Source organism: Hyperoodon ampullatus (genome assembly GCF_949752795.1).
Source record: "Hyperoodon ampullatus genome assembly, chromosome: 7".
Classification (NCBI taxonomy): Eukaryota; Metazoa; Chordata; class Mammalia; order Artiodactyla; family Ziphiidae; genus Hyperoodon; species Hyperoodon ampullatus.
This window is the reverse complement of record NC_136920.1, coordinates 13,984,983-14,048,100: the sequence shown is the minus strand read 5'-3', so window position 1 is coordinate 14,048,100 and position 63,118 is coordinate 13,984,983. Positions and strand designations below refer to the sequence as shown.

Sequence of the window (63,118 nt, the reverse complement as noted above, 5' to 3'; positions counted from 1 at the left end):
TATTTATAATTTTTATAGGAACCTCCATACTATTTCCATAGTGGCTGCACCAATTCATAATCCCAGGAACAGTGCATTAGGGTTCCCTGTTCTCCACATCTTTGACAACACTTATCTCTTGTCTGCTTGATAATAGCCATTTAAACAGGTGTGAGGTATTCTTATTGTGATTTTGTTTCAAGCATCTTTTCATGTACCTATTGGCCATTTGTATGTCTTCTTTGGAAAAATGTCTTTTCAGGGCTTCTTTGCTCATTTTTAAACAGGATTAAATATATATACAATATATATATTTTGCTCTTGACTCGTAAGAGTTCTTTACATATTTTGGATATTAACCCCTTATTGGTTTGCAAATATTTTCTCCCATTCCATAGGTTGTTCATTTTGTTGATTGTTTTCTTTCTCTCCATAAGCTTTTTTTTTTTTTTGCCGTACATGGACCTCTCACTGCTGTGGCCTCTCCTGTTGTGGAGCACAGGCTCCGGATGCGCAGGCTTAGCGGCCATGGCTCATGGGCCCAGCCGCTCTGTGTCATGTGGGATCTTCCCGGACCGGGGCACGAACTCGTGTCCCCTGCATCGGCAGGCGGACTCTCAACCACTGCGCCACCAGGGAAGCCCTCCATAAGCTTTTTGGTTTAATATAGTCTCACTTTATTTTTTGCTTTCGTTGCTTGTGCTTCTGTTGTCATATCCAAAAACTCATTACCGAGACCAAGGTCAAGTTTTTTCCCCCATGATTTCTTCTAGGAGTTTTACGAATTCAAGTCTTAATACATTTAAGTCTTTAACCCATTTTAAGTTAATTTTTAAAGTGTTGTTTGTATCTTGACTGTAGCTGCTGTGGGCAGTCACTGGGAATGGTAAGACTCACTTAAGTCCTGTAAATGAAATTTTTTCTTTTTTTACTATCAAGGTAAAGTCTATTAGTCTCCTCTGTTGTCCTTCTATTCCCCACAAGACCACAGAATATTTCTTTAACTCAGTATCTGATTTAACAACTCCTGCCTTTCTTCATTTTATTTATGCTCTACTTCCAGAAGACCTTCTAAATCCAGCTTTTGCTCCCGTTTCAAAGTCTTACTCAAATTTCAGTTTTTCCCCTATTGACTCCCTCTATTTCCTCAATCCAAACAAAACAAATCACTCTCTTTTCTGCACTCCCCTAAGATTATGTACATATTTCAATCACACAACTTGTTACAGTAAATTGCATTTTGTCTTCTAGATTGTCAGTCCTCTGTGCAGGGCCTCAAATGATTTATTTTATTATTCTCAATGTTTATTACACACAGTAAGGACTCAATGTCTGTTTAGTGATTGAATGTCTATGTATTTGTATCAACATAATCGATTTAGTCACTCTGCTTACCAAGGGGGAAAAGACTCCTTCATTCATTCAACAGATACTTGCAGGAGGCCAACTATGTTCTGGGCATGGGAATTTCTACCAGTTGCTCCTTTGAAAAAAGGCTCAGACCAGAATAGAAGTAACTGTGCCATATCTTGGAAAGTATCAAGACAGCAGTAGACATGTATCATTTCTAAAGACTAATCAGACATTAGCGAGGAGCATTTCACAAAAAGATTACATGAAAATATGAAAAGTTCAATTTGATGCCAGATTACTGGGGATATTAAAGTATCAACAAGTACATTTGGGAGAACTTTCTGCATGTGTGTGCACACACACACTGAAAGCACAAATGTGTTCAGTAAATGCAGTTGACTAAAACTGAGGAGATTCATTTTAGTGGGTTGCCAGCATTGATAGTGGGCAAAGTCCTATAGAGCACACTTTGAAACTTTTGACAAAGCCATTCCAGTACTGGGAATTTATTCAAAGAAAACAATTCAGATGAAGAAAAATACGCTGAAAAAGTTTGTAAAGCAATACAATATTAAGTAACAGGGAAGTATTGGACACAATCTCAGTGTCTCTCTATAATTTACATAAATTATGATCTATCATTATTTTACTACTCTAAAACCCATTAACATAAAAGTTATGATATATATGTTGTCATATGAGTCTTAAAGATGAACATGAAAAGGATAAAAATGACAGTGCAAAAATTCTAACTAGCTATAAAGTCTTTTTCTGTGCATATTGACATAAATCATGTAAAGATAAAAAAGTAGAAGGAAACACCAAATATAGGGGCATTACAGCTGAGATTTTTTTAAATTACATTCTTTTTTATGGTTTTAAATTCATATTTAATATCATCTGTATTGTAATTCTTTTACTAGAATCTACCTTGTCTCTTTGACACTTTAAGCAGGGCACTTAATTTCCCTGGGCATCATTTATCCAAGGGGGAAAAAATCTGACTATGTGACTTAGTATGTTACTAGAGGATTAAATAAGATCATATTTGTACAGTGTGTCAACAATCTCTGTTATATACTGAGACCTGAACCAGCCTATTCCTTCCTAGATGCTATTACATTTTCTATCCCCCATCTACCAATGGCAAGCTCCCAAATTGCTCCACATTTATCAATTCAGAATAAAAGCCTGTCTTTATACAGTGAAAAACTTCTCACAGAATTAGGATACTGCCGTACACACAGTAGATGCTTGATACAGGTTTCTCAAAGGGAATAGCTTCCTTTTCATCTGGCATAATTCTCAACACAGATGAGCTCAGAAATTCTTATCCACATCCAAAAGTAGCATTTTGATTCATTCCACTTCAGTGCGGAAACAGAAGGAGATGAGGAATCTCAGAGCAATTATCCTTTGTTCTCACCTGCAAAGCTGTCTTCTCATTCAGTCTCTGCAGAGGTCCTCAGAAAAAAAGAGGCGGCCGATTTTTCCAGAAGATGAAATATGTTTTCTGGGTATAGTGGTCTTGAAAAGTGTACTTTAACCTGTTTGATCCAAAAACTGCTGAGCTGAGGTTCGTAATAGAATTCATGCACCAAGCTGCATGCCTGGCAGGGGAGTGCGAGATGGAGTCCCTCCCTCCGGGTCCCATGTTCAGGGACATGGCCCTGTAACATTGAGACATTGGCAGAGTGCCTCCTGAGGCCCTTTTTCCAGAAGGCTGAGCTGCTTTCTGGTCCTAAAGGTCCTGTCAACACTCAGCAACTCTGATCTGTGAAACCAGCTGGCTAAGAACTGGGAGGCAGGTGGATCACTACAAGAAATACCGATTTCCTTCTCTCCCTTTTCATAAATACCTGCAGCAAAAGCAAGGGACAACTATTGTTTAGCTTTGATGTATAAATCAGAGCTCTTTTTTTTTTTTTACCATAAATAAATTACTTGGAAAGACTAAAGGGTTTAGAATTCTCCCCCTTAGAATAAGCTCAGTAAACCTCAAACAGAATAAACAGAAGGAACACCACACCCGGGCATATATTTAAACTACTGAGAACCCCATTTAAAGAGATAACCTTAAAAGTAGCCAGAGAAAAAACATTTTATACATAAGGGAATAAAAATAAAAATAATGTCTGACTTTCAGAAGTTATAGAGTAAGGTCTAGAAGATAATGTTACCATGTCCAAGCTCGTATTGCTCACAGCATGATAGGGCAATAAATAGAGAGACAAGTTGTTGGGGCGAGGAATAGTAACTTTATTTGGAAAGCCAACAAACCAAAAAATAGTGGACTTATGTCCCAAAGAACCATCTTGCCTGAGTTAGAATTCAGGCTTCTTTTATACTAAAAGGAGAGGGACTAAAGCCAAACATTTCCTGGTTTCAGTCAGTCTCTGGAGAGGATGTGTTAATTTCTTCCTTCCTGCAGTCATTCACAGGTGGGCCTGGTCAGGATGTTTCCTGTGAGCTTAACAAAGGTATTTTAGCTTCATGCTCATTATCTGGGAGGCAGGATTCCCAGAGATGGGCCATTATGTATAATTTAAGCTTATAGGCAACATCTCTTTTGTGATTAACTTATAATAGAATACAAAGGTTGTTCCCTATCACAGTTCCCCACTGTCAGTGTCCATTCCACAATCTTGTGGGGAAAGGGATGAAGACCACTCTAGCTACTTTCTGCTGAATGGGGGTGATGAATATCTTAGACTCTTTAGTCAGTAGTAAAATCCTCTTTCCTTTTTTATCTACAACTATTTGAATCTGATGAAACCCCTTAGCATTTTGTTGTCTAATTTGTAATTGAACTTGGAGTTTTTGTTCCAGTTCCCAATACATATACTAAATTCCTATGCTATTTATTTGGACAAAAATAAACAAATAGGTTGATGCTTCTCCAGCTACAATGAAATTACCATTTACTTCAGTTGGATAGGCAGACCTCATGAACAGAGTTTATTGTTCAATGTTCTACCATATTTGGCAACTGCTAGTTCTTTTAGGGTATTTATGGATTCTCCCACCCAGGCAGACACCTTGAATGGCCTATCATACAATATTTCAAAGGGGCTTAATTTAAGCCTGCTTCTGGGAGCCACTGATCCATAGCAGGGCAGCTGGCAAGGCTATATCCCAAGTTAAATTAATATTCAATTTCTCAGTTTTTCCTGTTGATTGTGGTCTCCAGGATGAATGTTGTTCCAATGCCTTAGTCCAAATCAGGGGACAATTTCCTTCAGGAGGGCTTTAACCAATTAAAAAGTACTGATTTTTTATTTATGTGTGTGTTTTTCTAAAGTGATTTTAAAAACTACTACACACAAAACAAGTGGTCCACAAAACATTCTCCTTTCCTTTTGAAAGTTTTATCATGCATTGTTAATCATTCACCAGTCTTTTACTATTAAATTTTAATGGCTAATTGAGACAAACAGTTCTGAGACCGTTCTTCCACCACTGATTAAGACTGGGGTGGCAGATATTGGGGATAATATTCATTTAGCCCTCTGAGCTTTCTGGGCAGACTTGGTGACCTTGCCACCTCCAGCTGCCTTCTTGTCCACTGCTTTGATGATAGCCACAGCAACCACCTGTCTCATGTCACAAACACCAAAATGACCAGAGGAGGATAGAGAAGCTCTCAACACACATGGGTTTGCCAGGAACTATATCAACGATAGCAGAATCACCAGATTTCAAGAATTTGGGGCTATCTTCCAGCTTTTTCCCAGAATGATGATCAATCTTCTCCTTCAGCTCAGCAAACTTGCAAGCAATGTGAGCTGGGTGACAATCCAGCACTGATATGGTTCAAGATAATCACTTGAGCTGGAAGCCACCTACTTCCATCAGTGGGTAATTTTTGCTGTCACCAACCACATTGCCATGATGAACATCTTTGACAGACATGTTCTTGACGTTGAAGCCCACACTGTCACCGGGAAGGGCTTTACTCAAAGCTTCATGGTGCATTTCAACAGACTTTACTTTAGTTGTAATGTTGACTGGAGCAAAGGTGGCCACCATGCTAGGTTTGAGAACACCAGTCTCCCCTCGACCCAGAGGGACAGTACCAATAACAATTTTGTAGATGTCCTGGAGGGGCAGATACAAGGACTTGTCAGTTGGAAGAATTGGTGGCAGGATGCAATCCAGAGCTTCAAGCAGCATGATGCTACTGGCATTGCCATCTCTAGGGCTGACTGCCCATCCCTTGAACCAAGGCATGCTATCACTTGGCTCCAGCATGTTTCCACTATTCCAGCCAGAAATTGGTACAAATGCTACTATGTCAGGGTTGTAGCCAATTTTCTTAATGTAGGTGCTGACTTACTTAGCAACCTCCTCATATCTCTTCTGGCTGTAGGGTGGCTCAGTGGAATCTGTTGTTAGCTCCAACAACTAGCTGTTAGCTCCAACAACTAGCTGTTTAACACCCAGAGTATAAGCCAGAAGGGTATGTTCACGGGTCTGCCCATTCTTGGAGATAACTGCTTCAAATTCACCAACACCAGCAGCAACAATCAGGATAGCATAGTCAGCCTGGGTCAGCATGTTTTTGATAAAGTCTCTGTGTCCTGGAGCATCAGTGATGGTCACATAGTACTTGCTGGTCTCGAATTTCCACAGGGAGATATCAGTGGTGATACCACACTCACATTCAGCTTTCAGTTTGTTCAAGACCCAGGCATCCTTTTCAGAGACTTTCTGTCCAGGTGGGATACGCTTCCACCCATCCTGAAAAAGTATCCACAAATACTGGCAGGTATCTGAAATTTCCTGCAGCTCAAGGCATTTGAGTCCAGTCCTCAGTGGCACAGGTTCCTATGTTGGGTCCTCATCTGGGGAGGTCCAACAGCAGTCTTTGGGTTTATTTTTAGCACAAATCATGCAATTCTGATTGACTCGCTGGATGGTGTTGTGTAGGTAAGGCCCCATTATATACTTTTGAATCCGTTGTAATTTGGCATCTCTCCTGTAATGGGCACTATTTTGAATGTGCTGCAGCACAGTGTCCAAGAGTGCCTCAGGGATCAAAACAGCTGTGCACTACGTTTCCAGCCAGATGAGGTGTGATCCAAGTGAAACCCCACTCTTCGGCCCTCTCTGTCCTTTTCTGAATACACTGGTTTGTATTTTGACAAGTCAATCTGTGGGAGAAGTGATCCTCTTGCCTAGAGTATATTGTTTTAGATTAGGTGTCCCAGCATCCCTTTTTTTTTTTTTTTTTTTATTTATTTTTTTATTTTTATTTTTATTTTTTTTTATTAGTTTCTGCTTTATAACAAAGTGAATCAGTCATACATATACATCTGTTCCCACATCCCCTCCCTCATGCATCTCCCTCCCTCCCACCCTCCCCATCCCACCCCTCCAGGCGGTCACAAAGCACCGAGCTGATCTCCCTGTGCTCTGCGGCTGTTTCCCACTATCTATCTACCTTACGTTTGGTAGTGTATATATGTCCATGCCTCTCTTTCCCTTTGTCACAGCTTACCCTTCCCCTTCCCCATATCCTCAAGTCCATTCTCAAGTAGGTCTGTGTCTTTATTCCCGTTTTACCCCTAGGTTCTTCATGACATTTTTTTTTTTAAATTCCATATATATGTGTTAGCATACGGTATTTGTCTTTCTCTTTCTGACTTACTTCACTCTGTATGACAGACTCTAGGTCTAGCCACCTCATTACAAATAGCTCAGTTTCGTTTCTTTTTATGGCTGAGTAATATTCCATTGTATATATGTGCCACATCTTCTTTATCCATTCATCCGATGATGGACACTTAGGTTGTTTCCAGCTCCGGGCTATTGTGAATAGAGCTGCAATGAACATTTTGGTACATGTCTCTTTTTGAATTATGGTTTTCTCAGGGTATATGCCTAGTAGTGGGATTGCTGGGTCATATGGTAGTTCTATTTTTAGTTTTTTAAGGAACCTCCATACTGTTCTCCATAGTGGCTGTACCAATTCACATTCCCACCAGCAGTGCAAGAGTGTTCCCTTTTCTCCACACCCTCTCCAGCATTTATTGTTTCTAGATTTCTTGATGATGGCCATTCTGACTGGTGTGAGATGATATCTCATTGTAGTTTTGATTTGCATTTCTCTAATGATTAATGATGTTGAGCATTCTTTCATGTGTTTGTTGGCAGTCTGTATATCTTCTTTGGAGAAATGCCTATTTAAGTCTTCTGCCCATTTTTGGATTGGGTTGTTTGTTTTTTTGCTATTGAGCTGCATGAGCTGTTTATAAATTTTGGAGATTAATCCTTTGTCAGTTGCTTCATTTGCAAATATTTTCTCCCATTCTGAGGGTTGTCTTTTGGTCTTGTTTATGGTTTCCTTTGCTGTGCAAAAGCTTTGAAGTTTCATTAGGTCCCATTTGTTTATCTTTGTTTTTATTTCCATTTCTCTAGGAGGTGGGTCCAAAAGGACCTTGCTGCGATTTATGTCATAGAGTGTTCTGCCTATGTTTTCCTCTAAGAGTTTGATAGTTTCTGGCCTTACATTTAGGTCTTTAATCCATTTTGAGCTTATTTTTGTGTATGGTGTTAGGGAATGATCTAATCTCATACTTTTACATGTCCCTGTCCAGTTTTCCCAGCACCACTTATTGAAGAGGCTGTCCTTTCTCCACTGTACATTCCTGCCTCCTTTATCAAAGATAAGTTGGCCATATGTGCGTGGGTTTATCTCTGGGCTTTCTATCCTGATCCACTGATCTATCTTTCTGTTTTTATGCCAGTACCACACTGTCTTAATTACTGTAGCTTTGTAGTATAGTCTGAAGTCAGGCAGCCTGATTCCTCCAGCTCCGTTTTTCGTTCTCAAGATTGCTTTGGCTATTCGGGGTCTTTTGTTTTTCCAAACAAATTTTGAAATTTTTTGTTCTACTTCTGTGAAAAATGCCAGTGGTAGTTTGATAGGGATTGCATTGAATCTGTAGATTGCTTTGGGTAGTAGAGTCATTTTCACAATATTGATTCTTCCAATCCAGGAGCATGGTATATCTCTCCATCTATTTATATCATCTTTAATTTCTTTCATCAGTGTCTTATAATTTTCTGCATACAGGTCTTTTGTCTCCTTAGGTAGGTTTATTCCTAGATATTTTATTCTTTTTGTTGCAATGGTAAATGGGAGTGTTTTCTTGATTTCATTTTCAGATTTTTCATCATTAGTGTACAGGAATGCCAGAGATTTCTGTGCATTAATTTTGTATCCTGCTACTTTACCAAATTCATTGATTAGCTCTAGTAGTTTTTCGGTAGCATCTTTAGGATTCTCTATGTATAGTATCATGTCATCTGCAAACAGTGACAGCTTTACTTCTTCTTTTCCAATTTGGATTCCTTTTATTTCCTTTTCTTCTCTGATTGCTGTGGCTAAAACTTCCAAAACTAGGTTGAATAAGAGTGGTGAGAGTGGGCAGCCTTGTCTTGTTCCTGATCTTAGTGGAAATGGTTTCAGTTTTTCACCATTGAGGATAATGTTGGCTGTGGGTTTGTCATATATGGCCTTTATTATGTTGAGGAAAGTTCCCTCTATGCCTACTTTCTGCAGGGATTTTATCATAAATGGGTGTTGAATTTTGTCGAAAGCTTTCTCTGCATCTATTGAGATGATCATATGGTTTTTCTCCTTCAACTTGTTAATATGGTGTATCACATTGATTGATTTGCGTATATTGAAGAATCCTTGCATTCCTGGAATAAACCCCACTTGATCATGGTGTATGATCCTTTTAATGTGCTGTTGGATTCTGTTTGCTAGTATTTTGTTGAGGATTTTTGCATCTATCTTCATCAGTGATATTGGCCTGTAGTTTTCTTTCTTTGTGACATCCTTGCCTGGTTTTGGTATCAAGGTGATGGTGGCCTCGTAGAATGAGTTTGGGAGTGTTCCTTCCTCTGATATTGTTTGGAAGAGTTTGAGAAGGATGGGTGTTAGCTCTTCTCTAAATGTTTGATAGAATTCGCCTGTGAAGCCATCTGGTCCTGGGCTTTTGTTTGATGGAAGATTTTTAATCACAGTTTCAATTTCAGTGCTTGTGATTGGTCTATTCATATTTTGTATTTCTTCCTGAGTCAGTCTTGGTAGGTTGTGCATTTCTAAGAATTTGTCCATTTCTTCCAGGTTGTCCATTTTATTGGCATAGAGTTGCTTATAGTAATCTCTCATGATCTTTTGTATTTCTGCAGTGTCAGTTGTTACTTCTCCTTTTTCATTTCTAATTCTACTGATTTGAGTCTTCTCCCTTCTTTTCTTGATGAGTCTGGCTAATGGTTTGTCAATTTTGTTTATCTTCTCAAAGAACCAGCTTTTAGTTTGGTTGATCTTTGCTATCGTTTCCTTCATTTCTTTTTCATTTATTTCTGATCTGATCTTTATGATTTCTTTCCTTCTGCTAACTTTGGGGGTTTTTTGTTCTTCTTTCTCTAATTGCTTTAGGTGCAGGGTCAGGTTGTTTACTCGAAATGTTTCCTGTTTCTTAAGGTGGGATTGTATTGCTATAAACTTCCCCCTTAGAACTGCTTTTGCTGCGTCCCATAGGTTTTGGGTCGTCGTGTCTCCATTGTCATTTGTTTCTAGGTATTTCTTAATTTCCTCTTTGATTTCTTCAGTGATCACTTCGTTATTGAGTAGTGTATTGTTTAGCCTCCATGTGTTTGTATTTTTTACAGATCTTTTCCTGTAATTGATGTCTAGTCTCATAGCATTGTGGTTGGAAAAGATACTTGATACAATTTCAATTTTCTTAAATTTACCAAGGCTTGATTTGTGACCCAAGATATGATCTATCCTGGAGAATGTTCCATGAGCACTTGAGAAAAATGTGTATTCTGTTGTTTTTGGGTGGAATGTCCTATAAATATCAATTAAGTCCATCTTGTTTAATGTATCATTTAAAGCTTGTGTTTCCTTATTTATTTTCATTTTGGATGATCTGTCCATTGGTGAAAGTGGGGTGTTAAAGTCCCCTACTATGATTGTGTTACTGTCGATTTCCCCTTTTATGGCTGTTAGTATTTGCCTTATGTATTGAGGTGCTCCTATGTTGGGTGCATAAATATTTACAATTGTTATATCTTCTTCTTGGATCGATCCCTTTATCGTTATGTAGTGTCCTTCTTTGTCTCTTCTAATAGTCTTTATTTTAAAGTCTATTTTGTCTGATATAAGAATTGCTACTCCAGCTTTCTTTTGATTTCCATTTGCATGGAATATCTTTTTCCATCCCCTTACTTTCAATCTGTATGTGTCTCTAGGTCTGAAGTGGGTCTCTTGTAGACAGCATATATATGGGTCTTGTTTTTGTATCCATTCAGCCACTCTGTGTCTTTTGGTGGGAGCATTTAGTCCATTTACATTTAAGGTAATTATTGATATGTATGTTCCTATTCCCATTTCCTTAATGGCTTTGGGTTCGTTATTGTAGGTATAGTCCTTCTGTTGTGTTTCTTGCCTAGAGAAGTTCCTTTAGCATTTGTTGTAAAGCTGGTTTGGTGGTGCTGAACTCTCTCAGCTTTTGCTTGTCTGTAAACGTTTTAATTTCTCCATCAAATCTGAATGAGATCCTTGCTGGGTAGAGTAATCTTGGTTGCAGGTTTCTCTCCTTCATCACTTTAATTATGTCCTGCCACTCCCTTCTGGCTTGTAGAGTTTCTGCTGAGAGATCAGCTGTTAACCTGATGGGGATTCCCTTGTGTGTTATTTGTTGTTTTTCCCTTGCTGCTTTTAATATGATTTCTTTGTGTTTAATTTTTGACAGTTTGATTAATATGTGTCTTGGCGTATTTCTTCTTGGATTTATTCTGTATGGGACTCTCTGTGCCTCCTGGACTTGATTAACTATTTCCTTTCCCATATTAGGGAAGTTTTCAACTATAATCTCTTCAAATATTTTCTCAGTCCCTTTCTTTTTCTCTTCTTCTTCTGGAACCCCTATAATTCGAATCTTGGTGCGTTTAATGTTGTCCCAGAGGTCTCTGAGACTGTCCTCTGTTCTTTTCATTCTTTTTTCTTTATTTTTCTCTGCATCAGTTATTTCCACTATTTTATCTTCCACCTCACTTATCCGTTCTTCTGCCTCAGTTATTCTGCTATTGATCCCATCTAGAGTATTTTTCATTTCATGTATTGTGTTTTTAATCGATGCTTGATTCATCTTTAGTTCTTCTAGGTCCTTGTTAACTGTTTCTTGCATATTGTCTATTCTATTTCCAAGATTTTGGATCTGGGAAATAGAATCTTGGATCAGCTTTACTATCATTATTCTGAATTCTTTTTCAGGTAGACTGCCTATTACCTCTTCATTTGTTAGGTCTGGTAGGTTTTTATCTTGCTCCTTCACCTGCTGTGTGTTTTTCTGCTTTCTCATTTTGCTTATGTTACTGTGTTTGGGGTCTCCTTTTTGCAGGCTGCAGATTCGTAGTTCCCGTTGTTTTTGGTGTCTGTCCCCCGTGGCTAAGGTTGTTTCAGTAGGTTGTGTAGGCTTCCTGGTGGGGGGGACTAATGCCTGTGTTCTGGTGGTTGAAGCTCGATCTTGTCTTTCTGGTGGACAGGTCCACGTCTGGTGGTGTGTTTTGGGGTGCCTGTGGCCTTATTATGTTTTTAGGTATCCTCTCTGCTAATGGGTGGGGTTGTGTTCCTGCCTTGCTAGTTGCTTGGCATAGGGTGACCAGCACTGTAGTTTGCTGGTCGTTGACTGAAGCTGGGTGCTGGTGTTGAGATGGAGATCCCTGGGAGATTTTCGCTGCTTGATATTATGTGGAGCTGGGAGGTCTCTTGTGGACCCGTGTCCTGAAGTTGGCCCTCCCACTTCAGAGGCACAGCACTAACTCCTGGCTGCAGCACCAAGAGCCTTTCATCCACCCGGCTCAGAATAACAGTGAGAAAAAGTAGAAAGAAATAATTAGTAGAAGAAAGAAAGAGAGATTGAAAGAAAGGAAGAAGGGAAGTAAGGAAGGAAGGAAGGAAGAAAGAAAGAAAGGAGGGAGGGAGGAAGGATGGAAAGAAAGGAAAGAAAGGAGGGAGGGAGGGAGGAATGAAAGCAAAAGGAAGAGTGAATGGAAGAAGAGAGGGAGGGAGGGAGGAAGGAAAGAAAGAAAGAAAGACAGGAGGGAGGGAGGGAGGGAGGAAGGAAAGAAAAAGAAAGTGGAAAGAAGAAGGGTGGGAGGGAGGGAGGGATGGAGGAAAGAAAAAGAAAGAAGGAAAGGAGGAGCGGAGGGAGGGAGGGAGGAAGGGAAGGGAGGAAAAAAAGAAAGAGCAGGTAAAGTAAAATAGAATAAAGTATGAAATATAGTAGCGTTATTAAAATTAAAAAGTAATTATTGAAAAAAAACACGGACCGAAAGAACCCTGGGACATATGGTGGAAGCAAAGCTATACAGAGAGAATCTTACACAGAAGATTACACATACACATTCACAAAAAGAGAGCAGGGGGAAAAATCAAAAATCTTGCTCTCCAAGTCCACCTCCTCGATTTGGGATAATTCGTTGTAAAAAGAGGAAAAGGGCGAAAAGTCTGAAATCTTGCTAAGTCCACCTCCTTAATTTGAGATAATTCGTTGTAAAAAGAGGAAAAAAAAGGGGGGGAAAGTCTTAAATCTTGTCCTCAAGGTCCACTTCCTCAATTTGGGATGATTCGCTGTCCATTCATGCACTCCACAGACGCAGGGCACATCAAATGGACCGTGGAGCTTTAATCCGCTGCCTCGGAGGCTGCACAGAGAGATTTCCCTGTCTCTGCTCTCACAGCTCCCGGGTCTCAGCCTTGGACCTGGCCCCGCCTCTGCGCGTAGGTCGCCGGAGGGCGTCCGTTCTTCGCTCAGACAGGACGGGTTTAAAGGAGCCGCTGATTCGGGGGCTCTGGCTCACTCAGGCAGAGGGGAGGGAGGGGAATGCCCTCTCCTCGCGCAGCAGGCAACAAAAGGGAAAAAAGTCTCTTGCCTCTCCGGTAGCTCCAGACCCTTTCCCCGGACTCCCTCCGGGCTAGCACTAACCCCTTCAGGGTCTCTTCCTGCCGCCAGCCCCAGACCTCTCCCTGCGCTCCGACTGAAAGCCGATACCCGAGCCTCAGCTCCCAGCCCCGCCCGCCCTGGCGGCCGAGCAGACAAGTCTCTCGGGCTGGTGTGTGCCTGAGGGCACCGATCCTCTGTGCCAAAATCTCTCTGCTTTGCCCTCCACACCCCTGTTGCTGTGCTCTCCTCCGCTACTCCGAAGCTTTCCCCCTCCGCCACCTGCAGTCTCCGCCCTCCGCATCCCTTTTTAATGGTATTCGTACTGGCCATGTGTTTTCGGCCTTCCCTGGGGTGCTGACAGCACACACTTCTGGTCTTATCTTTTTGTAGACCTGGGGGCAGTGGATTTTCTAATTGATCCCTAGAAGGAGGGGAAGTCCTGGGCCCCAGTGTCAGGAATTGGGGCTGGATAGGAACGGAAGGTGGTGGAAGGGGTGGATATATTGGCATAACAGCCAGAGCGGCTGGGACAGCTAGCTCAGTTGGAGGAGTTAAGATGTGAAGGAACATATCTTCACTCTTTTTCTTTTCCTTTTCTTATTTTCCCTGATATAATAGCACAAATGCTTACACACAAAGGATTTCATCATTCTTCCCTGCTTCTTCACAAAATAGCTATAGAATCATTCAAAAAGCCACTGTAAAACCATAAATAGGATTTGATCATCTCTAGCCATTAAAAGGATGACTTTTTGCGTTGGCATCAAGCAACTGGGCTGAATTCTGGGCTGGGGCTTTTGGTGATTTTAGAAACCAGGTTGAACCTTTCTCTTCTCCCTGGGAATGTCCCACAGGTCTTTTTTTCCCCTTTCTATTCCTTTCCTCCATTTCACACCAGTAAAAGTTTTAAATATCACAAAATTGATTTGGCTGTAAATGGAGAAACAGTACCAAACAAAATGAAATGAAAAACCCCAAAAGACAAAGAGAAAATCATAGATAAACCCCCAAGTTTGGTCTTGGGGTTTTACATATACAAACAACACAGGAGACCACAAGCTATGTAATTAACACAGCAAGGCTGACAGTACATGGTACACAGGGTCCCAAGATTACCCTGCCTAAACCCCTTGTGGAGATCCTAATGGGTACTGTGGCCACACATTGTTATTATAAAATATCATTTTCCTCTCAGTCATGGGTTCATAACTGTAATCAGATCACTTATCCAAAATGTGCCTCAGAGGATTTTCTTTATAATAGAAAGTGGATAAAAATCCACTTTTAAAGACAGAAATTCAAGACAAACAAAACACAAATGGCACACACAAATGCTAGCCTCCAAAGAAACAAACAAACCAGTTCACAAATTGGGTAAAAGTCCAACAACTCTTTCCTCTCTCCAATAGGGCATCCCACTCAAATACAAAATAAATTAGCTTATTCCAGAGAAAGAGCCCCAAATAGAGTTTCCAGCTATCCATACCAGAGCGACTTACGCTACTGTATGGAGCTTGTCATCTCCCAGATGTCAATTCCTTGCTCCAATTGCCGAGCGCTGGGCAGCCGGTGCTGCTTTGGGGAATTTTGAAGGGCAGATCCTCAGGACAAGTGGTCTCAGCAGCTGCTAGGGCCTTACCTGAAAAATCCCCCAATGGGGGTGGGGGGGTGGGGCACAGTGTGTGGGGCAGCTGGCCACAAGCAGCAAGGCCCCTGGCTGGCTCCCCCAAATTTGTTACCAAGTCCAAGCTTGTACTGTTTGCGGCAAATAGGCCAATGAATCGAGAGACAAGTTGGTAGGGCGAGGAACAGCAGCTATTCAGAAAGCCAGCAGACCAAAAAGACGGTGGACTCGTGTCCCAAAGAACCATCTTGCCTGAGTTAGAATTCAGGCTTCTTTTATCCTAAAAGGGGAGGGAGTAAAGTCATACACTTCCTGGTTCCCATCAGCCTCTGGAGGGGATGTGTTAATTTCTTCCTCCCTGCAGTCATTCACAGGTGGGCCTGGTCAGGATGTTTCTTGTGAGCTTAACAAAGGTATTTTAGCTTAATGTTCATTACCTGAGAAGCAGGGTTCCCAGAGGTGGGCCATTATGTGTAATTTAAGCTTATAGGCAACATCCCTTTAGTGATTAACTTGTAATAGAATACAAAGGTTCTTTCCTATTACAATAAAATAACATTTTAAAAATGCTGAAAGAAAAATAACTCTCAACCTAAAATTCCATATCAAGCAAAATATCCTTTCAAAATGGAGGCAAAATATAAACATTTTCAGATAAACAAGGCACATCTGCCTTATAAGAAAAAAAAAAAGTCTGTAGGCCAAAAGGAAATTAAATGCAATGACATTTTTGGAACTGCATTTAGAAAGGGAGACCGTTGAAAATATTAAGTGGTTTAAACCTATGTTTCTTTTCTTAAATTCCTTCAAAACAATTGACTATTTTAAATCCACATATAATAACTGTATACCACAGAGTTATAGCAAATGTAGAAGAAAATTATTTAACAATAGCACAAAGGGGGGAGGCAAATGAAATTATGTTGTTATTACATTGGATGTGAAATGGAGTAATATTAATTCAAGATAAAATATGATAATTCATATTTGTAATTATTAGAGAACCACTGGTCTGAGCCATCAGAGCGTGACATTCTCCTGGAAAGTGTAAGTCTGGTTGGAATTTCTCTTTATGTATCTCTTGCATGTTAACAAGACCCTGTACTGGCAGCCAAATCAATCATAAAGAGAACCAACCTTAGGATGAAACCAATGGTGACCAGAGAAAGAAAAAGAACCTAGTTCCTTGATGACATCGTTGGGCTTGCTGATAGGCACCAACCTCAAGCCTGGTCCACATTTGGATGCTCAATTTGATGAGATAACGAATTTCCTTATTACTACAGCCATTTTGAATCAGGGCTTTTTTTTCTTTTCTTACTTTAAGCCAAAAGCACCCAAACTAATATACTATGTGACTATATCATGGAATCATTTAAATTGTGTTTATCAAAAGACTTTAATAGTATGGGAGGGCTTCCCTGGTGGCGCAGAGGTTAAGAATCTGCCTGCCAATGCAGGGGACACGGGTTTGTGCCCTGGTCCTGGAAGATCCCGCATGCCGCAGAGCAACTAAGCCCTTGAGCCACAACTACTGAGCCCATGTGTCACAACTACTGAAGCCCGCGCACCTAGAGCCCATGTTCCACAACGAGAGAAGCCACCACACTGAGAAGCCTGTGCACCGCAATGAAGAGTAGCCCCCACTCGCCACAACTAGAGAAAGCCCAGGTGCAGCAACAAAGACACAACACAGCCAAAAATAAATAAAAAATTTTAAAAATAATTAATTAATTAATTTTAAAAACAGTATGGGAAATATGTATGTCATGACAGTAAGTATAAAAACAGTGAATACAAAATGTTAATGCTTTTCCTTCAAGGGTTAGATACCAAGGGATCTAATATTATTTCATAAGCTTCTAATATACACCAGACACTGTGCATGTTAGGATATATTCTTTTTTTACTTTATCTTCACAACTACTCTATGAAGTTTCATTCATTCATTTATTATTTATTTATTCATTATTTACATTCATTCATTATTCATTCATCAAGTGGGTATTGACTGATAAGCCCCTAGCTAGGGACTAACATTTCAATATGTTCTTTGACTTTATGGAATTTACTTTCCAGCGTCAAGGAGGAGGCATGCATCTTACAAATAACTGTACAAATATTTAACTGCATTTGGGATGAGTTGTGTGAAGGAGATATACAGAGTTTTAAGAGAACATGCATCAGGAGAAAGGGATTTAGCTAGGGTATTAGTGGTGGATGAGTCATGGAAAATTCCCCTTTGGGAGTCATTCTTAAGTTCATATCTGAATGCTGAAGGAATGGGGGTGTAGTGAGGTGTTTTCAGGGATGGGGTAAGAGTAGGTGTAGAGAACTAGTGGAAAACCTGAGGAAATTAGACTGGATAGCTTCTGAGGTCTGTTGAGTTCAAACGTCTAAAGATGTCTTAATAACTTCTAAGCTTTGACCTTCACATAATAAGTCTCATTAACTTATCAGACAAAAGAAAGGGACAGGTATGACAGAAGATGTGTGACAAATATCCCTTGACTCCAGCAGACTAGGAGGATTTGGGGTCACTGATGGGGCTAACCTGAGTAGGAGTACATTGCCACTAATGCCAGCCGCAGGAAGCAACTCAGAAACCTGAGTGTTTATTGATTTTTCAGGGTTTGTTCATTTTGCTCGGCCACGTGTCCATAAAATGAAATGCATTGCTCAGTGAAGGATTTCACCATATGTCCTGTGACCTGCTCTTACGAAACCGTAGTGGTAGAGATCAGGGTGGGTAAAAGGCATTCTCACTTCTCAGGGCTGCTCCATCACGCTCCAGAAAATGGAGTGGGCACAGTAGGTCAGTAAATGCTGGATGCAGCACTGGACATGACTCAGAGTCCATTCATTCAGACCAAGTTTCTAGTTACTGTTCAGCAGCCCTTCATGGGAGACCTCTAGCAAAGACATTTTGAAGCCCATATTTTCTCTGCAAAGAAAAGTTCCCAACCAAGAACCATATGATATAGAGATGAAGAATTTTTTGATTCTAGATCATTCTGCCATATATCTTGCACAGGTCTTCCCTCATATCTTAGTTCAGTCATCCTATACCCAAATTCAACCACAGTCCCTCAAATCATATCCCAAACTAGCCACTCATAGGTGTGACACCCCTAACCAATCTATCCCAAGATGTCCTTCCTCTCCAGCACACCCCAAGCAACTCTACCCTCTGCCATTTTAACTCCTTGGGCTACTGAGCAAGATAGTTCAGTAGACAGAAGTGCCCAAAATCTGTTCTCACCCTTCTTCTCCATCATTTGGACTGGATGCCTCAGAAAAGGTTCCAATTTGATTTTTTTTTGAATCCCTGAGTTTGTTTGTATCTCATCCAAAAAGAGGTAGGTTTCTTGCAGAGTCCATTTGTATTAACTTTGAAGCTACACTCCTTATCACCTGATCCAAACTCCCCTGACAACCCTGACAGATAAAAATAAATAACAACATGGAATATTTATAGAAAGTTCATGTTCTAGGCACTGTGAGAAGCACTTTTCATGCATTATCTGTTTTAGTCATCATTATAATTCTGTAAAGAAAGTTCCATTATTGTCCATTTTAAGATGTGATAACTCAGTCTTAAAGAAGAACCAGAATTCTAAACAAAGGCTACCTGATTCTAAAACCTGGCTGTTAACCCTTGCTTCTTTAACCCTCAAAAAGAGAAGAAATGCAACCTAGGCATTAACTCAAGACCCTTCTCTGTTGCCCACCCCACATACCCCTACAACTAGTTTATGGGCCAAGAGTTTGATTTTAGCAGATCTGGAAACTTTAAACAATAAAGTCCAGCCCAGTTCAGCCAGTTTACCATAACTGCTTACCACTGCCTACTCCTTCCTCAAACATACATCTGTTTTGTCCTTCCTTTTTCCTTGTTTTAATACTTAAAGACAAAGTTAAGTATGTGTATACTTACTTACACATCCTTAAGGTGGAAAGGTGTTCAGTGAACTGAGAAAGGACAGGTACCTTGCAAAAATTCAAAAAACTTTATTTTTCTTTGTTATTTACCCTTTCAATGCTATTCTCCTAAGTCATCTTTTGGGAAACAACCCTTTCCCTTTCTTCTACTACTTTCTCAGAAATATTTCCGTGTCATCTGATTATCTCATCATGGTCCACTGTGTCCATATTCCAAACATTTCCTAGTTACCCAAATCCCTCTTTTGCGCTAGGCACTGGGGGTGCAGACTAATTACGTTACACTATTATAACAGACTGATAATACAACTGCTTGTATCCCATTAGTTGGCCCACGCACACACACCCATTCCTTCTGTTTTCACCAGCTGACACTTCTAGCGATGGCTTTAAATGCCCTTTCAGGTAGATTTTATTTGTTCAGTCTTTTTACTTGACTTCTATTATTAGAAAGAAAGATTATCTGACACAATAAACTCTGGGCATCTGTCCATTTTTATTTTCTTCCTTAGCTCCTATTATCTGTCATTCTGTGCTTGTGGATTTTGGGTCCTACCTAGCCAGCTTGCAAAATAGAATTAGTAAGGAAGAGAAGGCAGCTAGTATGATTTCTTAGGGGGCCTCAACTTCTTCCACCTTGTAGCATACACTTTTTTTAAAGCTTGGCTTATAAATCCTCGATCTGTTTACCCTGAGATAATACTTATTATTTTCATGTGAACAAATGAACATTTATGCTAAATTATCGTGAAATTTATTGAGCAATACACATACTTTAAGATGTGTGTCATATTCTTTTGTTGCAGACTTATTTTCAACACAAAACTCCACATAATGTCAGCCTTTACCGTCTATAGTACACAGGAATCAACTCACAATCCACACAATTTGAACAAACACGGAGACTGAGATGGAGAACTCTTTTTCATCCGTCTTTCCCTGGTTACCTTGGATTTGGAAGGCTTACTTCAGCTGAACTGTCTGAGAATCCAGGATTTCTTGGAGTTTCTAAGGTACCCTGGTGAAGATGTGATGTGTCAGTATATAAATCCAAATGATCTGTTATCTCCTGTGCGGAATGAAGAAAGACTGGAAGGAATTGCTGCTTCCCTCTCACCCCTGCATCTATGCATCCAAGTCTATGCTTGTCTCATTTGGTCACAGAGCCAAGATTTCAAGCAAAACGAACACAAGGAGATTATAGAGAAAGAGCTCTGTCTAAGGAGGTAGCACGTCCACTCCTGTGTCCCCAGATCCTAAAACAATGCCTAGCACATAGTGGGCCTGCAACAGATATTTGTTCAACAAACTTAAATCATTTACACTAATATAAATAACTGCCATTTATTGAGTGCTTGTCATGTACCAGGCACTGTGCTGAGCAATGTATTCACATAGAGGAGTATGATTTCCATTTCACAGGTGAGAAAACTGAGACACAGACATGATTTTTTTTTTAAATTTATTTATTTATTTATTTATTTTTGGCTGTGTTGGGTCTTCGTTTCTGTGTGAGGGCTTTCTCTAGTTGCAGCGAGCGGGGGCCACTCTTCATCGCGGTGCGCGGGCCTCTCACTGTCGCGGCCTCTCTTGTTGCGGAGCACAGGCTCCAGACGCGCAGGCTCAGTAGCTGTGGCTCACGGGCCTAGTTGCTCCGCGGCATGTGGGATCTTCCCAGACCAGGGCTCGAACCCGTGTCCCCTGCATTGACAGGCAGATTCTCAACCACTGCGCCACCAGGGAAGCCCCAGACATGATTTTTTAAAACACTAGGTCAAGTCTTGTAAATGTGTTTGAACCCCACTTAGTCTGATGTAAAGAACTCTCCTCAAACCTGCTGTCTCCATGTAGGCTCTAGAAGATATTTCCTTATTTCTCTTGAAATAAATTCTTTCCACTCTTTCTGTGATAATCTCTTCCCAGTTCCCTCATGGTTCCATGTTTTTCCATTAACTTTACTTTTTCTTTGTCTCTCTCTCTCTGTCTTCTTGCTTCTTTTCTTTAGTTCTCAAAATTCCTGTCTTCTGCAACAACAAAGTCTTCCCTTAACTTTGCCACCCTTTCTAGATCCTTTCAGAGGCAAAGTTCTTGAATGACTCCGACATACTCTCCCCAGTGCCCCACAATTTGGTTTCTGCCCCTTTTATTCCACTTAAACTTATATTTGGAATATGAATCACCAGAACGTTCCTGTTCTGTGTATCATTTTATATTTTGCCAAATAGCCTGAGAGTCATTTGGTCAAATTCACCTTTTTATAGTCCTTTAATTTACTCTCTAGGAAGTAGACAGAGAGTAGGGGATGCTCACAGCCATTCCCTACTCTCCCCTTTAGCTCCCTCACATTCAGGGACTTAGGAAGGCTTCTTGCCAAGGACTGGTACAGTTTTAGCAGAATCTTAGCATTTCACAATAGGAGCATCTTGTGTAGCACTTCAACAGCCCTATGCCTTATTTATAAAAAAAAAAAAAAGAAAGCTCAGTAGAGTTCAGGAGAAAAGGAATAAAATGTTAGAGGGCACAGAAGTAAAGGAATGCAATATTGTATGAGATGGACAGGCTAGTGTTATGCCTATTTTAGTTAAATGAGACTTAGAGGTTATGATACCCTCACAATATTCAGCCCTCCTCCCATATGAAACTATAACAGGAATTTAATTTAAAAAATTTTTTTGTTATGGAAATTTTTGAATATACATGTAATAGAGAGAATAGTGTAATGAACTCCCAGGTACTCATCACCCAACTTCAGAAATTATCAACACGTGACCAATCTTATTTCATCTGTATTACCCTACTTCACTTCCCTCTGCCAAATCAACTTAAAGCAAATCCTAGACGTCATATAATTTCATTCATAAGTACTTCAGTATGGATTTTTTAAAATATGTTTTTATCGCAATCACAGTGGTATTGCACACAGCTAAATATATTAACAATAATTCCTTGATACCTTCTGGTTTCCTGGTAACGCTGAATTTCCTACAATTGTCCTATAAATCTCTTAACAGTTGGTTTGTCCATTCAGGGTAATTTTTAATGATGTGCCATTTTCACCATATGCATGGACTTTGGAGCATAGCCACCATATAAACTGTAATTTTAAGTTAGAGATTTTCACCAAAACTTTACTTTGCTGGCAGAATTAGATTTTTTTCCAGAGTAGAAATGTGCAGACCCCCTTTCTTATCCATCCCCACTCTTAAATGGTGACCTTAAGTGACATTTAATGAACTTTACAAAACAAAGCACTATGTTGTTCGCAATCAGAAGCCTTCTTGTCTTTTGTGTCCTCCTGGAGTCTGGCCTTACAGATAGGAAATCACCATCTTCAAAATGCAGAAATCCACATAGCATAATCCCGTACTTAGCTTCTCCGTTATGTTTTCTTTTCAGGCTGGAGTTTGATATTCTCTCTCTTTCTTTTTTTTTTTTTTTTTTACAAGTTATATGGAACTGTCTAACTGACTCCTGAAATGCTGTCTATGAAACGCAACCAGACCAATCTTCCAAGATTAGTGTCAGAACCGGGAACTGAAGCCAGCTTTTTAAATTCTAAACTTCCCATTTCTTCTTCCCTCCCTCCCTTTCCTCCTGTCTTCCTTACACCCTTCTCTCTCTGTCTCTCTTTTATTTTTTCTTTCCTTCTTTTCCTCCTTTCTTCCTTCCGTCCTTCCTTTTTAATTGTCTACTGTGAAAAACAACACACATACATCCAAATAAGAACTTAAAACATAAATGCACAGTAAAATAAAAGATTATAAGGTCATTCAGTCTAGAAGTAGAACATTGCAAAAATGCCCAGAAACCCCAGTGTGAATCTTCTCACTCACAAATCTCTCCTTTCTCTAAGGAACCATGATTGTTACTTAATGGTCCTCACTTGCTAGCTCTTTATATTATTTTCATCTGCATATGTATCCCTATGCAATAGAGCCTGATTTTGCCTGGTTTTGACCTTTATATAAATGAAATCATGTGAGATATATGGATTCCTGTGTGTCTCTTATTTTGTTCAATATTATATTTTTAAGATCCACCCATGGTATTACATGTAGCCATATTTGTTATTTTCATTGCTATATAGTATTCCATTTTATGATTATGCCACAATTTATCCATTTTACTATTGATGGACATTTTGTTGTCTCTAGTTTTGGCTTATTAATGAAGCTGCTGTGAACATTCTTGCCCTCATTACCTTCAGCAAAAGTACATTCATTTCTTTACAACATTTACCAGGAGTGGAATGAATGATTTGCATATCTGCAGATCTACTCAGTGAGGCCAAAGTGTTTGCCAAAGAGATTTTCCCAGTCTATATTCTAACAGTGTATTTTGAAACTTTGGTCAGGTATGTTCTGTTCTATTCTTCTCTTTTTTCTTTGGACTAATTTTCTTTGTCATTCCCTTTATTTCTTCTCCTGTTTTAGTGGCTCCACTAGAACTGCAATTAATATGTCACAGTCAAATATTTATTGACACTTTTATCCTCCTCTGAGAAAATGCAAGAGACTTAGAGCCTTTTAACTCCATTTCTTCTCCCCTGACTTGTATCTACTGCTACCACGTCGGTTAATGTTTATTTAGATTTACTCATTTACTCCCATCTTTGCTCTTTGTCCCTTTCTGCATATCTGACCTCCTCTATGGATATTATTTCCTTTAAATTTTTTGTTTGTTTGTTTGTTTAGGACAACTGGTAGTGATTTCTCTCATTTTTGTCTGAAATTTTCTTTTAATTTTACTGTCATTCTCATTTTTCTTTTATGTCCCCCACTAGATTGACATTTACCTTCAAATCTTTAGGCAACTGGTAAAGACAGTATTCTGTCCAGAGCATGCTCCTTTTATTGGTTATCATTTTCCTTCCATTGTCATTTCTTGTCACTTGCAGCCAACTTTGGGGCCACTCTTCTGCACACATAGATTTAGAAGAAGTTGGTTTGCACAAAGATCTTTTTAAAAAAAAGCAACAGTATAACAGAGGTCTGTAGAGGGCGAGCCTGTTTAATCAGTTGGCTGATGTTTTAGTTTCGGCAAGGTCTTTTCAGGAGTAATTATACATTTTCAGCTTGACTTTTTGACACCCAGAAAAATAATGTAGGAATTTGAGATTAGGAAAAGCTTCTCTGGGATGATTGACTCTAACCCACTGCCCCTGGGCAGCTTCTTCTGCTTCACCCACTTTCCTAACTTTCAATAAGCACAAGCTATGTGCCAGGAATCATACATTCATTATCTTATTTAAGTCTCAAAGGGAAAAAAAGCCTATGTGATAAACTTTTATCCCTGCAGAGTGTAGAGGATAAGAACATGGTCCCTAAATCTAGTTTGTCTGGCTTCAAAAACTGGCTCTGCCTCTCTCTGTGTTTCATTTTCTTTAGATGCAAAATGGAGTAGTAACAGCATCTGTCTCTTGGGGTTATTGTGAGGATTAAATGAGTTAGTACATGTGAAGTAATTTGGAGCAGCGCCTGTCACTTTACGGGTGTTCAATAAGTGAACTTGCTCTATTATTTCAAAAATTGGAAAGTGTCTTAGCAACTGCTCATACCATGAAGCAAATCACTTCACTGTCCAGGCCTTGGATTCTTTGCTTAAGTTGCTAAACCTTAATGTGTAGAAGTAAATCAATAAAAGTGAGGCATCTGGTATAGATACTGACAACAGAGCATGCCCTCGAAAAATAGTAGCAGTTCTCCTCCTTCTTCTTCTCCTCTTCCTCCTTCTTCTATTATTGGTACTATTACTATTATGTTGTTGGGTCTTCATTTCCCCAAGTTGATTAATCTTGAAGGTTGATGGGTAGATGTTTCAGAGTGAGGTTAGATCAAACTTTTCTTTGCTCATCTTTACCCAGAAGAATTGCTATGGGTAGGAAGGTGTCCCTCACACATCAGTCTGAGAACAGCCAAATAAGGTTTTTATAGTATAATCACATCATCAGAACATCATGAGAAACACTGCATCCCTCATGAGCTCCTGGACTTTGCTAAAGAATCTGACTGGTGTGTCCATGGCTTCTTTGGGCCTTTTCAGCAGTGGATACTTGTGACCTCAGCCTTGTCCAGTGCTGGAGCCCAGGGCCTTCAAGGGGCACAAACCAAAGGGCACATAGAACCCAAAGGGCTCACCAGCTACTCAACAAAACTGACCAGCTTCGTGCAGAACAGACAGTGCTTCAGCCCCTCTACACAGTGAGCCTTGAATCAGCCTTAATGCTTTAAATCCTGGCATGGAGGGGAGGAAAGGAAAGAAGAAAAAAAAAGGAAAGAAAAGAGAGGACAATAGTGAAAGAAAGAGGAGAAAGAGAAAAGGAGGAATAAGAGAGAAGGAGGACTATTAGAGCTAATCAATGAATTTAGTAAAGTAGCAGAATACAAAAGTAATGCACAGAAATCTCTAGCATTCCTACACACTAATGATGAAAAATCTGAAAGTGAAATTAAGGAAACACTCCCATTTACCACTGCAACAAAAAGAATAAAATATCTAGGAATAAACCTACCTAAGGAGACAAAACACCTGTATGCAGAAAATTATAAGACACTGATGAAAGGAATTAAAGATGATAAAAAGAGATGGAGAAATATACCATGTTCTTGGATTGGAAGAATCAACATTGTGAAAATGACTCTACTACCCAAAGCAATGTACAGATTCAAAGCAATCCCTATCAAACTACCAATGGCATTTTTCACAGAGTTAGAACGAAAAATTTAACAATTTGTATGGAAACACAAAAGACCCTGAAGAGCCAAAGCAATCTTGAGAAAGAAAAACGGAGCTGGAGGAATCAGGCTCCCTGACTTCAGACTATACTACAAAGCTACAGTAATCAAGACAATATGGTACTGGCACAAAAACAGAAGTATAGATCAATGGAACAAGATAGAAAGCCCAGAGGTAAACCCACGCACATATGGTCACCTTATCTTTGATAAAGGAGGTAAGAATATATAGTGGAGAAAAGACAGACTCTTCAATAAGTGGTGCTGGGAAAACTGGACAGCTACGTGTAAAAGTATGATATTAGAACACTCCCTAACACCATACACAAAAATAAACTCAAAATGAATTAAAGACCTAAATGTAAGGCCAGACACTATAAAACTCTTAGAGGAAAACATGGCAGAACACTCTATGACATACATCACAGCAAGGTCTTTTTTGACCCACCTCCTAGAGAAATGGAAATAAAAAGAAAAATAAACAAATGGGACCTAATGAAACTTCAAAGCTTTTGCACAGCAAAGGAAACCATAAACAAGACAAAAAGACAACCCTCAGAATGGGAGAAAATATTTGCAAATGAAGCAACTGACAAAGGCTTAATCTCTAAAATTTACAAGCAGCTCATGCAGCTCAATATCAAAAAACAAAGAACCCTATCCAAAAATGGGGAGAAGACCTATATAGACATTTCTCCAAAGAAGATATACAGATTGCCAACAAATACATGAAAGAATGCTCAACATCACTAATCATTAGAGAAATGCAAATCAAAACTACAATGAGATACCATCTCACACTGGTCAGAATGGCCATCATCAAAAAATCTAGAAACAATAAATGCTGGAGAGGGTGTGGAGAAAAGGGAACCCTCTTGCACTGTTGGTGGGAATGTAAATTGATACAGCCACTATGGAGAACAGTATGGAGGTTCCTTAAAAAACTAAAAATAGAACTACCATAAAACCCAGCAATCCCACTACTGGGCATATACCCTGAGATAACCATAATTCAAAGAGTCATGTACCACAGTGTTCATTGCAGCTCTCTTTACAATAGACAGGACATGGAAGCAACCTAAGTGTCCATCGACAGATGAATGGATAAAGAAGATGTGGCACATATATACAATGGAATATTACTCAGCCATTGAAAGAAACGAAATTGAGTTATTTGTAGTGAGGTGGATGGACCTAGAGTCTATCATACAGAGTGAAGTAAGTCAGAAAGAGAAAAACAATACCGTATGCTAACACATATATATGAAATCTAAGAAAAAAAAAGTTCATGAAGAACCTAGGGGCAAGACAGGAATAAAGACACAGACCTATGAGAGAATGGACCTGAGGATATGGGGAGGGGGAAGGGTAAGCTGTGACAAAATGAGAGAGTGGCATGGACCTATATACACTACCAAACATAAAATAGATAGCTAGTGCGAAGCAGCTGCATAGCACAGGGAGATCAGCTTGGTGCTTTGTGACCACATAGAGGGGTGGGATAGTGAGGGTGGGAGGGAGGGAGACACAAGAAGGAAAAGACATGGGAATATATGTATATGTATAACTGATTCATTTTGTTATAAAGCAGAAACTAACACACCATTGTAAAGCAATTATACTCCAATAAAGATGTTTAAAAAAAGAGAGAGAGAGAGAGAAGGAGGAAGTCGTGATTTCTATCAGGTCCATTATATTAGGAAGGGTTCTTTCTTTTTTTTTTTCACACACATACACTGTATTTTATTTTTAAAAGAGATAATTAAACTGACACCACGCATTGTAAATGGATCACCACAACAAAAGCAACAAAGATTGCAATTACCAAACACAAAACACACTCATACTATGTCATAATATTGACATTCAGTCCAGTAATCCTCCACTGTAACAGCTCCTTTACTTTGCAGTGAAAATTGATTTGTTTATTTTTTGCCTCTGAGTCATTGTGGGAATTTTTTTTTTATTCAAACAGAAAGTCAAAAAATTATAATCATCCTCATCAGTTCAGTCAGTCCTATGTGACAAGGAAATTTAGTTATTTCTGAGATATACATTTTAAAGTAATAATTAGAATTATGACTTAAAACATTATACCAGAATATATAAGATTTTTAGAAATTTCATGTAATGTCTGAAACATTTATATTAATATATTTCCATACAAATAACCCAAAGAAAGTTTAGTATTAGTTGTATTTTTTTTTGGTGTTTGTTTTTTTATACTGCAGGTTCTTAATACTCATCAATTTTATACACATCAGTCTATACATGTCAAGTCCAATCGCCCAATTCAGCACACCACCATCCCCACCCCACCGCGGTTTTCCCCCCTTGGTGTCCATACATTTGTTCTCTACATCTGTGTCTCAACTTCTGCCCTGTAAACTGGTTCATCTGTACCATTTTTCTAGGTTCCACATACATGTGTTAATATATGGTATTTGTTTTTCTCTTTCTGACTTACTTCACTCTGTCTGACAGTCTCTAGATCCACCCACGTCTCAACAAATGACTCAATTTCGTTCCTTTTTATGGCTGAGTAATATTCCATTGTATATATGTACCAAATCTTCTTTATCCTTTCGTCTGTCGATGGGCATTTAGGTTGCTTCCATGACCTGGCTATTGTAAATAGTGCTGCAATGAACATTGGGGTGCATGTGTCTTTTTGAATTATGGTTTTCTCAGGGTATATGCCCAGTAGTGGGAGTGCTGGATCATATGGTAATTCTATTTTTAGTTTTTTAAGGAACCTCCATACTGTTCTCCGTAGTGGCTGTATCAATTTACATTCCCACCAACAGTGCAAGAGGGTTCCCTTTTCTCCACACCCTCTCCAGCATTTGTTGTTTGTAGATTTTCTGATGATGCCCATTCTAACTGGTGTGAGGTGATACCTCATTGTAGTTTTGACTTGCATTTCTCCAATAATTAGTGATGTTGAGCAGCTTTTCATGTGCTTCTTGGCCATCTGTATGTCTTCTTTGAAGAAATGTCTATTTAGGTCTTCTGTCCATTTTTGTATCGGGTTGTTTGTTTCTTTAATATTGAGCTGCATGAGCTGTTTATATATTTTGGAGATCAATCCTTTGTCCATTGATTCGTTTGCAAATATTTTCTCCTATTCTGAGGGCTGTCTCTTCGTCTTGTTTATGGTTTCCTTTGCTGTGCAAAAGCTTTGAAGTTTCATTAGGTCCCATTTGTTTATTTTTCTTTTTGTTTCCATTACTCTAGGAGGTGGATCAAAAACGATCATGCTGTGATTTATGTCAAAGAGTGTTCTGCCTATGTTTTCCTCTAAGAGTTTTATAGTGTCCGGTCTTACATTAGGTCTTTAATCCATTTTGAGTTTATTTTTGTGTATGGTGTTAGGGAGTGTTCTAATTTCATTCTTTTACATGTAGCTGTCCAGTTTTCTCAGCACCACTTATTGAACAGACTGTCTTTTCTCCATTGTATATCTTTGCCTCCTTTGTCATAAATTAGTTGACCATAGGTGCATGGGTTTATCTCTGGGCTTTCTATATTGTTCCATTGATCTATGTTTCTGTTTTTGTGCCAGTACCATATTGTCTTGATTACTGTAGCTTTGTAGTATAGTCTGAAGTCAGGGAGTCTGATTCCTCCAGCTCCATTTTTTTCCCTCAAAATTGCTTTGCCTATTCGGGGTCTTTTGTGTCTCCATACAAATTTTAAGATGATTTGTTCTAGTTCCTTAAAAAAGCCATTAATAATTTGATAGGGATTGCATTGACTGTAGATTGCTTTGGGTAGTATAGTCACTTTCACAATATTGATTCTTGCAATCCAAGAACATGGTATATCTCTCCATCTGTTGGTATCATCTTTAATTTATTTCATCAGTGTCTTATAGTTTTCTGCATATAGCTCTTTTGTCTCCCTAGGTAGGTTTATTCATAGGCATTGTATTCTTTTTCTTGCAATGGTAAATGGGAGTGTTTCCATAATTTCTGTTTCAGATTTTTCATCATTAGTGTATAGGAATGCAAGAGATTTCTGTGCATTAATTTTGTGTCCTTCAACTTTACCAAATTCATTGATTAGATCTAGTAGTCTTCTGGTGGCATTTTTAGGATTCTCTATGTATAGTGTCATGTCATCTGCAAACAGTGACAGTTCTACTTCTTCTTTCCCAATTTGTATTCCTTTTATTTCTTTTTCTTCTCTGATTGCCATGGCTAGGACTTCCAAAGCTATGTTGAATAATAGTGGCGAGAGTGGACATCCTTGTCTCATGCTTGATCTTAGAGGAAATGCTTTCAGTTTTTCACCATTGAGAATGATGTTTGCTGTGGGTTTGTCATATATTGCTTTTATTACGTTGAGGTAGGTTCCCTCTATGCCCACTTTCTGGAGATTTTTTATCAGAAATGGGTGTTGAGTTTTGTCAAAAGCTTTTTCTGCATCTATTGAGAGGATCACATGGTTTTTATTCTTCAGTTTATTAAATGATGTATCACATTGATTTATTTGAGTATATTGAAGAATCCTGGCATCCCTGGGATAAATCCCACTTGATCGTGGTGTATGATCCTTTTAATGTGTTGTTGGATTTTGTTTGCTAGTATTTTGTTGAGGATTTCTCCATCTATATTCATCAGTGATATTGGTCTGTAATTTTCTTTTTTTGTAGTATCTTTGTCTGGTTTTGGTATCAGGGTGATGGTGGCCTCATAGAATGAGTTTGGGAATGTTCCTTCCTCTGCAATTTTTTGGAAGAGTTTGAGAAGGATGGGTGTTAGCTCTTCTCTATATGTTTGATAGAATTCACCTGTGAGGCCATCTGGTCCTGGACTTTTGTTTGTTGGAAGATTTTTGATCACAGTTTCAATATCATTACTTGTGATTGGTCTGTTCATATTTTCTGTTTCTTCCTGGTTCAGTCTTGGAAGGTTATACCTTTTTTAAGAATTTGTCCATTTCTTCCAGGTTGTCCGTTTTATTGGCATAGAGTTGCTTGTAGTAGTCTCTTAGGATGCTCTGTATTTCTGCGGTGTCTGTTGTAACTTCTCCTTTTTCATTTCTAATTTTATTGATTTGAGTCCTCTCCTTCTTTTTCTTGATGAGTCTGGCTAATGGTTTATCAATTTTGTTTATGTTCTCAAAGAACCAGCTCGTAATTTTATTGATCTTTGATGTTGTTTTCTTTGTTTCTATTTCATTTATTTCTGCTCTGATCTTTATGATTTCTTTCCTTCCGCTAACTTTGGGTTTTGTTTGTTCTTCTTTCTCTAGTTCCTTTAGGTGTAAGGTTAGATTGTTTATTTGAGATTTTTCTTGTTTCTTGAGGTAGGCTTGTATAGCTATAAACTTCCCTCTTAGAACTGCTTTTGCTGCATCCCATAGGTTTTGGATCGTCGTGTTTCCATTGTCATTTGTCTCTAGGTATTTTTTGATTTCCTCTTTGATTTCTTCAGTGATCTCTTGGTTATTTAGTAATGTATTGTTTAGCCTCTATGTGTTTGTGTTTTTTGTGTTTTGTTCCCTGTATTTCATTTCTAATCTCATAGGGTTGTGGTCAGAAAAGATGCTTGATATGATTTCAGTTTTCTTAAATTTACTGAGGCTTGATTTGTGACCCAAGATGTGATCTATCCTGGAGAATGTTCCATGCGCACTTGAGAAGAAAGTGTAATCTGCTGTTTTTGGGTGGAATGTCCTATAAATATCAATTAAATCTATCTGGTCTATTGTGTCATTTAAAGCTTGTGTTTCCTTATTTATTTTCACTTTGGATGATCTGTCCATTGGTGTAAGTGAGGTGTTAAAGTCCCCCACTATTATTGTGTTATTGTCGATTTCCTCTTTTATAGCTGTTAGCAGTTGCCTTATGTATTGAGGTGCTCCTATGTTGGGTGCATATATATTTATAATTGTTATATCTTCTTCTTGGATTGATCCCTTAATCATTGTGTAGTGTCCTTCCTTGTCTCTTGTAACATTCTTTATTTTAAAGTCTATTTTATCTGATATGAGTATAGCTACTCCAGCTTTCTTTTGATTTCCATTTGCATGGAATATCTTTTTCCATCCCCTGACTCTCAGCCTGTATGTGTCCCTAAGTCTGAAGTGGGTCTCTTGTAGACAGCATATATATGGGTCTTGTTTTTGTATCCATTCAGCAAGCCTGTGTCTTTTGGTTGGAGCATTTAATCCATTCACGTTTAAGGTAATTATCGATATGTATTTTCCTATGGCCATTTTCTTAATTGTTTTGGGTTTGTTTTTGTAGGTCCTTTACTTCTCTTGTGTTTCCCACTTAGAGAAGTTCCTTTAGCATTTGTTGTAGAGCTGGTTTGTTGGTGCTGAATTCTCTTAGCTTTTGCTTGTCTGTAAAGCTTTTGATTTCTCCATCGAATCTGAATCAGATCCTTGCCGGGTAGAGTAATATTTGTTGTAGGTTCTTCCCTTTCATCACTTTAAGTAAATCATGCCACTCCCTTCTTGCTTGTAGAGTTTCTGCTGAGAAATCAGCTGTTAACCTTATGGGAGTTCCCTTGTATGTTATTTGTCATTTTTCCCTTGCTGCTTTCAATAATTTTTCTTTGTCTTAATTTTTGCCAATTTGATTACTATGTGTCTCGGCGTGTTTCTCCTTCAGTTTATCCTGTATGGGACTTGCTGTGCTTCCTGGACTTGGGTGGCTCTTTTCTTTCCCATGTTAGAGAAGTTTTCGACTATAATCTCTTCAAATATTTTTCTCAGGTCCTTTCTCTCTCTCTTCTCCTTCTGGGACCCCTATAATGCGAATGTTGTTGCATTTAATTTTGTCCCAGAGGTCTCTTAGGCTGTCTTCATTTCTTTTCTTTCTTTTTTCTTTAGTCTGTTCCACAGCAGTGAATTCCACCATTCTGTCTTCCAGGTCACTTATCCGTTCTTCTGCCTCAGTTATTCTGCTATTGATTCCTTCTAGTGTAGTTTTCATTTCAGTTATTGTATTGTTCATCTCTGTTTGTTTGTTCTTTAATTCTTCTAGGTCTTTGTTAAACATTTCTTGCATCTTCATGATCTTTTCTTCCATTCTTTTTCTGAGGTCCTGGATCATCTTTACTATCATTATTCTGAATTCTTTTTCTGGAAGGTTGCCTATCTCCACTTCATTTAGTTTTTTTGGGGGGGTTATCTTGTTCCTTCATCTGGTATATAGCCCTCTGCCTTTTTATCTTGTCTATCTTTCTGTGAATATGGTTTTTGTTCCACAGGCTGCAGGATTGTAGTTCTTCTTGCTTCTGCTGTCTGCCCTCTGGTGGATGAGGCTATCTAAAAGGCTTGATGAGAGGGACTCCAGATTTTTTAATGTGGCAAAAATAAGCATAAAATTATCAATAATCACAATAAAAGTAGGTGGATTAATTTTCCTATTAAAATGCAGGTCTCTCATATATTGAGTTAAAAGCAAAGTCCAAGATGCATATTATTCTTCTCAGGCTGCCATAAAAGAATTCCACTTACTGGGTAACTTAACAGACATTTATTTCTCAGTGTTCTGGAGTCTGAGAAGTCCAAGTTCTAGGTGCCAACAAGGTATATTTAAGCTGAGCCTCTTCTCTTGGCTTACTGATGGTTGCCCTCTAAATATGTCCTCACATGGTGGAGAAAGAAAGAGGATGAGAGAGAGTGCTCTAGTTTCTTCTCCCCTGCTTAGAAGGACACCAATCCCATCATGGGTGCTCCACCCTCATGACCTCATCTAAACATGCCTCACCTCCAAAAATCATCACTTTGGGGGTTAGGGCTTCAACTCATAAATTTGGGAGGGGAAGGCACAAAAACATCCAATCCATACTAAGGCACATCTGAAACAAACATGTGAGGGTTAAAAGGATGGAAAAAAGATACATTAGATAAATGTTAAACTGAAAGCAAGCTAATAACATCAATATCGGCAAAAAAAAAAAAAAAAAAAAACTTAAGGTGAACGTCTGATAAAAACAGAGTCCTCCCAGAAGATAGGTCATGAATCTTCCTAACTACACAAGACAGCTACAGAATATATAGACATACAGAGAGAGGTTGGTAAATCCACAGTCATAGTGGGAAAATTCAGGACAATTTCCTCAGATAATGACAGATCAAGTAATTTTTTTTAAAGTTGGATTTATACAATACCATTATAACTTGAATTTTTTGTGATTTCTGGTTTTCTACTTCTGTGTTTGAGAACTGTTCATCTGTTTGTCTGTTCATCATAGCTGACCTACAGGGACCCTGGGGGAGGCGAGAGTTGTGCGTCCACATGGGGGGCACTGGAAACTTGTTTCTAAGTCTTATTTCTGGTCCCTGCTTGTGCTTATCAACTACCTCTTGGGCAAGATTTGTATCTCTAGCCTGGTGCTAACACTCGTCACTTTTGCCTGTGGATAAATGTTGCTTAGGACAAACAGGGATGTGAGGATGGAGGAGAGACAGGGATTGACTAGATATCCTAGGCCATCTCCCACCCAGCTGCCATCATGCCCAAACTTCAAGTTTTTTTTACAGTTCCTATCTTCACAGCAGTCTGCTCCCATAAGTGTTTCAATCTGGTGTTTCCTCTATGTTCATCCATCTGCTCAAAATTTCAGGCTCCATGACAGTACCTTATTGGGGCAGATTTATTCTGTTTTTGTTTCTTTTTATTTTTTCCACTATTTCATATAATTATTGGTTTGAAGAAGATGGGCACATGTTTGGCTCACCCTCTCCACCTAGCTTTCTCCCTTTCCACACTTTCTCGCAGGCTGGTCCCACCCTCCACATCATATTAGTTCCTTCATATTTGCCTTATACTGTTGCCCTTGCAGTCAGATGAACCTGGGCCAATCCTACTTTACTGTGGATACAAACTCCCCTGAAATAGTACCTGAGTCTTGGGCTTTACATATGAATCTTCCCATGACCCAGTGAACAGTCTTTTCTTTCACCTTCAGGGAAAGCCTCAGCTCAGGAGTATGGGAAGCACTAAAGTTGATCCCAGTGGACAGTCTCTGCTGTGCTCTTTTAGAGTCCTTTGAACAGGGAGAGAGAGTAGGTTAGTAGGGACCTTCCCACCTCCCTTCCTTACCCTGAAGAAGCACCTGGTCTCACAAAGAAAAATTAGGGACAGTCTAACAGAAGCTCTTGGCAACCAAGCCTTGCCTTGTAACCATGGGAAGAGTAGCCTGTGTGAGATATTTTAAAAAGTTGAACAATGATGCCCAGCAGTAATAATAAAAATATTTTAAAATGGTAAGGGCACCAACTTTTTAGAAGAGTTTGTCTTCCCAAGGACCTACTCCAGGACCTGGAGATCGTGGCACCTCACTAGCAGCCTAACGGGTTCCCACCTGTCCTTATATGAACACACACACACACACACACACACACACACACACACACACCTCTGCTAGCCTCTTTGTCTCCTGATCTCATCTAAACTTAGTCCAAATCTTTAGCTTTCTGTGTCCCAAACTCATGTATTATAGAGGTTTGTGAATCCCTTTTTGAGCATACTCACTGACCGCCTAAAAACTATTCATGAGAAATATATCTAAGGTAAAACTTTTCATTTCCTGCCAGATCAGCCAGTCTTCTTATGCATGAACACTGAACTGCTCAGCTGCTGTGAAATATGTTGAAAAGGAGTTATCATGCTTGTATAGTCATCAATTATCCCAGGAAATGTAGTGTCTTGAGAATGGGGTGAAAATTAATTTATTTCCCCTGTATATGCTTTTTCTCTTTTGAAGATTGTACCCTGTGTCTATTCAAAAGATAAGCGCTGTTTTTTAGTGAGGATATTGCCTCCACTAAGGAATCTTATGAATTCACTTATCCATCATATTCCCTTATTAGCTTTTTATGTAATCAATAGTATTTTTCTTCCATTGTCTTAGATTAATTGACCATGAGTGTGTGGGTTTATTTCTGGGCTGTCTATTCTATTTCATTAATCTATGTGTCTATTTTTTTGTGCCAGTACCATACTGTTTTGATTACTGTAGCCTTGTAGTATAGTCTGAAGTCAGAGAGTGTGATACTTCCAGTTTTGTTCTTTTTTCTCAAGATTGTCTTGGTGATTCCAGGTCTTTTGTGGTTACATATAAATTTTAGGATTATTTGTTCTGGTTTTGTGAAAAATGTCCTGGGTATTTTCATAGGGGTTGCATTTTAAATCTGTAGATTGCTTTGGGTAGTATGGACATTTTAACAATATTAATTCTTCCAGTCCAAGAACACATGAGAGATTTCCATGTCTTCATATCATCTTCAATTTCCTTCATAAATGTTTCATAGTTTTCAGAGTGTAAGTCTTTCAACTCCTTGGTTAAGTTTATTCTTAGGTATTTTATTTTTTTGGATACAATTTTAAATGGGAGTGTTTTCCCTTTCTCATGGTTCATTATTAGTGTATAGAAAAGCAACAGATATTACCTCCACTAAGGAATCTTATGATTTGCTTATTCATCACATTCTCTTATTAGCTTTTTATTCAGTCAATAGTATTTTTCCTAGTGCTCACAGCTGAACAAAAATTCGCTTCTGTTATAGATGGGCAAAATACCAGTTACTCTCCCTCTGCTTCCACTTGCATCCCAATAATATGACATCTCTCCAAAAGATTCATTTCCCCTATTCATCTCCCTCCCCACATCCAGAAGAGTATGACGGGTGAGACAAAACGCGCTACTCCTCTACCTGTGGTCCCCCTGAGCCAAACCCTGAATGTTTCAGCTCCAGATATCATAGAATTTCCCTTGCAGTGAGTCACTTAAAGAATCCTTTTTAAAAACTTTTATTACACATTCCCAGAGTGTCTCTCACTGTCCATTTAGATTTAACTATATAGATAAAATTTGCCAGATTCTTTTGCTCACCACTGTTTGCTTTCCTTTTTTTCTGCTCCTAACTGAGGTCTCTGCTCCTATTTATTTGATGTTTGGTTAGAATTCTTACTCTAGTATTTTCTACGTACGAGTATGTTAGTGATATAATTTCTGAAGTCTTCCAAATCCACAATATCTTCCTTTGACCCTGTGACCCCATGTTTTAGAATAACAAAAATATTTTTTTTCCATTCTAAACGAAAGGAAATTGAGGCTCAAAAAAGAAGGTAACCTGTTCAGGTCACGTAGCTAGTAAGAAGCGGGTGACTAGTAATTGGGGGTGCGTGGGCTCAGATAGGGAGTAACCATCAAAATCATAGGATAAAATAGTGTTTAACCCAACTTCAAGTTTATAAAATAGTGTAAGACTGCAAAGAGCTGGCCAGAGGTGAGGCTGGCATGGGTGTGCACCATGTCAGTACAGGGAAGCTAGTGCATGTCTGTGCACTCCACTTTATACCATGCTGTCCACCTTCGGTCTTCAGGGGTGTGTGACTGGTTCTCATCCTTGGTGCAGCTGGGGCCCAATGATTATAAATCATAATAAAAATCTCTACACTCTGTGTAGGTTTCTTACCATGTTCTCCTTACATTACACAGAAACAGGCAACCGTGCAGGATCCCTCATTTCCCATTAGTTCAGGACACAGTTTGGGTAAGAAGCTCAATCCAAGATCAACTCCTAGGTGTCCTTGGCTCCTGTGTATGCGATGGAAGTCAGATAGTGTGGGAATAGGGTGTTCAACCATCCCCTTTACTCTTTTCTTCAGGGGCAAATCCAGTTACAGAGATGAGGTCTTCTGGCTCCTAGGTCAGAACTCTTTCTACAACCACAAACGTCTTAAGTGAGAAGATGCTGAGAGAAACAAACTGCAGAGTCTTTGTGTATCAGACCTTTACCTTTGCTACCTGTGGGGGTGAGGACTGAAAATGTGCAATTCCTCACTAAAAATCAGAGAGAAGAAGGGGAGACTATAGATAACTGGGGGAGAGAGAAGGGCTGGGTGATACTGGCCCTGAGCATTGCAAGAGTGCAGCAATCAGGAGAGGCGTGAAAAAACAGTCCCCATATTCCCTCTACTCCCACCCCAGCCCAGGGGGTTTCAGGATGCACTGGGTAATGCTTTCTCCCTCTATCCCCAACCCTCTGGCTTTGTTGCTTTTGTCTCGAAGCCCCCAGTGTTCAGGACTCCTTCCTGCCCCTCTTGAAGCTTTCATTCTTTTTTTTTTAAATTTTATTGAAGTATAGTTGATTTACAATGTTGTGTTAATTTCTACGGTACAGCAAACTGACTCAGTTATACATATATATTCTTTTTCATATTCTTTTTCATTATGGTTTATCACAGGATATTGAATATAGTTCCCTGTGCTATAGAGTAGGACCTTGTTGTTCTTTGAAGCTTACATCCTAGTGCAAGGAGACAAAAACTAAACTAACAAAAAATAATGATATTTACTATACAGTGAAATGTAGTATATGAAATATTGGGATAAGGGGACAGAAGATGACAGAGGAAGAGAGGACAATATTTTATAGGGAGTGGTCAGGGAAGGCCTCTCTCGAAACCTGGCATTTAACAGAGATCTAAAGAAAGAAGGGAGAGAGTCAGGCATGTACCGGGGCTGGCGGTTCCAGATCAAGGAAGCTCTCCAGGAAGTGCCCAAGATGGTCCACTGGAGTGAATGAAAAAAATACTTCCACCTCTATTTATATTTTTACCCCCAAAATAAGAAATTAAATGAGCTAACAATTGTATCAATTACAAAAGAATATATACATATATAACATAAATAATATATATGGAGTGGATGCTCAGTTTGTTAAAAATTGTAGGGGTGGGAAGTTAAAAGTTCAGAGATTACTCCTGCCTAAGACCTCCTGAAAGGCAAGGGTAGATTTTATCCATGTCTTTGTCTTCAGATGCCATCATATTATCTGGAACAAAGTAGGTATCAATATTCTGCGTATATCTTTTTTTTAATCCCCTGTATATATCTTTTTTATCTCCTCTACTTCATAGCAGAGTTCTTTATTTTTTTTTTTGTATTTTTAATAGCAATTAGGCCTGTGCCTTGCGGATGGGTCCCTAATAAATGAATAGATGAATAGATGGTCGGAAGGGTGAATCAGTGTGGGGAGAGGTGATTTACCGGAACTGCATGCACTGAAACGCTGCAAAGGCAGCCTTGGCACAATAAAAAGACCTTGGGCTTTGGCGTCTGACAGAAGTCAAGATCACGGGCAATTTATTCACCTTGTTCCCTCATCTGTGAAACAGGAAATGGATTAAAGACAAAGATGCTGAAATGAGACAATCCTATGGAAAACACCAAAACACAATGCCTGGCATTTAGGGGGTGGTTCCTACCTTTCATCCCTCACTCTGCTCCCCTCATCCGCACCCGCCAAGCAGCCCGCTCTGCACTGTCAGTGCGGGAAATAGCCGCTAAGACAATGACAGGTAGCGGAGGAATCAGACTCCCTGACTTCAGATTATACTACAGAGCGACAGTAATGCCTTTTACCAAAACTACGGGGACCCAGAGTGATGGAGACACACGTTTGCCAGAGACTGGTGAGATGAGCCTCAGTGAACTGAGAGGAAGGTAAGTTGGGGCGGGGGCGGGGGGTGTGAAGGTTGAGCCCCCATGAGCTATTGCAACCTTGGACTAACAGGGGTACACTCAGAGACCACGTGACGCAGCAGGTGGCACCTCCACCTCTCCGTTCCCGCCACAATTGCAGCCCCCTAAAGGGGTGGGAAGCTCTTGGGGGCCAGAGCACGGAAGTTGGGCAAACCACACCATGCTGCCATTGGCCGTCATGACTGTCAGTTCTCACCCACCTCCGCTTTCCCCCGCCTCCTTCCCCCTCCCCGTTCCTCAGGCTGATCCTCTGGCGCCATCTGCAGGCCGCACGCGGAACTCCATCCGCCCTGAAGAAGCTTTTGCCCGCAGCAAGTACTAGCTGCTCTGGGGCTGGGCGAGGTTCTTTCGGGCTCTGCTGGTGCGCAGGGGCAGACCTGGAAAGGGGCTGTCGGCGCTGATCTCAGTCCCAGGAGCAGTGAGGGAGGGTCACAGAGGGATAGGTTGGGGCATCGGGGTGCGGGACTGGAGTGGAGCTGCCCCGGGAAGTGCTGAAGTGGGCTAGGGTAGTGGAAGCTGATTAGAACAATAGCGGAGAAGCAATGCCTGGCGGGGGTGGGGGTGGGGGAGTAGGGGGGAGGCGGGGGGAGGGGAGTCACGTGCCAACTGCTTGGTTGGTCATCCAGGCTCTGCTAAGAGCTGTGTGTCTTGAGGCCAATTGCTTGATGTCTCTGTGGAGACAGTTTCCTTTGAAATGGGGATGATTGTAGCTGCCTCCTATGGCTGTTATGAGGATAAAATTAGTTAATATTTGTAAAGTCCTTAGAGTAGTTTTGTTCAATGAAGAAAGATGGTCACCAGCAGCATTGGCATCAGCTCTTGAGAAATGCACCTGGCCACACTCTAGCCTTACGGAATCAGGATCTCACAGGAGCTCAAGAATATGTTTCAACAAGCTCCCCAGAGGATCGTGATGCAGCGTAAATTTTGCAAAGCACTGGTCTGAGTTTCTCAGGCAGATCTGTTGATGCCTCTACTTGTTAAAAGATGCAGGTTATGGAGACTCACCCCAGACCTATTGAACTTACACTGGGATTGAGTCCCAGAATCTGTGGTTTTTAAATGTTACTCAAGTGATGAGTTGGAACAGGAATGGATGGAAAATCACAAATGGGCAATCACTTTAATTTACAAATAGGGAAATAAGAACACCCCCCACCCCCACCAAGAGGCAAGGGAGCTTGCCTAAGTTCTCCCCACAGGGTCCTAAGAAGCTGTGAGGCTCTAAGGTTAAACTCCTCCTGGACACCCCTACACCCACCCCAACTAGACCCGTAGCCTCCGACAAACTATCCTGTTTCATAATCTGTGAAATGGGGACAAAAGTCACACCTAGATCAAGGGGTGACTGCGAAGATCAAATGCGACCCAGATAAGTCCCCACTGGGGATATACATTGGACTGAAGTGTTCGTCCATCTCCAGGCCTCAGAGCCTGAAATTCCTGCAGGTGCCTGGAACCCTGTAGGGTGGTTTTCCTTCTAGGAATTCGCTTGATAAAATAAGACTCCTTGGAAACTCAAGTCACCAGGAGAGGAGCTTCAGGGAGACAGTCAGATGTCTAGGCCTCTTAGTTTGGCCTGTCTGGCCCAGACCAGTCCTGAGCCATCCCCTGAGCCGAAAGACCAGCACAGCCCAGGGTTTTCAAGTCCCAGAGTGCAAGAGAGGATGAGAAACCATCCAGCTCACGGCTGTGTCTTAGCCCCAGGCAACGTCCACCCTCGTATTTCTTTTACTGGAGAGAGAAAAATCCCGGCTTGCTGGCGGCCTCCTTCTTGGAGCCTCTGGTGTCCCGGGAGGGAGGGCTTTACCCTTCCGTGAGTGCACTGTCTTCCTAGGATAGGATGGACCAGGGGTCTCTGTAGACAGTTTAGCTGCTAGGCCTTCAGGGCTGACCCTATGTGGTTTCTAGAAATTTAGAGACCCCATTCCTGTCCTCTTTTAAAAAGGAAGACAGCTTCTAAGCCAAAGTGAGGTGAGCTCACTGTGAACTCATAGGAGAGGAGGAATAGACCATCCCTTCTGTGCTTTTGCATATCTCAGGGCCAGTTCTGGAATAGGGTATCCAGGCCTTCATCCCCAACTCCTCCCCAGAGGCCAACGCTCTAGCCCTCCATGCCGCTTTTGCCTTTGTACATCTGATGACAGTTCCCCATATCCCTCACCTATCAAGTTCAAATCTAAATCCCTCTCTCCCTCTTCCCCCGCCCCCATACTCTCCTCAGGTAGAGGCAATAGTCTCTTCTCTGTTCCCAGAATATGTTGTTTGCAACTAAATACAGAAATCAGCCCTCTCTGTCAGGAGTTTTTGAGTGTTGGTGCGGGGAGAGACATCTGTCAGGATTCATGGAATAGTCACTATTCCAAAGCACTGGCCTTGTCCCCTGACTCTCTCAGGCTTGGCTTTAGTATCTGATGAATTCCCATCTCTCCAGAACATGTGAGCTGTCTTTACCTCATTATGGGTCTGACGACAGTTAAATAACCCAACCACCTGCGACTTGGCCAGACGTATTCTTGTCACATTTATAATGAAATGCAGACTACTTATTACATATGGCCAACAAGGTGCTGAGTCCAAGGGACTGTGCAGTGTGTAGTCTTATCAAAGGCAAACACCTGTTCTCAAGGATGTCAAACTATTTCAACAGCATCATATCAGCATCAGCTGGAAGTGAAGTCTCCTTGGTGGCTCAGCAGATTCCTTGAGCAATCCCTACTCTGTCACTGTTGCCAAGTTGCGGTGGGTTTGCCTTGAAGCTTTCAGAGCACAGCCTCGAAAGGGAAAGCAGTGCTGGGGCTCTGCCATGGACCTATAGGTCCTGATTCAGCCAGCTCTAGGCTGTTAGTTTTCTGGTGAGGGTCAGTTTTACACTTAAGACAGAAATGGAAGACTGCCACCTAAAATGGCATCAGGCCAATTATTCCAAGCATATGGTTCAGTTGCTATTCCAGTGACCAGTAAACAGACAAGGAGTAAAGCATCAGCTATTAGCTAGGCTCAAGGAGCCAGGATGCTCTGGGATTGGCAGGAACCTTGTGCTGGTTGAGATGCCATTACAAATGGGCAAAAGTCCATTGGGAGGTAAAAATATAAATGTCACCTAAGAAACAGAGGATCTGGGGAAACAAGGCAGGCTTTTTCTTTATCTTCTGATGAGCTATCTCCCTTTGAATTCTTTTTTCCTTTTCCTTTTCACTGCATCTCAAATTTAGTTCTCAGTTAATGGCCAACCTCATTACCATCATAAAGTCCAAGCTTCTCTGTGTGTCTCTCTCTGTCTCTCTGTCTCTCTGTCTCTTTCACTTTGGTCTGTTATTCCTTCCCATGTCCACTCCTATGTCCCTTCCTGACCCTCCCTGGGTATTCACTATCACGTATCTCTAAGTCAACATGTCAAAAGTAGAATTCACACACACACACACACACACACACACACACACACACACACACACACCGCTCCTTCCTTGGATTTCCCATACCCATTAAGGAAGACTTTATCCTTGCTCAAGTCGCTCAAGTCAAAAGCCCAGGAATCACCACTGAGCCCTCTTTTTCTCTTGTTTCTTCAACTCCCCATCCGTAAACAAAGCTCGTGGCGTGCCTTTCAAAATAAATGCAGGATCCAACCAGTGTTCACACTTCCACCACTACCATTGGACGCTGTGCCTTCACATCTTTGGAAAGCTGGAGTAGCTCCCCCTAATTGCTTTCTCCCTCTGCAGCTACTCTCATACGCTAGAGGCTTTGGTCCACACAGCTGCCAGGGATTTTTAAAAATCAGGTTATATACTCCCTTGCTTCAAACGCTCTGTTTAGAATAAATCTTGTGCTTATAATAAAATCCAGCCTCCTTACTATGGCCTACAAGGTGCTTAGCGGCAATGGCAAATACATGTGCTCCTTAAGGTACGTTCCTATCCAGGGCAAATTCTCTGTCCCCAGAAATGTCAGGCAACTTCAGTAGCGCCATTCTCTACTGCCTCTTCCTTTTCATAACATTTTAACATCTCCAGAGTCCACAAAGAAAAGAGAATCAGCAAGTCCCCTTGTGCAATAATTTGTTCTCCATCTATGTATGTTACTACCAGTCACCTGTACGCTTTAAGGTAATTTAAGGAATAACAGTGATTTGATAAAACTATCATAGTTTTTCTCTTTCTTTCCTCTAGCTTTTTAATGTTAGTTTTACAATTACACTTCTAAGGTTTACTCTCTCCATACCCCACTGAGCACCTGGAATTTTAGCAGTGATTCTAGCTTCTCTGTATATATTTTACATTAAGTCAAGTTAGGAAAAGCTTTCAATATTATTCCAACACCATCGACTTTTACATAAACATCTGTTCTATTTCAAAAGAGAGTTGTCACCACCATCACATATAAATTATGTTCTCCCCTTCTGTGACCAGCTTTTCAAAAATAGCACCCAATACTAAAGGCATCCCCTCCTATTCAGTTTCTTAAACAGTAAGATGTTTTCACAAGCCTCTTCTTTGGTCGTCAGTTTGGAGATGCCTAACTCTGGAGCCCTCCCTTAGGACTGGAAAATTCTCCATATACTAATACACGGCCTGGGAGCCGGGAGTGCAGGTGCTGGCCTCTTCCTGCTGGTTGGAGGGTCTGTGCAACAGTCTCTAGGCGAAGTTGGCTCCTTTGCTGGGGACACCAAGTCAGCTGCCTGCTTTGGGCAATTCCGTGCGCTGGAAGCTGGTGAAGCTCACCGCGCCCACGTCCGCAGGTTCTGGGCCCGGAGCCTCTCCCGGGAGGTTCAGTCCACCGCCGCCGCCCACCCCGCAGCGGCTGGAGGGGCTGTGACGGCGGCGCTCCCGGCACCGAGGGTCCGAGCTGTCAGCCCTGCGGCTCCGGAACCGGGGCGCGTTGCTCCAGCTCCGCGCAGACGCTGTGTAATCGGAGCCGCTGGTAAAGCGCGAATCTGCCGGCCCCTCCCACCCCGGCGCCGCGCTCGCTCAGCTCCTCTCCTGAAGACTGCAGGCGCGGGTAAGCAGGAAGGAATGGAGGGAAATGGTTGTTTGAAGTTTGTCCCGGAACAAGAAAGCTGACTGTGGCCCGAGTGTGGGGAGTGAGTGGACGGATGGGATTGAGGCGGGGTCATCAGGACAAGCGGGCTGGCTGGGCACGCATCTCCCCGCGCCCCGCCTTTCAACCGGTCAGCCCGCGTGATGGGGTCCACACCCATCTTTTCCCGCCGGTGAGCTACTTGTCCAATGAGGGCAGACAGCCTCCGCAAACTTGCCGCGGTTGGCCAGACGCGACGTCAAATCCCAGGCGGGGACGCGGGGCTTCCACTCTTCCTCTCAAAGAGCTCCAGCAGAGGACCAGCCAGGCGCCATTCTCGAAGCTCTTGCGGATCCCAGTTCGGCAGTCACGGGCACCTTTGGGACAGATTCTCATCTTCTGTGAGCGGCTCCTCCGGTCTCGAAAAGGACCTGGAGTTTTAGGGGTGGTTGTTAAGGGCACTAGTTAGTTCGAGGGATCTCAGCCCAGATCCAAGGAGGTTTCGGGGGAGGGGGGCATAAGCAGCTCCCCACTGTGGTAACCCCCTCCCCGCTTCAGAGGTCAAGAGTTTCACACCTGGAAAGACATTTTGAGATCGTCTATTAGCTGTTCTAACCAACGCGTCGTATGCCTTCGGTGTTGGGGGCCGGGGGCGGTAAAGATAAAAGTGGAAATCCCATAACTGCGCCCCAGACATACTGATCTTTGAGGATGGGACTCTGGTATCATCTTCTCCTCCCCCTCCCTCTCCCCTCCCCCTTCCCCTCCCCTCCCCCTCCTCCTCCTCCTCCTTCTTCTTCTTCTTCTTTTTTTTTTTTTTTTAACAAACTCAGAGGGGAGAATTCTCAGAACCAATACAAGTTTGATCTGAGCCACACTCCTTCATTTACAAACGAGGAAATTGAGATTCCCAAGAGGGATGTCATCTGGGGAGGGTTTGACAATTTGCAGAGGATCTTTCTTGTCCCTGGGTAGTTCTTCCATTGCTGCTCTGATCAATTCTCAGCTGAGTACCTGGAAGTATTCATATATCCTGAGTTCATATATCCTTCATGTATCCGGAGTTCTCTCTCTGTGCAGGTCTCTCCCTTCTGTGTCCTTTGAACTCCTGCCACCTTGGTCTCTCAGCTCTGTCTCCTCAAATCAGGAGTTCCAACTGGCTCTGGCTTGCTGCCTCTCCTTGCATCCTGCCTTGAAATCTCTCAAGGAAGTCAGCTGGAATAATCACAGGATGCACCTCATTTGTCACTGCCCTTAATTGCATGGTGTCCAGTTCCTTGCAAATTACTGTTTCATCTATTTTGCCTATTTTGTCTTGTTTTGCTTTCACACTGAAGGGTAAATCTGGATGCTGTTACTTTATTTGGCCAGAAGTCCAAGGTAATAACGGTTTTAATGTTCTTGTCTACTAGTTCTATCATCTGTGTCACTTCTGGATCTGTTTCTGTTCATCGATGTCTCTCCTCATTGTGGGTCATATTTTCCTCCATTTTATGCCCTAGAATTTTTGACTGGATATCAAGCTTTGTCAATTTCACATTTTTTGGGGTGCTAGAAATGTTTTTATTCCTATCAATATTCTTGAACTTCGTTCTAGTGTACAGTTATGTTACTTGGAAACAGTTTTATCCTTCCAAAGCTTGCTTTTAAATTTTGTCAGGTGGGACCAGAACAGCCTTTAGTCTAGGGCTAATTTTGTCCCACCGTAGAGGCAATACCTTTCTGAATACTCCACCTGATACATTATGAATTATGAAGTTTGACTTTTGGGAACAGAAACTATTCTCTGCCCTGTATGAGAAACAGAAACTATTCTCTGCCCTGTATGAGAAACAGAAACTATTCTCAGCCCTGTATGAGAAACAGAAACTATTCTCGGCCCTGTTTTAGAAACAGAAGCTATTCTCAGCCCTGTATGAGCCTCAGAATTTTTCTGTTTTTTCCCTTTGGGTGGTTCTTCCCCTGACTTCCAACAGTTTCATTACACTCATGCACTGACTAATATTTAGCTGAAATCTCAGGGGTACCCACTACAGATCTCTGACACTCTCTCCATCTGTGTAGTTGTAGCTCTCTAGTACCCTGCCCTAAAAACTCTAGCCACCTGGGCCTCCCAGGGCTCTTAGCTTCTCTTCTCAACTGAGGGAAACTGCCAAGCTCTGCCTGTGTTTCCCTTCCCTGAGATATAGCCTGGAAACGCTCCCCAGGCAGTAAGCTAGATATCCCTAGATCCTACCTTGATTTAGGGATCAGAGGTCACTGTTCTGCCCTGCCTGATAGCCAGTGTTTGAAACTTATTATTTCATCTATCTTGCATTTTATTTGTTTAGTCATTTCAAGCAGGGTGGTAAATCCAGTCCTTGTTTCTCTATCTTGGCCAGTAGTGGAAGTGAGTTATATTCTCTTGGAACTCATCATGAATTTCATGAAGGCTGAAAAGAACCTGTCATTCACTGCTACAGGAAATGACCAGAGTACCAGACCTGAAGTTTCAAAGGTATGTGTACTTTTAAACAACTCTGCTGGGGTGACATTCTAACCATAGCACTATGTTAGGATCCCCGAAGGGGATAAGTACGTAAAGAATGGCAGTTATAATCCCTTCTTTTGTGTTGTTTAAAATATATTTGGGGAGATCATACATATAAGTGTTTGTGTAAAAGCAAAATGATAGTGTATTAATTAACAAAGCAAAGTGTACCTTGTTAGACAACAAGATGACTTAGAAACAGTATAGACACTTAGTATCATTGGAAATATGGATGGGCAAGAATAATAATGTAGTTAATGTGTACTGAGAAATTACTGAGTACATGGAATTAAGCTGTCACTTCCTATGGATTATCTCCTTTAACAGTTAATAAAACTCTATGCAATAGATATTATCATCCCTATTTTACAAATGAAGAAACTGACACTCAATTTTCTTAAAACTGCAAAAGTAATGGAGTTCAGAGTAAGGATCTGAACCCAGGCAATCAGGCTTCGGAGCCCGATTTTTGACCAACACACTGTTTTACTCAAAATATGCAAAATGATAATACTAAATCAAGATATAAAGTGCTTTTAGAGTTCAGAAAGAAGAGTCCTTAATTCAGACTCAAGAAATTTAAGTCATATCATATGGGAAAGATCTTAAAGAATGAACACAATTTCACAATGTGGGTGTATCAAGCATAAGGGAATACTCTTGGTAAAGTCATGTACACATGAAAACGTATTTGAGGAACAGTATAGCTAGACTTGTTGGTATGTAAGGAGAATTCAAGAATGTAGTAGGCAAATAATACTGGGAAGATGGTTTGCTACAAGATCACAGTAGGCTTTATATCAGTAAGAACATTTTATTTTGTCAGGGAAAAAAATCCTCTAATTGTGAAATAACAAAATTGATTCATTGGATTAAAATTAAATAAAATTTAAAATTAATTTTCTTTATGCAGTAGCCACATTTCAAGTGCTCAGTAGCCATATGTAGTTCATGGCTGCCATATTGGACGAAGCAGATATAGAACATTTCCATCATTGCACAAACTTCCACTGGACAGTGCTACTCCAGATTAAGGGACTCTGTGGCCTTGCTACTCAAAGTGTGGTCCATTTACAAGCAGCACTGATATCACCTGATCAGCTTCTTAGGTCTGCGTGATCTGCATTTTAACAACGTACCCAGATGATTCCTATACACATTAAAATTTGAGAAACACTGTTCTAAAATACCCTTCTACTGGAAGATTCTGTATGGTGAAACCTATCATTCTTATCAGCATTATTTGCTAATATTTATTTAGTCTTTTTTTCAAAAAGAGACATTTTTTAGCCCCTTGAGGGAAAAAAATAAATGGATTCATTGGTTCACACATCTGGAAAGTCCGGAGGTCAGCTGAGCTTTAATTCAGTAGTACACAATATTTTCAAGGACTTATTTATGTTTTCAGTCCTTATACTCTGCTTTTCATGTACTCTTCTGGCTGGCTTTCTGCCTAGTGACAATATAGCTGCAATAATTTCAAAGTTCATTCTTTACCATCCAGATAATGAGTCTGTCCTGTTACCCTGGGGCAACTTCTCTTTGCCTAATTGTCTCAAGCTAAGTAGCTCAACCTTCCTGCACAAAACCTTGTGGCTAAAGAGGCACTTAGGGGAATCAAGATCTATTCCTGAGCTGGCATGAATTCATTTCTATACACCTTTATGACTGCTGAAAAAAAATTGGAGAGGTAGAATAGCTTTTTGGAAAATAGCTGCAGTATCTTTTACTTTCTTGAACTCCATGCTTAGGTATTTGGATTTTATGCTGTAAGTAAAGGAGAAGTATTTACCGTTCTTATCCTTGTATGATTTATGAAGAATGATTTAACTTAAACTTGAAGTTGAATATTCATGTTAAAATGTCTAGGGCTGTGCTGTTCAACATGGTAACCACTAGCCACATGTGGCTATTTAACTTCAACTTAACTAAAATTAAATAGTGAAAAAAGTGACTAATTCTGATCCTCATTTGCATTAACCACATTTCAAGTACCCAATAGCCACATGTGGCTGCCATATTGAACAGTGAAGATGATGAACATTTCCATCACTTCAGAAAATTCTAATGGACAGTACTAATCTGGGGCACTCACTTACAGAACAGAGCTACAGTGTAAAATTTCCAAACTGTTTGGGGAATATGGGATGATGAGGGGGGAAATGGATCTAAAAGAGGCAACAAAGAAGGAGAATGTAAATCTAGAAAAAGTGGGAAAAATAGAATGCACACAAAATAAATGATAGAAATGAATACCAAAAAACAAAGTTGGTTATCTTACTGGTTACATGAAAGACTTTAACTTTTATTATTACTTTTTAATGCGTTTATTTTATATACAATAAAATTTAGTATTTTTGGTGTACAGTTCTATGGCTTATGACCAATGCTTACAGTCATGTAACCATGACCAGAATAAAGATACAAAACAGTTCCATTACCTTAAATAGTTCCCTTTTGCTCACCCTTGTCCTCCACCCACCTAAATGCCATCCATATATCTTCTTTGATCAAGTGTCTATTAAAATATTTTGCCCATATTAAGATATTGGTTTGTTTAATTTCTTATTGATGAGTTTTGAGAGTGCTTTATATCTGTTGGAAACAAGTCCTTTGTAAGATTGCTTCATTTGACAAAGATTTGCAGATACTTTATCTCAGTCTGTGGCTTGTCTTTCCATTCTCTTTCTCTCTCTCTCTCTTTTTTCATTTTCTTAATACTGTATTTTGGGAAAAAAAAGTTTTCAATGTTAATGAAGCCCATTTTATCAATTTTTTTTTTTTGTGCTTTTGGGTTTATGTCAAAGAACACTTTTCCAAATCTAAGATCACAAAAAATTTTCTACTGGGTTTTCATCTAGATGTTTTTATAATATTAGGTGTAAGTCTGTGATCCGCTTTGAGTTTGTTATTTTTTATGGTGCAGTGTATCAATTGAGCAATAGTAATACAGTATATTCTATCACAATACGTGTGGATAGAACAATAATAATAATCAACACACATTAGTTAGCATTTGTTTTTTTAAATGTTTATTTATTTATTTATTTTCTTATTAGTCATCCATTTCATACACATCAGTGTATACATGTCAATAGTTAACGTTTGTTAATTAATTAATTAATTTGTTTTGCATATGGCATCTAACTGTTCCAGCACAATTTCTTGAAAATGTTACCCTTTCTCTACTGAATTGCCTTTATACCTTTGTTAAAAATTAATTGAATATATATGTCTGGGTCTATTTCTGACTCACTGTTCTAGTCCATTGATCTATTTGTGTGTTCTTTTACTAATACCACACTATCTTGATTACTGCAGCATAATAATTCATAAGATCAGTTAGTGGAAGTCTTCCAACTTTGTTCTTCAAAGTTGTTCTGGCTATTCTAGGTCCTTTCCATTTCTATGTAAACTTTAAAGTCAACTTGTCAATTTCCACATAAAGTCAGCTGAGATTTTTACAGGAATTTTATTGGCTCTATAGGTCAGTAGTAGATGATTGACATCTTAACAATATTGAATCTTTCAATCCTGAACACAGTTTATCTCTCTATCTATTTAGGTCTTAATTAATTTCTTCCAATATTTTTTTAGGATAAATGTCTTGAATATCTTTTGTCACATTTTTCCCTATGAATATCATATTTTTTGATGTTATTGTAAATAGAACTTTTTAGAAGTTTATCTTTCTGATTGTTTGTTGCTTGTAGCCTGGAACTTTGCTAAACTCATTTCTTTCTGGTATCTTTTTCATAAATTCTATAGGATTTTCTACATAGATGGTCACATCATCTGTGAATTAAGACAGTCTTACTTATTTCTTTATGATCTGAAAGTCTTTTCTTTCTTTCTCTTGTCTGGCTAGGATTTCCAGCATAATGCTGAATACAAGTGGCAAGAGCAGACATCTTTTCCTTTTTCCCTAACCTTAAGAGGAATACATTCAGTCTTTAATCATTAAGTATGCTGTTACGTGTAAGTTTTTTGTAGATGCCCTTTTTGAGATTGAGGAAGTTCCCTTCTATTCCTAGGTTGCTAATCATTTTTCTCAAAAATAGGTGTCAGTTTGCTAAAATGCTTTTTCTTTGTCTGTTGAGATGATTGTATGCTTTTTCTTTTTTATTCTCCTAATATAGTTAATTACACTGATGCTTTTCTTTTTTAAAAATTTCCCCCAGTTTTATTGAGATATAATTGACATATAGCATTGTATTAATTTAAGGTGTATGACATAGTGATTAGATACATGTATATACTATGAAATGATCACCACATTCATCACCTCACAGAGTTAAATTTTTTTCTTGTGATGAGAACGTTTTAAGATCTACCCTCTTAGTTAGCAACTTTCAGTTATACCATACAGTATTGTTAACTATAGTCACCATGCTGTACATTACATCCCCAGAAGTTATTTGTCTTATGACTAGAAGTTTGTACTTTCGACCAACTTCACCCATTTCCTCCACCCCACCCACAGCCCACCCCTAGCGACCAGAATCTATCTTCAGGGAACAATCTGGGGTAATTATATGCTTTGCTTCATTTTTTTCCTGTTTTTCAAGGATCACTGTCCTTTCTTGCCTAATGTCCAGTGTCTTGAAAACCATTTCATATATTTTGTCCTTTTCTCCAGTTGTTTCAGGCAGGAATGTAAATTAGGTCTGTATTTCTCCATCTTGGCCAGAGTGGAAATTTGAGACGTTGCTTTTTGTATTTTTTCCAGAGGTTGTAGTTGTAATTAGTAAAAATAATAGGCTAAAATGGAATTAATTCATCTTAGCTGCTCTCTTCTGTTATTCTTAAAAATATAAATAATGGCGTACCAACATATTAATTAAGGGCATCTTCAAAAGTTCTACAGGAAACATTGTGTTAAATAATCATTAGAAGCATTTCCTTTCCAATCAGGGAGAATGAGGGAATACTCACTATTAGCTGGTGATTACATAATCATCATTACATCACACTATACTGATGATTCTAGCCAGTACAATAAGATAAGAAAAATAAGTAAAAATACAGTTAAGAATTGAAAAGGAAGGAACAAGTCATATTCATGAAACATCCACAAATGATATGATTGCCTATTTTGAAAACCATGAAGATCCATAGACCAGATATTAGAAATGATTATAATTTAGCAGTTGGCTAGATTTAAGATTGATATTTATGAAAAGATGGATTTATCTTGATCAGAAATAATCTTTCTGATTATTTCTTTTATGCTTTCTGCATAATATCACAAAATTATTTCATGATGCCTAGGAATAAATGTAAGAAATGATTTGTAAGTCCTTTATGTATAGTATTATAAACCTTTGTTGGAAGACATGAAAGGAGACCTAAATCGATGTCAAGATATCAGATATTCATGTGAAGGAAAAATCAATATTATTGGAATGTCAGTCCTTCGCAGATTCATTTATTGATTCAATACAAGCCCAATTAAAATTCCAAAAATTTGATTTTCTGGCATTTAACAAGATGACCAAAATTTATTAGAAGAGCTGAGGGCTAATATCCAAGACATTTCCGAAGATAAAGAGTAAAGTGAGGGAAATTGTTTTATCAGATATGAATGTTTATTATAAGGTTGTAATTAAAACAATATTTAGCACAGATATGGAAAAATATACCACTGGAACGGGGCAGAGACAAACCCATAAAATATATGAAAATATCTTTATATTACTTTGTTGGGGCTTCCATAACAAAATACCACAAACTGGGTGACTCAAACACAGACATATGTTGTCTCACAGTTCTGGAGGTTCAAAGGCCAAGGTCAGGTTGCCTAGGGAAATATTAAGACTTCAGACAAAATGTTTTATGTATAGAAAAGCTTGTCATATTTAGAGTAGTAAAAAATTAGAAACAGTCTAAACATCCAGCAACAGAAGACTAGATCAGAAACTATTGTACAGTGAATTATCATATAGCCCCTCAAATTGTGTTTTCAAAGGTTGTTTAATGACATGCAAAAGCACTGGCAGGGCTGCCCTGGTGGTGCAGTGGTTGAGAGTCTGCCTGCCAATGCAGGGGACACGGGTTCGTGCCCCAGTCCGGGAGGATCCCACATGCCGCGGAGTGGCTGGGCCCGTGAGCCATGGCCGCTGAGCCTGCGTGTCCAGAGCCTGTGCTCCGCAATGGGAGAGGCCACAACAGTGAGAGACCCGCGTACCACAAAAAAAAAAAAAAAAAAAAAAGCACTGGCAGATTGCTTAGTGAAAAATAAACTCATATGCAGCATAGTATAATTTAATTTTATAATTAGAAAAACATGGAACATTATTATTAAAGGTGATTCTTATTAAATTTTTAATCTTTCCTTTTCTAAGGATACTGTCATGCAGCAGGCATGTTCTGGCACACATGTTGATCAATCTCTGCCTGACATACGAGAGTGTAACAGCACCATTAAACTTAAGAGTGAAGTCAGTGAGCATGAAACATCCGCTAAAAGTCAGAACCCACATGTGAGCACCAGTAGAGAATGTTGTTTCACCTTTACTTTGAATGAACACTCCAAGAAGTCAAACCGTAGTGTGTTTACAGCATATGGTGAACTCAATGAGAATATCTACTCAGTTCTAAGTGCTAATGAGCATTTTAGTGAATGGATGGAGAATCATTTTAAAAAGAACATTACTGTTTATGAAGAAAAAACAATAGATGGATATGTAAATTTAGGAATGCCTCTCAGATGCCTACCTAGAGGTTCCCATTTTAAAATAACATCTGGTCAAAGAAAGAGTAACCAGGAAGAAGATGATCTGATATTACGCCAGTGTGAAAATCCAAACATTGAATGCATTCTTTTTCACATTGTTGCTGTTGGGAAGAACATAAAGAAGATTCTCAAGATCAAAGAACTTCATGAAAAAGGAACTGTGCTTTGTATCTATGCCTTGAAGGGTGAGACTATCAAAGAAGCCCTATGCAAAGATGGCCGATTTCGGTCTGATCTAGACACATTTGAATGGAAATTAATGGAAGGTCACAAGAAAATTCATGGAAAACAGTCCATGGTGGATGAAGTATCTGGAAAAGTCTTAGAATTGGACATTTCTAAAAGACCAGGAGGTACCCATAAAAAAATTAAACAGAAAGATGAAGATGCCACTGATGAAATTGGTCCCTGGGATTCGATACAGTCTAAGAGCAAAGTCCATGAACCAGAGGAAGATGGAGAGACTGAAGATGGAGAGCACAACAGAGAAAAAATTCTCACACCTCAAAGTCTAGGGCATGATATTGAAGATAAGACACACCAGACAACTTCCCAAACTAAACGTCATTACAATGATAGTTGCTTCAAAAATCGCAAGGGCAAAACCCCAAATATTAGGCAATTGCCCCATCTGGGTATGCAATATGCTATTAATTGGGATCACCAGAGGGAGGCAGCTAATCTCCGGGTAAAGAATTTACAGGTGTTGAGCGAAGTTATGATGCATCAATATCCACATTTTAATGAAGAGGCACTTCGGATACGAAAGTATTTTGGGGAAGAACAGAAGAGAATGCAACTGCGAACATTTGAACAATTCGACCTCTATAAAGAGTGCTTTGGAAAAGTGACTGAAAATTCTACTTCAGTTGCAATCTGTGAACGTCTTGTTCATCTTAGTAAGTCAGTTGGGTTCATGCAATGGGACAATAATGGAAACGCAGGCAGGGCTACTTGCTTTGTCATCAACAATGGTTTTATTTTTACCTGTCGACATGTTTTGCATCTCATGGTGGGAGAAGGTACAGCTCCACAGTTTTGGCCGTATGTAATAAGCCAATGTGCAAAGGTCACTTTCACTTATAAAGAGTTCTGCCCTATTGATGATGATTGGTTTTCCATGGAGCCTAGTTTTATTGTGGTGTCTGATGGAACTCTAGATTATGCCATTTTAAAACTAAGAGAAAATGGAAATGGATTTCCTCCAGGCCTATGTGGACAAGTTTCCCCTCAACCATGTAGTGGTTTGCTTTATTTAATTGGTCACTCAGAAGGCCAGATCAAGAAAATAGATGGTTGTGCTGTGATTTCTTTAGAACAACGGTTAGAGAGGTATCCAGACCGTCATCAAGATGGGGTAGCAGGACCCTGTGCTGCCACTGATAATGCTCTCCCTATGTTTACCCAGAGAAGTTTCCTATCAGAGGTTTGGAGCACTGACATACTTAGTTATGATACTTGTTTTTCTAGTGGGGCCTCTGGCTCCCCAGTGTTTAATTCATCTGGCAATTTGGTTGCTATGCACTCCTTTGGGCATTTTTATAAATGTGCAGGTGAGGCTTACCCCATTATTGAATTTGGCTATTCTATGAATTCAATTCTTTATGATGTTAAACAGAAAAATGAGAGCTTATACAAATTATTAATGGAAGAGAAAAATGAGAACCACCATGAAGATAAAGATAACAAACAAGAGTTGTTACTTCAATATCATCAGATTGAACCCATGGAATTGTAGGAAAAGAATGCTACTTTCAAAAAAAGTATGCCAATAATTTAAAGTATTTGGGGCTGTTTCTTTAAAGTATAATGAATATTATTTCTCAGTTAGAAAACTTACAGAGAATCATGTGGATGTACAAAACACATATTAGAGCTCAAATGAATATTGATTTTTTTTTCTCATTGGCTTTTTCTTTTAAACAACCTCAAGCCTCACTTAAAATATTTAGGTTGGGGGGTAACTACTGGCGTATGATAGGCTATAAGGATGTATTGTACAACATGGGGAATATAGCCAATATTTTGTAATAACTGTAAATGGAGTAACCTTTAAAAATTGTATAACAATTTTTAAAAATATAAAACATTTTTAAAAAACTTAGGTCACTTACTCAAATAGTTTGGTGTTTGCCATTCTAAATGCCTAGGATGGTATATCCATTCCATCTTTATAACTGGTGAAGTGATTATTATTCTCTGTGTAACAAGATAATAGGGAAATATACCTTTAGAGTTAAGGAAAAAAGATGTATTGTTCCTCTAAAACCCAAAATTCTTTGATCTTAATTTTTTCCCTTCTATGCCACTGTGACATCAACCTCTATTGTAATTGCCAGTAGAAAATCCTAGCTTTTCAGTTCCTTTCTCTAGTTCTGCCCTTCTCTGGCAGATATAAAGAGTGACTTGACTAGTCTCCATCTCCACCCTCTCATGTTCACAGTCTAGAAAGCTAACAACTAAATATGTCAGTCCACAATTTGCAGCTAAGATTCTGGATATAAATCAGGTTCCTCTAAATAGATGCACTTGCATGTAATTTGGAAGACAGAAATTAAATGGAGACCATCTTTCTTCTCCATATTCTGGCAAACTAAGTCAGAAAAGTGAGTGTCTAGAGACAGTAGTGTTGGCCACATTCAGTGTCAGTGTTTAGTCATCAGCTTCATGGGTACTGGAGTAATGTGGCAGTGTCAGCAGCCAGAATCAGCATTGCAATGTCTGGTCACTCACTTAGATGGTGTGGAGAGGCATTTGTAACAGCCTCCTAGTCCAGGTTCCTGATTCCTGGATTGCAGCTATGAAGGTGTGTTCTTGAACTCAATAATTCCAATATTGGCCTTCTGAATCCCACTGCTTTTTATCATACTAAAGATTTGCCAGCACTAACCACTTCAGTTATATCTCTTTTACCTGCACTGAACTCTGACATACCCTCCATACAAACTAGCAATTGATGGAACTGTCCAAATATGTGATAGTCTTCCAGCCGTGAAAAAGCCAGAAATCTGACTCAGAAAAATTGTTGGTTCAGAAACTTTAGATTTGTATGTTTATTCGAAACTGTCGAATTTCAAAAATAAAAGAGGTTTACTTCTCTCTCGTGTAATAGTCTGAACATACTGTCCTCTGTGGTTGTGGGAATTCCAGGTTGTCAAGGTATTAGGTTTCTTCAGTCAGGTTCTATTACACCACAGTCCTCAACATGCAACGTGGTCCAAGATGACTGCTAAACTTCCAGCCAACACACTTATGCCACAGCCAGGGTTAAGAGGGAAATTGCACAAGGAGAGTGCACCTCTTGCTCTTAAGAACACCATCCAGAGACTGCATATCACAGATCCTCATACCCATTGTCTACAACTTGGTCACATAGCTCAGTTAGCTGAAAATCATGCTGTGAAATGTAGTGTTTATTCTGGTTGACCAGATGCCCAGCCTAAATTCTATTACTGTGAAATAAAAAAGAAAATAGATATTGGGTAAACTATAAGTCTTAACCACAGTCCCACCCATCTAGCCCCTCTAGTATCTTATATACACTTCCTTCCACATATGAAGCACACCTACCCATCCTCCAAGATAATCCGGCATTTCTGGGTAATGTGCATTTCTCTCCATCACATCTGAATGCAGCTCCTCATGGCCCGGAGATATATCTGCCCATTCCTGCTCATCCTACTAACACACCTGATATACCAGAGTGGACTGTGGTGAGAATCCAATAACTTAAATTTTTATTCAAAAAAGAGGAGAATGGAAAATTCGGCAGTCACAATCCCATAGCAATGATCAAATCCTCTTTTTCAGGAATTGCCAGGATGCTTTGCTCCAGTAGGGAGTTCAATTTATGCTTAGTTCACGTTACAACTCTTGGTTACTGCTTACTGGAGTTGGAACAGCCTTGACCATTGTCTCTCAGATCTCCAGATTTTGTCTTTCAGGGTGTTCTTTTCTGTCCATTGCTCTCTATGGCCATTTCCTTCTCTTTGTAATGTCTAGTTTTATTAAGTTAGGATTTATGAACAGTAAAATATGTCCTTTTTGGTGTATAGGTCAGTGAATTCTGGCAAATGCGTATACTCAAGTGACTACTACCCAATCAAAAAGCTAAGCAGCATTTTTTTATTAAATATAAATACACTGCCATCAGCATGCCTACAAAAATTTATTGATAGTTTCAGTCAGTGTGTATCTTCCCCTGACTTCTCCTTAATTTGTTGTTAATTTTTGTTTGTGTTACATCTGGATTGTTCAAATCAGAATCCAAACAGTCTCCACATTGTATTTGGTTGTATGAGTCTCTTAAATCACTTTTAATGTGTAAATTTCCCCTTCCTCTCTATATTTTCCAGACATTTATTTATTGGAGAAAGTGCGTCATATTTGTCCTATACAACATTCTACATTCTGGACTTTGCTGTTTCATCTCTGTGATGTCATTGGATGTGTAGCTGTAGTCCCTGGATTTCCTGTAAACTGGCGGTTAGATCTAGAGGGTTGATTATATTCAGACTGGACTTTTTGCCGAAAATACTTCCTAGGTGATGTCAAGGGATATTGGGCCTTCCTGTTGCATTTACTGTGGGCCAGTACCTGATCCTCGTTTTCATTAGCATCATGAAATTTAGTATAAATTCCACTGACATCCTGTAACAGAGTGTTGAATACAGAATCTCTGGAAAATGCACCACTTCAAAGAACTAAGCCAAATCATTTTGCATCTTTTTTTATTAAGCATCTTTAAAATCCACTCCCACAAGTATTCCCTGGTTTTCTGATGGTGGAGTTTAGCAAATTCTAAAAATTCTCTCTGCGTAAAACTTCATTTTCACATATTCTGCAAATCATCCTCAGATCATAGTAATTTTAAATCTGGTGTGATGGTTAATGTTATGTGTCAACCTGACTGAGCCACCAGGTGACCGGATAGTTGGTCAAATATTATTCTAGGCTTTTCTGTGAGGGTGGTTTTGCATAAGATTATCATTAAAGCAGATTGCCCTCCTTAATGTGGGTGGGCCTTGTCCAATCAGTTGAAGGCATGAATAGCACAAAAAGACTGACCCTCACCCAAGTAGGAGAGAATTCTTCCTGTATGACTGTCTTTGAACTGGGACACCAGATTTTTCCTGCCTTTGGACTTGAACTGAAACATTGATTCTTCCTGGGTCTCAAGCCTGCCTTGTTCTCAGAACTTCAGATGCTAACCAGAACTCACCATGGACTCTCCTGGGTCTCTAGTTTGCTGACTCACCCTGCAGATGTTGGGGCTTTCCAGCCTCAATTATGTGAGCTAGTAACCTGTAATAAATGCATACATACAAACATACATAATCTCATTAGCCAATTACCTGTAATAAATAAATAGATGGATGTACATATACTATTTGTTCTGGTTTTCTGGAAAACTCTGACTAATACATCTGGTAACAGGATCACTACAGTGAGGCATGGAACATGAGAGAAATTTGTTGTCTTTCTCCTACCAGAAGACAAAGGAGAAGTGGCAGAGAGAATGTGTCATTCAAGTTTAGGGGTTGATATTTTCCATGTCTTAGAAACCTCCCAAATACCATAACTCCAATTCTAGGAAACTTACCCTTTGTAAATGAATGTTCTAAATTTCACATATGAGATAGGAGAGGTTTTGAATTCAATTACCATTGGAATTTAGCAACATAAAAGGTCAATCTCAGAATTCTCCTTCTGGTAATGGTGGAATGGGTATTTCAAACCAACCTTCCCACCCTACACACACATACACACACACACACACGCCCGCATGCACACTGAATAACCTGAAAATATAAACAAAAATTAGGAAACATCTGTGTGAAGGTATCAAAGCATTACCAAAGCAGTCAGGAAGTGCAGGACCAATATCCAAGTGAGGAGGGAAGCCCAAATAGTGAGCTCTGTAGTTAGTGCTACTTTTACCTTAGAGGAACCTGCCAATTCTGGAGGAGATGGCTGAGAGTCTGACTAGCTGACCAGACATTTGAAAAGAATAATGAAGCTAGGGCGGTGGGACAGAAGTTAGAGTTTAAGGCCTATCAAGTGGTAGGGGGTCTAGTAAACACCACAGGATTTTGAATGGGAACAAAACATTGCCCATCAGGTACAAGAATGTCTCCCAAATATCCTGGCCTTCACAGGGACACAAGTCAGTTGGAAAACACTCTCAATCCCAGCTAAGTTTGGGTTGATCTAACCTAGGTTAGGCTAGTGACCCCCACCCAGCCACCTCCCAGAATGAATGGTAAAGTTTCTTTGGAGGAAGGTTATATCATCCTGAGCCTCAAATTTTTTCTACAAGACAAAATTTGCTACAGAAAAATGAAATAAATCTTAGACTTGAAAGTTTAAGAACTTTTTTGGGCAAAGTGTATCAAGAAAATTGGCAGAGATGTAGACTTAATGAGAAAAATGTGATAATCTTCTTCTATCCAATACTAATATATGAGATATATACTATATTATAATTATTTACTGGATTATAATTATTTATAATCCACAAGCCCAAAGCACTTATTCAAGAGACAAGCCTTCTTTCTTAACTACTACCCGAATAATAGGGAATTAAGTTCTTCTCTCAACATTTGACTCATTCTTTCTCTACCAATGTGGATTGACATTTCCTGTTTCAGTATTTACTGAAACTGAAAAGAAAAATTTCACAACAAAAAGTAAGCTATAACTTTAACAAAAGGAATACTTTTAGACATTTGCATAAAGCTATGGGCCCTCTTGTCAAACCCTGGGAGCTCAGTACTCCTCCTGCTATACCCACACTCAAAGATTTTGAATCACTTGATCCTGATGCTGCAACTAAATTTCCACTGAAGATTATTCATGGAAGCTCCAAATTAAATGAATCAGATCTTCAAAATTATTTTTTTTTAATAGTACACAAATGAAGCCTACCTTTCTCAGTGTCCATTTTGAGGGCCTTGTCACATGCCACTGCTTGAGCTTGCCTGCTAATATGATGACTGCCCCATCCCTATGAACCAAAGATGGGTCCAACCAGATGGGCCAAACAGAGATTCTAAGTGGTTATAGTAACATTCTCCACTGAAATTGTAGGTATAGCTTATCATTGGAATGTACAGGAATCAGACACTTAGATCCTGGGATAGTTCTTAGATACAGGTCAATGAGAGATGAATAACAGCTAGCCCATAAAGCGTACTCATGGGAATTCTACCCCAACAGATAATTGTACTGGAACCACACAAATCAGCTAAAGGGGAGGACCCTAGGGTGGAACTCCTCCAGCACTCTCCTTTCTGTATCTCCTGCTTAATCCTTGTGGGTTTCATCCAACCTTACAAGGGCAGCCAAGAAGAAAAACAAAGGGTGGTCCACATCTTGCTGGTGAGATACATGCCCATTCATCCTCATTGAGCACATTGGCTTTAGCCCTGTTTGTTTGTTTGTTTGTTTATTGTGAAGGTCAGTTATACAGTTAAAGTAGAACTAAAAGACAGCCACTCAACATGAAATCTGGCTAATGATTCTATCAGTCCAATCATGTGGTTCAACTATTTCCACTACTGTCAGCAAAGGAGGAGAGGGTGGGTAAAATATATTAACTGCTGAGCTTCAGGGCACAGAAAGTGTCTGCAATTGGCTTTGGCACCTCAGTGTGCTTTTGCTGTTGTTGCTACTATAAAAAGGCAAGGAAGGAAAGCTAACGTTAGTGTTTTGTGGACAATTTGCTTTGTGTATGACAGTTTTAAGTTATTAGTTTTTAAAATCAGTACTTTTTTAATGGAAACAACTTGACCAAAAATCTGTCACAGAATTTTGGGACCCATTAAAACAAAGTTTAAGAAGGAAAAAAACAAACAAACAAAACTTCCTAATATGTAATATATTACAAGGGAAATATATATAACTTAAAATACATTTAAGGATCCAGCCTACTCTTTCCTTTTCAGGACTAGAAATACTTGGCAGCTCAGTTAATAAAAGCAGACTCCTTAACCCTGAGCAAAGAATCCCTTTACATTTTTACAGTAATCCAGGGTATCACTAGTGAAAGAGAAAAGGACATTTGAGACCTTCTCTACCCAAGGAAGGTGAGGCGGGTCATGAGTAAACTGAAAGGATGGTGAGGCAGCCCCAAGAGGCCAAGCCAACCTCAGTTCTAGCATCTTCAGGCCAATCGATAGATCACAGGGGAGCAAGTGAGAGAACGTCCCAGGTCTCCAACTTCACACTCTGCTAACCTCTCCAACACCCAGTGAGGGAAAAGCAGTTTCCTGAAGGCTTCAAGCTCTGCCCCAGAAACTTGAGGAGTGGCAAACCCAACTCCCTGTTGTGCTGCCATTGGGTGATGGAGGTCAATCCTCACCCCAGCTCGGCCCACCCTCCCAGTTCACCTCTAGCACCATCTGCAGGCGGTGCTGGGGACTCCATCCATGGTGAGGAAGCTCCCTTGCTTCCAGCGCTTCCAGCCAGCCTGGGACATTCCTTGAAGGTGGCTGTGGGCACTGATCTCATTCCCAGGAGCTGTGAGTCAGCACCTGGGAGAGGGTCATGGAGGTAGGACTGCAGGACATGGAATATAGCAGGGTGGGGAAGAGCTGAGGTGGGGTGGTGTCCTGGAGATTAATCTAACAATGGATATAGGAAGAAAATTCTAGAGGCTAAAGCCTTGGAACCAAGTTCTTCCACTGCAAAATGGGGTTGCTAAAAATTGTCCCCACTTTGCAAAGGTGTTGTGATAATTTAAAAATTGTAAAGTGCATAGAAAGTGCCTGGCATAGAGAGCAGTGCAATGTTTGTTAATTAGCAACAGGCTTTAAAGATGGTCTAACCCACATAAATTGTAGCAGTATTTTTTTTTTGATCTGTCTCCTAAAACAAAGGAAACAAAAGCAAAAATAAACAAATGGGACCTAATTAAGCTTAAAAGCTTTTCCACAGCAAAAGAAACCATGGACAAAATGAAAAGACAGCCTACTGGATGGGAGAAAATATTTGCAAATGATATGACTGATAAGGGATTAACACCCAAAATATATAAACAACTCATATAACTCAATATCAGAAAAGGATCTTCTGCTGATTTAAAAATGGCAGAAGAAGAGACCCTCAAGATGGCAGAGGAGTAAGACGCGGAGATCACCTTCCTCCCCACAAATACATCAGAAATACATCTACATGTGGAACAACTCCTACAGAACACCTACTAAATGCTGGGAGAAGACCTCAGACTTCCCAAAAGGCAAGAAACTCCCGCATGTACCTGGTAGGGCAAAAGATAAAAGGAAAAACAGAGACAGAAGAATAGGGATGGGACCTATCCATCTGGGAGGGAGCTGTGAAGGAGGAAAAGTTTCCACACACTAGGAAGCCCCTTCACTGGCAGAGAAGGGGGGAGGCAGGGAGGAAGCTTCGGAACCGTGGAGAAGAGCGCAGCAACGGGTGCAGAGAGCAAAGCAGAGAGGTTCCCACACAGAGGATCTGTGCCGACCAGCACTCACCAGCCCAAGAGGCTTGTCTGCTCACCCACCGGGGTGGGCAGGGGCTGGGAACTGAGGCTTGGACTTCGGAGGTCAGATTCCAGGGAGAGGACTGGGGTTGGCTGCGTGAACACACCCTGAAGGGGGCTAGTGTGCCACAGCTAGCCGGGAGGGAGTTGGGGGAAAAGTCTGGAACTGCCGAAGAGGGAAGAGGCCATTTTTTCAGGGTGTACCAGGAG

General features: G+C 40.0%; 1 protein-coding gene and 1 pseudogene across 2 annotated transcripts; one reads left to right on the top strand and one right to left on the bottom strand.

The window, feature by feature from the left end:
* Positions 1–4,829: 4,829 nt before the first annotated feature.
* Positions 4,830–39,298, bottom strand: LOC307055512 (elongation factor 1-alpha 1-like; annotated as a pseudogene). The gene is made up of 3 exons: positions 39,188–39,298; positions 38,876–38,971; positions 4,830–6,072 (listed from the first exon to the last, which is right to left on the bottom strand). The product of its transcript is annotated as an elongation factor 1-alpha 1-like (transcript).
* Positions 39,299–46,490: 7,192 nt separating this feature from the next.
* On the top strand, positions 46,491–55,141 carry FAM111B (FAM111 trypsin like peptidase B; the record flags this gene model as incomplete). The annotated part of the gene is made up of 2 exons (XM_079707747.1): positions 46,491–46,634; positions 53,012–55,141. The coding sequence occupies exons 1-2, from the start codon at positions 46,554–46,556 to the stop codon at positions 55,139–55,141; spliced, it is 2,211 nt and encodes a 736-aa protein (XP_079563873.1). The 5' UTR covers positions 46,491–46,553.
* Between the last annotated feature and the right edge of the window lie 7,977 nt (positions 55,142–63,118).